This window comes from Aythya ferina (assembly GCF_964211825.1).
Source record: "Aythya ferina genome assembly, chromosome: 6".
NCBI classification, from domain to species: domain Eukaryota; kingdom Metazoa; phylum Chordata; class Aves; order Anseriformes; family Anatidae; genus Aythya; species Aythya ferina.
In genome coordinates this window covers 37211088-37283176 of record NC_140303.1, presented here as the reverse complement: position 1 = coordinate 37283176, position 72089 = coordinate 37211088, and the positions used below count along the sequence as shown (strand labels likewise).

The 72089-nt window shown below is 38.8% G+C and overlaps 1 long non-coding RNA gene across 1 annotated transcript; it reads right to left on the bottom strand.

Moving 5' to 3' along the window:
• Positions 1-19188: 19188 nt before the first annotated feature.
• On the bottom strand, positions 19189-45759 carry LOC311438820. Its single transcript, XR_014694335.1, has 4 exons — positions 45663-45759; positions 40092-40146; positions 36157-36283; positions 19189-19314 (listed from the first exon to the last, which is right to left on the bottom strand). It is a non-coding gene; the product is annotated as an uncharacterized lncRNA (long non-coding RNA).
• Positions 45760-72089: the final 26330 nt, after the last annotated feature.

Genomic DNA, 72089 nt, shown 5'->3' with positions numbered 1-72089 from the left:
CCAGTAAAATAGAATAACTCAAATAATCTTACTGTGGCATGTGCTAATCACACAGAATTACTCAGTTCATCAACTCCAGGTCTTAGTTCTACCTTCATACCTGTTAGTACATTGTTTTTATCATGCAGCTTTCTCACTGTTCAGGAGTACATGTACCACAACCCAATATTTTGCTGCAAATGTTTTTCAAAATGGTTTAAACTAAAAACATCTACAGTTTATGGGCATGCAGTGCAACAGGCCTCTTAACAAAATCAGTTTCTCTCTTTTTTTTTTTTTTTTTAATTTTCAGTAATAATCCAATAATCCAAACAGAACACCAGCCCTAATAACTCCAGCTGAGTCATCTTATCTCTTCAAGTAATTATTTTAACTGAGAAAAAAATAAAAGTATTTCTGAAAGCACTCTCTCCAGAGGATGGTTCCGCACTGGACACAGAAGGACAGATACTAATCAGCCGCAGTAAAATAAAAAGAACAAAAAGCAACTACAGTCAGTATGCTGAGAAGTCATTCCTGTTAAAATCAATACTGTGATTAATGCTGAAGCACAGGAGATCAGAATCCATCATGCAATATTTTTTCCTGTCTGTACTGTTATTTTTATTGCTTTAACTTTGCTATGCTGATCTGCTTTGCTTCAGAATAATTGCTGGAAACCAGCTCCAACCCTTTTGTGAGAAACAAAGAGAAAGGCTGAGGTTCATGCTTGGCTGAGAAGAGGATGAAAAGGAAAAATGAATTGAAAGCAAATCTGTGTTGTTTTTCATTTCTCAGATGAACTTTATAGCGTAAAATAAACCTTACAATCTGGCAGATAACTCTTACTGAAACGGCTGCAAAATCTCTCAAGAATTTCTGAGGGAAAATCATCCTCTCTTGCAGACACCATCACTCTGGGGGGACTGGAGGTCCACTCTGAAGGTGGTCACATAATTTCTGTCTCTTCTCTTCTTCTCCTTTCTAGATCCACTTTCCATTACAAGAAGAATTGTGTCCTTAGTTTCTATCCCCTGGAAAACAAACAATGAAAAGTAACCATGACACACTGATATATAATTTTAGAAGATAGGATTAGGTTCATATAATTAAAAAGTGTCTATTCAGAAAAATTCAGTCTTACAATATTTTTATTTATTTATTTATTTATTTGTTGTTGTCTAAAGTCTTTGATTGATGCAATAAAGAATAACTTTGCTAAATGACAAATGTGGTAGTTGTCTGGAAAAGTTTCAGTATGTGGTAGTCCATTATACAAAAAAGAATAGAATTATATTTGCTTGAATTATTAAAATAAAATAACTAGCCATGTATCTGCAAAGTTTGGCTGGTGACATACCAGTATTTACTGTGTGGAAACATATCATGACTGAGCACGTGTTGAAATAACAAAAAAATATATTTTTTCTATCCACTAAGTTACAGTTAAGAAAGCAATTATTAATTCCAACAGTCCCTGTCTCCGTCTCTATCTAACTAAAGTGCATGAGCATGCTTTGGCTGACAGCACTGTGCTGATGAGCGCACCAGTGAGTACCAGCAGTTTCAAAAAGCAGAAAAACAAGCATTGGAATATCTTAGTTTCATAGTACTAACTTTAGAAATTGTGTCCCATACAGATAAATGTGTTACTCTCAAAAGAACAACAAAGAGTAAGGACTATTAAGGAGTAACACCCAATACCTAGGAAAAAGCATGCCAGGATTTCTTCTATTTAAAAACTACACACAGGAAATTCCCTTACTTCCTGTTTGGACTCTCTAGAAACAGATCTATTGCTGAAGAAATAGAAGCAGATCCCAGAGACACAGCAACCTAATGAATTGTGGCCATAATAACATCCCTCAGACAAGAATAGCCCATAACATTATTGGTTTCTAAACAATGAATTTACATTTGCCCTGCAAGGGACATGAACTGAACATGTTTTTAAAATCTTACTGACCTTTTGGTCTCATAATACTAATCTATAAGAACTGTTGTGTTCTGAGTGAATATTTCACAATTTTGCAAAGGTTCGTTATTTAACCATTATTAATTATCACAATAAATGATTTAACAGTAATTAGAAAATCATATTGCACAGAAAAGGTACATACGCTACATTTTATACACCTAGAAGATTTTACTAGACAGCTATATTGGGCTTTCCTTTTCATCATCTTGCACAAGTTTTTACATCAAAGATTTTAGTTTGACACTTTCTCTTTTTTTCCCCCATTCCATTTTATAATATTATTGATGTATAATTTAATGATAGAAGATTTCGAATGCATTTGTTGATAAATAGACGAGCAGCTTTGTTCTCCATAGGATCATTGCTTTTTATCTTTTCTTCATTGAATTGTCAAGACTGCATACTTAATCACAGCTAGATGTTGGGCTTCATCTTGAATGCCATGAAGTCAGTGAGAGCTTTGCAACTGCTTTTTATTGGAGTGGGACTGAACACACTATTGGTAATGTGCAACTTATAAATGCCATTTGCACACATATCAATTTTATTAACTCCCTTAGTATGGAATTTTCAGAATGTTATAGTTTGGCAGGCATTACTTTAGATTTATAGTGCTCCAAGATGACACTATTAAGCCACATTCACACCTCTGAAAATTGCTATAGCAACAGACTAGGACCAGTTCTTCCTCCACACTGGTGAGTGAGAATCATCTCAGCAACTGAAGCCTCTCCTGCTGTGTTTTGGGGGATGTAACTTTTTTTTAAAAAAAAAGAGTGTCTGTGTGAGATATATACACCAATATACATGCACGTAAATAAATATAGATGCAGATAGTATGAGCAGATGGCCATCAACTCAAAGGAAAACCAGAGACACTATGGGAAGGTACAGGATGTGTGGGACTGATTTGTAATGGAACTGCTGGGGTGGAGATCTCCTCTTTGGAGATGTAGATGTCTTCTGAATCTTTTGTCCTCTGCAGAGCTGGACATCTGGGACAAAGTGTGGAAAGATAGCTTTAAGCACTGCTTAATATTACAGCAATTCCTACAAAAAGAGGGGTTACTTACCCTATGCTGTCTCCAAAGATCTCTGTATACATATAGACCTTGCCAGAGCCCTCTTTTTGCCATTGCAGGGCAAATATCTACTTGCCTCATCCCCATGAGGTTCATAAAGGCAAAAGCAGCAACATTATCAGGCTTCTGAGCACCCTCTAAGTCACTGCCTATTGCACAGAGCATGCAGAAGGGCTGAACAGATGAGGAAAGAAGAATTTGAGCTTTAGTGAAGATGCTCCTGGAGAGGAACCTTGTGCCTCAAACTCTCACTCACCTTCACAGAAGAAGGGAAAGGCAGAGCCATGTCACTAAACTGATTTCTGCAGAGGAACACATGTGGATTCTCCCTTCATCTGCAAGAAATGTTAATCAAACAAATCAGGAGGAAAGGCAATCCCTTGTTGCTCTTTTCTACACTTTGAGGTTAGCCTTTATCCTAGCTGTTAAACTAGCTTAACATTTGAAATCTTGAGGGACAGCTATTTGTTTATAAAGATACTTTTAAGTATATCTTTACATTTCTATTTGTCTGGGGAACAAAATGTGGTTCTGACTCAAAAGGTGTGTCAGGCTATTGTACTTTTGGAAGGTACTTCAGGATTAGTGTATGAGTCCCTTTCCTCAACGCATGCTTGAGCCTGACTCACTACTTTTTTCTTTTTTTTTTTTTTTTTCAGTGGTGATACTCCTGGCTAATGCTGAATCATGCTGGGAATGTTATTTGATAATTTTCTAGTAGAAGAGCTACATGCAGTACTTTCACAAAATGATGAACTAAGACTAATTTTTCTACAAAAAATTAAACTCATTATATACTTGTGAGTTTGAAATGTTCTCTAAAGAGTTACCTAATTCTGAATTAATGCCTTCTAAAGCATTTCTGAACAATTGCTTTTTGATAAGATTATTGAGATATAGGTAGTTAACAGATAATCTTTTGAAAGAAAGAGATTTAAAAGCCAGAGAAGTAATCTTCTCAGTGCCTGGAGATGGAGTGTAACCATCACAAAATCTCTTCAATTTTTGTTCTTTGTAAGATGATAAAAATAACAAAAGTGAGGATCAAATTAATGCAGTGCAGAGATGCTGGCAGAAAGCAGAATAAGGAGGCTGTGGCTATTTCACAGGTCCAACTTAGGTGGGCAGCAAAGCAGTAGGAGCTTCCCTCTTCCACAAGAGCTTGTAGGTGGGCATACATCTGATTGCTTCAAACCAGATGCTTGAACATGGGTGTCCTGCATTCCCTCTGTTTTCCAACCACTGGGTAACAGACTCTCTCTCCTGCAGTAATATTAATTAGACAACACTCCAGCAGAAGACTCTTGCCATCCTCCAAGACATACTGAGGCAAAAGCTGATGGGGGCATAAATTATACCATCTTAAATCAGCAGTGCTGAGTCTGGCCCTAAGCTTGTATGATTCATTGTGCTTAAGGGTTTTTACTGAAATGTTGAACTATTGCCAGGGCCCCAGTCATCAGCTATGCCACCACTCTGGCTTGGGGACATTCTCTGGCTACTCACAGTGTCGTGAGCACAGGATGATACCAGAAGACACTTCTTGAAGAGGAATTCAGACCAAGAAGAAAAAAAGTAAAAAAATGATTTCACAATTAAAGAACTTTATCTTGCTACGAAAGCAAGATAAATGGTATCATCTTTGCTAAATATCATACCTGTACCATACTTGAGATGCAGCTATTTTCTGTACTTCTCCACAGGTTTACATATGCATAATTTGATTTCCCTTCTATGTACTCATCTGCTGATATGTGGTTATGTTTTTAATTAATTAATTTTGAAAAGGTACTTATCTTTTATTTTTTTTTCCAATAAACTGAGATCTTCCTCATAGAGAATGCAGTCACTATGAAATTTATATCTACCGACATCTTCCTTAAAAATACATTGTATATTAATAAAATGGCGTAATTAGTTCTTATTTTTGAAAGGTAGTCACTAGGGACTTATGGTCCTAGAAAAGTAAAAGGACCCCCATTCAAAGAAGATGGAGGAAAATAAGGTATAGAGAAGTTTAAAGACAGGGTAACAACTTTTGAGGAATGTTTAAAAGTGTCACAGGCAAAATATGAATCTACCAATATGTTTTTTTCAGTGAAAATTATTTAAATTTTTTGCCATTTGGGGCAATACTCTCCATGCAGTGGTAAATAATACATGTCATCTCCAAGAGCCTTCAGCTTCTGCCAGCTCAGTTCTGCCTACCTGTCTTCAACTCACTTTGAGATTCTGTGGATCAAGGCGCCGTATGAGGAGTATTAGGTGCTGGCTGCATAATCTATATATAATAATCTGAGAAAATCCTGTCAGTATTTTTTCTTATTTACCATTTTCTTTTCTTCTCAGATAGGTTGCTCAGATATGCTTTCCCAAATTTCCCTACTATTTTAGTTACTCTCTTAAATCTTCTTTCTGTTTCCTGCAGACTGATCTCTGACAAAGCTCTTTCCTCTGACAAAGCCATTACAAGGATTACTAACTGCAAATCACTATTGAAAAGAAGCTAAGATATTTTACACATAAAGCTTGAAGTGTGCCAAACATGATTTATCTTTAAAAAGCTACAAAACATCAGTCTTCAGATAAACACAGAAAACATTCAACAAAAAGTGCAATCATTCATTTAGAGCAAAGGTAAACCATGACGCAAGTTACAAACATCAAATATTTCCAGGCTGTATTGCTAGTGTTATTCTTTTCATATCTAAACTTAAGTTCCAACTCTTTAATGTGTAGTACAGCTTGAAAAATAGTTGTTGTTAACTGCTATTGCCTATACAGACCTAAGCAAAAACATAGTCAAATATAAATGCAACCTTTATTTATATTTTGTTTTTCTTATAATGTATATCAGCTGATTTTCTCTGCTAAGAAGCAGATTGACTATTAAAAAAAAAAAAAAAGCTGGATATATATTATGCTATTTCACTCTAAAGTAAGAACCAGTTTCCTCATTTCTTTTAATCTATCTGTAAACTGTGAAGTCTGCCATCAAGTAACTACATATTAGCTGTGGGTGTTGTAACCTGTCAATCATAGAAGAATATTTAAATTAGTAGGTTTCTTTGACAGTGATTTTCTCCTAGATATCAAGTTATTTCCGTCTTTAAAAGAATACAATGACTTCAGACAGCTATGTGAAAAAGCCACATGAAGCTTGTGGAACCTGTAGATTTGCTCCTGTTAAATGCCACATAAAGTATTCTTTATATGAGTTATTTTCATCTTTGCTGATTAAAACTTCATGGCTACAGTTACAGATTTTCTAGACTAGACAATATATGTATATATATTTAAAGCACACTGAAAGCAATTATTTTAAACGTGGGTTACAATCTTCTATTAAGAACATGGGAAATTACCTACTGGGAGAGACCCTTGCTCCATCTAGTCCAGCTGGGAGACACCTGGCCTGATCTGCAGTCTTTTCCAACATCCGCAATTGTTTGGATTAGGGATATGGGGGCCAAAACATCTTTGGTCCCTTTCTTCATTGTATTTCTATAGACTTGTTATCCATGGATTTGTCCAGCTCCTTTCTGAACATGCTGGTGTTGCTTGTCTCCACAGCCTTCTGACACAATCAGTTCCACAAGTTCTTCACCACAGTGGAAACAAACAAAAAGAAAAACAGCAGACTTTTCTGCTGAATGTTTTGAACAGATTTTCTACTGGTTCCAGTGAGTTTCAGAACCAAGAGGAGTTTGATGTTAAAATGCTCCTTTGGTCTATCCAAGCCAAGACCTCAGAGAGCACAGAACAACACACTTCCCTCTTTTCTTGTGGGTTTGCCAGCTCATGGCTGTGCCTGTAAAGTTCACTGTCCTGTGTTAGCTAGCACACAGGCTCTTCCACTCTTTTCAGCACTACCACATCACAGCCTACCGAATCCACAGATCTTCCCTTTCAGTTAGTCATTCCAGTTCATTTCCCTTCAGTTGTAGGGCAAAAAGTCTCCCAGTTGCACAGTCTGCCCTCACTCCTTGCACAGACATCAATGGCAGCAGCTCAGCCTGAGCGCACAGCAGAGAGCCACGAAGTGATGCGTGGTGTGGATCAGAGGTTGGCACTTTGCCCTCGCTCGGATGTTAGCTGGGAGAACAGGACCCTGTAGTGGGGAAGAACCACAAAAGCAAAGGAAAACACAATTTCTGCAAATAAGCAATTCCCACAAAATTCTGAAGCTATGACATGTCATGACAAAAAGTTTATATAACTGTTAAAATTAATCTAAGAATGACCATCACAAATGTAGGAAGGAAAGACATTTCAGAAAGACATTTATCTGATAACACTGATTTAGATTAAATACTCTTCCTGTTTGGTTTCTTAATAATACATAGCAGGTCCCATTAACTACTAAACATAAATGTCTGTAAGGATATAAAGAATGAAATGGACTAAAAGAAAAAAAAAAAAAAAAAGATATGATTTGTTTGGCTTGTTTTTGCAAACTAATTCCTTATGTACCTTGCTTAAACTTTATTTATTTATTTATTTGAAGTGGAATTTAGATAGGTGCCACTTGGAGGCACTCTTATACTATTCTCTATTGAAGTTTCTTGTATGCAATTTCATGCAGTGAAACAATCTTATTTCCTCTTCTTCTTCTTTTTCCTTTTTTTTTTTTTTTTTTTGTTTTTTCCTTTCTAATAATAATCTAGAAATGGGTAATTAACAATGGTTTGAGTAGTTAAACTTTGACATTACATATATTTATTACCCTGTAATTTTGTCCGAGGTAAACAGTCCTCTATACTTCCAATAAAACTGACTTAATATCCTTATGCAACAGATGATAAAATGTGTCTGTAATGCAATGCTGTTCCAAAGACGTGCTTAGGAAGGATTGTAAACTGCAAACTTAAACAAATTATTCACTTTAAAATTGGGGGGGGAGGTGTTATCACTCCAGATTTGAAATTAAACACCTAGTTTATAATTATATTCTATATATGTTAAATTATATATAATTATCTTTGAGAAGCAGAGAAAATTATTTCTGTTTTATAGGTACATATAATCTCTCCATTTTGATTGCATGTTAGAGGTGGAACTTTAGAATATGTTTCATTGTATTTGGAGCAATGCATTTTTTACACAGATGCAAAACTCAAATAATTATTCTCAGCCTAAGCAAAGATGAGAATTTGGAAGAATTTGTGCACTATAACAGTACTTTTAAATTTTAAATGTGAAGTATGTTTTAATTTTCTATAGTTTACTGAAGAAAAAAAAAAATCAGGTTATATGAATGCTTGTTCCTCACCTGCAAGGCAATGCATTGCACATGTGTGAAATCCTACAAAGGAAAGAGTTAAAGGTCTTGGACCACAGAGTTGTCTTTAATGAAGGATACATGAGGGGAACTGGTCTAGTAATAGGAGAGAAATGAAATTGTAATTCAGAAAGTCAAAGATCCTGTTCACCCTGACCCAGGGCTGTATCAGCCATGTTCCACCTCATGCCTCTGTGCTGCTTCAACCACCAAAGATGTATAAAGCAAACAATGTAGGATCTCATTTCCTGCTCACTCTGTTGAGGATGGGGCACTAACAGCAGCACAGGACCCATACTGACCTGCACTGGCACAGCCTAACAGCATCTCAGCACCAAACCAAGGGCAACACTACAAGCACAGTCCTGGCACGATCTTATTTCAAATGACTGCTTCATGCAGCCCAAATACACAGCCCGAACCACTTCTGAAAAACACGCATAATTCAGAGAGATGTATCTCATGATCATCTTTCCAAAGAAAATCTTGCATATGCTCTAGATATATAATAGGAATTCCTCAGAGTGAAGGAGATTAGCAAGAACTATACTTGAGCACAGTGTAAGCCTAAATACTGAGTGATGAGAGATAATACCTGCCTAGGGAGCCATAAGGACAAAAGTGTACTTAAAGAGAGTGATGGGTTTCAGCAATGTCATAAAGGCAGCAGCAAGTGGAAGCCACCTTGCCAGGAGGAAGGGAAGCAGCTGAAAGCCAGGGAGCTCACTGTGCTGCAAGAAGAGCAAAAGGAAGATGGATATTAACCCTTTGGGAATCTTCTGCCTCTGCTTCCACCCTTATAGTTCAGGTCTATAAACTTCACTTCACAACAGGCACCGTTCATGTTTTTCCATCAGCATGGTTTCCTTCCCTGACATCAGAGCAGCCTACAGGGCCAGAGTAGCACTGTCAGATCCCACGTCCCATTTCCAAGACTGGGCAAAAACCCAAGCCTACCCCTGCACCGTCCCACCAGCGGCAGCTCAGCACCCACTAAGCATGCTTTCTAAAGAGCAAGTCATCCACAGGGGATTTTTCTTCAATGAAAGTGTCGAGCTTCTACCTGAACTTACAATCTCTTTACTATGCCTTTTTTTATTTTTATTTTCTCCTCTCTGCTAAAGACATCTATGCTAAACATGCACAGCATATGGAAGTAATAGTGACTGTGAAAAAGCAATGGAGATAGAGTACAAATTATCTCAACATCCTGTGGCAGGAGTTTCAGAGCTCACCCCCACATTTTATAGCTTGTTTGTTTTGAACCTGCCACTTCCTACTCATTCCTCTCTTTATCTTCAACCACTTGAAATAATATTTCTCCTTCTTTTGCCCTTTTCCCCTTCCCCTGTTATTTATTTACTGTTTCTCTTTGTCACTTTACCCCTACTCTTTCTTTGTTTTGGTGGGTTCCTCTTCACTCCCCCTTTATTTTCTTTTCTAGTTTCTACAATCCTCTTTCTCCTGTCAGGCATGTATTATTGGCATAAAAATATCCTTTGCAGAATTAAGTAGGAATTGGAAAGCCCCTTCCTCTAAAAGACAGGATTTCTTACAGGTCTTATGCTGTTCAGAGAAGACTTCTGGAACTATTCATAATACAGAATTGTACTGATTAAATAACTATTATTTTAAAGTGAAGTAGTTGGTTTATTATATCTTTTTTTTTTTTTTCCTTGCTGTTAAAGACTTCACACTAAAAAAGACCTAAACACCATGTCACCTAAGCCAAGTGCATATTCTATGGGAGTCAAAGTTCCCAAGAAAAAAGGTAATGGACTCAGCATGAAGGATATGATGTTTGCTACACTTAATGAATTACATATACGTGACTTTAAGACATTATTCAACCACTCACAGAAGTTCTATTAAACCTGGCTTTCTGAACAGCTCTGCATCAAGGATGATCTGAATTCAAAATCTCAGCATTAGTTGGGTCACTGGGCAATTAGTCCCTGGCGTTAAGGACTTGCAAATATTCTTTCTTAGCTCTGCTATTATTTCATGGTAGGGCAGTAGGCAGCTCTGTGACTTGAGCATAGAATGAAGCACACCCCTCAGAAAAGAGGTCAGCTCTAACTAGTCAGCCTCTCTCCATGATGATGGTCAACTTCTCTGCTAGGCAATCAGCTCAAGGCGGCCCTGCTTGATCAGGTGGATTGGGCCAGATAACCTCCAAAGGTCCCTTCCATCCTAAATGTTCTGTGATTCTGTGATTGATGATGTTAACATAGCACAGAAAAGGCTTTTCTTCAAGTTAAAAGTTTCCTTTTAGCTAATATTTCATCCAACCTCAGGTCACCAAATGATTTATGCTTGTGATTTTACACCCAAACTAGTGCCTGATGTTAATTTGACAAGCCAACTGGTGAATCCTTAAAGCACTTCCCTGTTAAAGTGACTAGACAGAGTTGAAACTGTGCATTAGGGCGTCAATCACAGAAACCATCTGTTCTAACAGGGCTTTTTGTGCTTTCCCAATTCATGCTTTCTGAATGAGATGCTGACTGTTTTGTAAAATACTGACAAGAATCAGTATACAAGAAATTACCTATTCAGCATCTCTTAGAAATGATAATTGACAGTAGTCAGTTAGCAAGTAAAGATGTTTTGAATGATTAACATTAGGGAGGATGAGTTATAGTCTCTTCATTAATTCTGGATTAAATTAACCTTCCTAACACTTACAGTTTGAGAATTGCTTTGCAAAACATTGCATATGAGCCTTAAGTGCAAGGCATTGTTTCCCATGGCTAGTCACAACAGCCATAAAACAAATGTGGACGAGATTTGTTTTCTCCAACACAATATTCCAAGGTAATTTTATTTTCAACCATGAATGACGCACTCTGCTATCGCCATCACCTTTCCATTTATCACAGTAATTTTCCAAAAATAAAGATGAGTGATTCAGAAAAGATATGAGGAAAACCCTATTCCCCATGAGGGCAGAGACGTCACACCGTCTCCATCCTTAGAGGGTTGCTGGACTCAGGTGGCTCAAGCCCTATGCAAGTAGGTCAGATCTGAGAGCATTTTACAGACATTAGGCTGCCCCTGCAGCTCCTGATCCTCCACAAGTTTAAGTCACAGTCATTGTTCTGTTTCAGTTCCCACCAAACTAGTTACAACACCGATCTCTGCTGTCCCCTCTGGCAGAGCTGCTAGCGACCTACCACGCCAAGCTTCTCTAGAGAGAGAGAAAATCAGAAAGAAAATGTTGTTTTCCTGAAATTTCTTCCTTCCAGACACTCTACAAGGATTCTGATTGATAGCAAAGCATCACATTGGGGAAATACAAGTGTTTTGGACACAATTACTTCAAAATTTTGTGCCCTTCAGCAAATCCTGAACCTCTTACAGGAAACTGTAACCAGCCTCTTTTTGAACACCTGCCGGTGGTTGGGGAGACCCTTTGCCACTCTGAGGACACAATTTATAGAGAACCAGATAATACTGAGAATTCAAAAAGGAAAAAAAACATTGTAACAATAGGTCCCTCTTAATCTACAATATAATTAATCTTTAATTCATTTTGAAAGTAGCAGGCACCATTTTTCTTCACAGTTGTATTTCCTATAGATCTTTATCAAAACTTTTAATGCATACATTTTATCTCAAATTCCTTCTAACCTTCCTGATTTCAGGATGCTCTACAAACAAGACAGTGTCCACCTGTTGGTATGCAGCTGCAGAAAGCACAGTTGTTCCTCAACACATCATATAAAATACTCTGAGTGCCAATGCAATTCTAAGAGAGAACTATATATAACTTTCAGAGAAGTAACCACACAGAGTAGGAAGAATTTCTCCACTAAGGTCTTCCTTGTATGCATTGTATGCATTCCCTTCCTTGTAGGTAACCTAGGTCAGTAGTCACAGCACCAAGCCTGCTGGAGTTTAAGAAGCATTTGGACACTGCTCTCAGATATAGGGTCTCATTTTGGGGTGGTCTTGCATGGACCCAGGAGTTGGACTTGATGATCCTTGTGGGTCCCTTCCAACTCATGATGTTCTGTGCTTCTATGACTCATTTATATACAAAACAAGAAAATGGAGGACTGAATGTGATGCAGCAATTTATACTTCTAACAATTAAAAAAGGACTGATATACATACTATTTTTTTTTCTTTTCCTTGAGTGCAGCATTGCTTTCTAGCAGCAGTCTGTGAAGCTCACAATGCCCTAGGTGTTCTCAGAAGGGCTGTTGAACAGACTGCGGTGATAGAACAGACCTTCGCTCCGTGAAATCCTGCTGACAGCTCTGAGCTGAATGCTGCAGTTTCTTGTACCCTTAAGATAACACAATTGCTTGGATGCAGAAACATCTTATGCAGTTTACGAGGTAGTGATCAATCTCTGATTGACAATTCTAATTAGCAGTTCTCTTATGTGCAAGATTATGGCATTTTATAGCAACTTTCTGTTGCCTATTAAATCTCCACAGCCATCTTACATGAAATAGAGTACTTTATAGATCATTTGATACACAATGCTGTCAATTACGGTTGTTTATACTGAAGGGCTTTATTGGTATTGCTGCATGCTGGTTTTGATATGAAAATGCATATCTATAATACGTAGTGGCCCCTTCCAAGACCTCAGCATTTCTTCTCAAAAGAGCTACTGGTATTTGAGTCTGGCACAGATGGACTACTGTGTCCTATTATTTCCTGAACACAGTGTATTTCAGGTACAAGGTTTTGTACATTAAGAGATGATTTTTTTTTCCTCCAACGGAGGTGATTCATAATGGAATACAGTAATCATAAGAAAAATGACATCTGTTTAAAAATATGGTTCTCTTACAGTCACGATGACATATCACATTTTGCTTGGTTGAAAACATGCTAAAAAATGGTGTTCATTTGAGATGTGTTATGAAATGTCTAAATAGATTTTTCATGGAATAACATATTTCCCAGAAATCCAACCATAAACTAGACAATAATTACACAGTGGGGTCATACCTTAGCATCCCTATTAGTTTCTGACTAGCAGACTGAGATCCATCAGAAATACAGTAAATAAGCTTGTCTTTTGGTCATTTGAGTTTCTCACCTGTGTTGAATGTGAGTTTTCTTCAGGTGTGTGTGTGCGCGCGCGTGTGTGTTTTTATTATTTTTTTTTTCCCTGGTATTTCTTTTGGAAAACTAGGTTTTCCATCATACAGAGGGTGATAAATTGCTAAGAAAAAAACACTATATTTCCTTGTCATGTGTGTGGATTGTACCAGAGATCTGTTTTCCCTGGTGTTCTTGGAGGAAAAGACAGTATATAAAATAAAGTTTTCCTCCCTCTCTCCAGAAATCCCAGAACAGCAATTTGAGCTTAAATGTTTCCTTAAGCATACTTTAAATTAACCACTGAACACTTCCAAAACTAAATTTAAAGATGAGTGATCAGCAAAAATTTTGTAACAACACCAAAAAAGAAAAAAATGATTGTAAAGTACAGATAAGGAGGTCGATGATATATGCACTTGAAATACTAGATATCAGCAGACAGAATGCAAAGCACAGCAGGGCAGTTACAACTCAGTGTGATTCATCTTTTAAATGATAAGGCTTTTCTAATTTTATGAAGTATTTGTCATATCAAATGCTTCATAGTTCCATGAAAAATTTCTTTGATTTCCATCCCTTAGGATTTTGATGTACAGTATAGTGTAGCCTTCATATGAGAATTAATGCTGGAATAATAAATATACCACTCAATATTTTTGACTATTGAAGGTGGTAAGTGACAACCTGAAAGCTGAATTCACTCTATTTACGGTAACTTCCCAGTATGACACAAGACTAGGAGCCATACAGGGAAAACTTTCTCTGTTTTATTCAAAAGGTAGAGAACCTGCAGATGCATTGATTCCAAACTTATTTTTACAAGTTATTTTTTAAAATAATAAACTTCCCTGTAACTCTAGAAAATATTTTGTTTTCCTTGAGAAATTAGGCAGGAGGCAATAAATATGCATATATCCAATACACATGCAAACATACATATAAAAATGTTACTTGGAGAGGAAAGATTGTCGTACATTGCATTAGTAAAAGTAAACAAAAATTCAGATAGGAGATTCAGCATAACCAATCTCTCCTGTGTGCAAGTTGAACCACCCAGGACACCCTTTGGCTCTCTGTGCCTTCTTGCCTAGTCTCCCTCCTCCTGTGCCCTGTTCACCTTCTGCTTTTTGGCTCAGGGACACTTCCTTTCAGCTGCCAGCCCCAATCACTATCTGCACTGCCAGGTACTCTGCATATCCTCTGCTAACAAGGTATCTCTTCTGCTCTGCTGAAAAACCTTGTCTTTTGCTATTTGGCAGGCTTTATTCCCACCCAGCTCTTCCCTTTCACTGTCATCCCCTTCTCTGCTGTCCAAACAAGTTTTCATTGAACTATTCTTTCTCCAGTTCACTTCTTTAGCCCCATGGGGTCATACAGGGCAATTTCCATGTTCTAATTGTTCTAATCTAAGTAACCCCAGTCCCTAAAACCAGCGAGCACTTCACTACACACTCAGGGATGGCCATGTTATAGCTTTTACATGGAGTCTTTCCATGACATGAAACAATTTGTGTCAAACATAACATCAAATACTCTCTCTCTCTCTTTTTTTTTTTTTTTTTTTTTTTAATAGGAAGGTTGGAGAGGATTCCATTCAGCCTGTAGTCACTGTTAAATCTGGCGTTACAGTGCCATAGACAAGGGTAAATCTCCCCTTCATCTATGTTAAAGTGTGGTTTGTATCTCTACTGTAAGTTCTGCACTTCTGCTATTCTTTACCTATTCTGGTAGAAAGATTGATGCATAAAATATGCAACAGAGACCTGTGGTGCAAACTGGAGGATGTAAGTTTATTCCAGCTTTGATGAAGGGAAAATACACTTCCCTCATCTATTCCCTTTGGGCTGCATAGGCAGGAAAAGGGAGCTCCACAGAAAGGAGCGAGCTGCTAGCCCAAACAACTAAATTTAGTAGTAAAGCAGAACCATTAAGAAAAAGCTAATCACAATCCTTATAGTTAACTAGAATTTTGTGACATTCATTATATAGCAAAAATACCTGTACAATTTTAAGGCATTGAACTCGTGGAGTTAAAGTTTATATTTTAACTATATATCTCAGATCTCATCAGAGGATCAAATTTAATAAAAATGTATTGGAAAGCCTTAGGTGTATTTTAAAAAACATCCATTGTTTTTCATCCAGTAACTTGAGATCTGTATTCAAAATGGAGCTTAAATAATGTAGGATGTAAACAACAATCATGCTGAGGATCTTTTACTTTCGTATAACTACCTTTTTTTTGTTCATACACACACACCATGAATCAACTTTTGTGTCATATCTTAATATTTTTTCAACTCTCGTTCTTCATTTTCTTTCTATTTAATTTGTGTGACTACCCAAAGTCCCAAAGTAAAAGTTTCTACATGTAATGAACAGTTAAGAATTCAACAATAATTTAACATTTTAAAATTAATTTTATCTAAGATATATTATGTCATTTCACAAAAAAAAAAAAAAAAAAAAAAAAAAAAAACTACCAAATTTAAATTTAAAAGCTTATAATTTATATTGAATTTTAGAGGTTGTATTGTTTAAAGTAGACTTTCTGTATAGACTGGCATTTAAAATTACCTATAAAACATATAGGCAAAGCATCTTCTGATATGTGTTCCCTGTATCAGGTCCATCTGCTGGCATGCCCTCAATAATTAATTTACCCTTGACAAGGAAATCATTTCAAAATTGCTCTTGCACTTTTCTTTATCTCTGTATAGATGGAAAATGGGTTTAAAAATAATTAATTTGCCCAGATTATCTAAAAGAGTACCTAGAAAGTCAGGGTTTAAAAAACAGTGATTAAATATACGCCTTCCAACTCTTCTCTCAGATGCTTTCCCAACAGATCATGTTGTCTACTACAGCATAACACAACCAAAATATATAAATAAATAAAACAATTACCCATAAGATAAATAGTAGACGTGTCAGACTGCAGCCCTGCCTGCTACTTTCCCTAGTTAGAAATGCAAACAAGAATTGACCTCTATCACTTTTCCTTGTCTCAAACCAGTTAGCAGAGCACATCTTCCTCCAGAAGCCAGGCCAAGGGAACTCAAGTCAATGACCGTGGATAAAAGCTTTTCCGATAAACTCTCAATTCATTAAATCAAATGGAGACTTTAAATTGATGAAGATTATAATAAATTATTTCTTAATCCTGCTGTATCAATCTATCATAGACGGTACTACAACACAATGAGAAGTCACACTAAAAGCTTTATGAAAGTAATCTCATCTTCATTCCAAGCTCAGTGGTGGCCAGAGGCAGGAAAGGAATTACAGGTGGAAAATGTAGAGGATAGATGGGTCATAACTTCTGGACAGCAATTTGGGAATAAAGGCCTCGCACTGGCATTGTGCTGTGACTTAGTGACACTTGCACACCAACATCAGCAATTGCAGTGGCTCGGGTGCATTTACCCTTTAGTGCTAGCTTCTTCCATAGTCTTCCCTCCTCCCTTGTCGTGTTTCCTAATCCTGCACTTGCAGAGGGCAGCCTGGTGGCCGTACTTAAATATACAGCAAGTCTGCAAGCAGGAAGGGTCTGCATAGCTATTACAGACAAACAAAATCTCAGCTCTGCCTTATACTCAAGATTAGCTGCAGAAAACCTAAAAGTACTTAACATTGGCTAGCCCAGTCAGTATAGAAAGAACGCAGCAAAACCAAGTAGAGAATATCAGAATATCTTGTTATAGGATGCAAATTTACAGTTCCAGAGATAAAACCAATCCTGATTAGTTGCTTTGAGGAGCGTAAGGAAGAACGTTTCCTTCAAATTTAGGGAATATTTACTGTTGTTGCATTTCTTATATTATTACTACCAAGACTGTGAAAAATAGAGTCCTTCTAGTCTGCTGCTGACAAGCAATTTGCTTGGAACTGTTAGGATATGATTACCATGTGAATTTAGGAAGTTGCAGTAACCTCAGCTAACTTGTTTTGTGTACATTAACAGAGATATACTATAAACGCTAAAAGAAAAAAAGTGGCAGCTATATAACTATATATTTACTATATAGTAAATAGCTATTTAGCTGTTTACTACAAGCTCTTGCTATTAGTAAGGAAGAAACAATCACTCTAAAGAACTTTTGTTTATATATTATAAAGTTAAAAGAAAAAAAAAAAAGGAAAAAAAAAAAAAAGAAAAAAGCCTGCTCAAAGAGGATCATGCCTTGAAGCTATTGAGATATGGGTTGTATTCACTGACCAGCTCCGATTCTGGCTAGTTGAGTACTAGTCCACATTACTGCCTTTTCTTCAATAGTGTTTTTGGATTCACAAGATTACCTCAATACTCAATACTGAGGGGTAAAAATCATGGTTGGTTTTGATCCACTAGTGTGGATCCTGACTATCTGAGGCTGTTTCTGCATTTCACTACCACTACGGAAAGCATGGTAATGCCTCCAAGGAGGCACCTGAAGTGGCATGGCAGGATGGGCTACATGGATGGCCACTGTCTGACCATTTCATGCTGGCAACCTTCTTGTTTCCTTCAGTCAGACTGTGGTCCTCAGGGCCCTTACGCTCTGTTGATTTTCACTAACTCATGGGAACTTCCCAATGATTTGCATTTAACTAAGCACACATGCTTTTATATTAGTGCAGTGACTTCATTACAAAACTCCCTTCCTTTCATGCTAAAACAGGTGCTTAAAAAGCACCAAATGAGTTCTCCTACAATTCTACAATTCCTGGATAATTTGAGTTTGGTACAACAAGGACTCAACAAATCTTTATTTTACAGTCTATATTCCATAGATCATCTGGGCTCTGTCTACCCATTATATATATTCCAAGCTGCAACATCTGAGAGATCCAAAAACAAAAATAAACCAAGAAATGTCTGACTTTGAGTTGCATTTCACTGCAGAGATTTTTTATTCACTATAGCATACTCACAAAAGGTGAATCTGATGGGAATACTGCATGAAAGGACACTGCCATAAGATTTCAAATCCAGTATTGAAGACTCAGGACTTCAGATAAAAATCCAAAGATTTGAAGTTCTCCTTGTAATAGTGTTTCATACTTACACAACCATACAAGCAACTCAAAATATTTCACATTTCTTATACAAATAAATCTTGCAACATCCCTGTGAGACAGAGGTGTAGTGCAGTCATTTTACAGACTAGGAAACTTAAGCGCAGAGCAAAGTACATGACTACATTTACTTTCAATATCCAAAAAGGATTCTTAGGCATCTAAACGATGGTTTAAGCATTCACACTCAGAAATGTGAATGCTTACTCCTATTCAAAAGCAGGAGTTTTCAAATATAAAATACAGAAAATATTAAAGATAACCTAGCCGAGACTATAAGTTAATTAAAAGATTTATAAAAAGAAAGTATCCACCTGGTAATTTTCAAGCAGCAGCCCTAGGGAGAAAGCAGAGGTCTAAATACTAATAGTAGCTCTTTGGCCACTGGACCTAATGTTACTATGAAGAGATGTAACTATATTTGGCTTAAAAGCATGTAGTTAGGATGGTTTTTTTTACTGCCTTGATGAATTAAAAGAGATTTATTTCACAAACAGAAGCACAGTAGGCCAGTTACCAGCTATTACCAAAAGTTGGCTCATCTAAAAGGGAAGATGTGCCTTTCCAAGGTAAACAGCTTTTTCAGTTTGCTGTAGGAGAACATTCTTCAGGAAAATGTTCAGTGTGAAGCAGTTTTATGTTTTCCTTAAGCTGTGAACCCAGGCCACGCATTTCATCTTGATTTTCATGCCTTCAGAGTTCGGTCGTGCCATCTTCACCTGCCTGCCACTTCCCAAGCCTCTTTTCTTCTCGGCATGAACAGAAGATGGCCCAGACAATAGAGAAATCATTCAAATCACCCTACATCTCCAGCACCCACTCTTCTGTGCACACGTTGGCTCTGCTATGGCTTGCACTGCTTCTGTCCCCTGCAATAAATTTTAATCAGATACTTCGTACCCAGTTGTACTCTGGTCTGAAACCATCCAAAGCACTGTAGTTGCTAAGGAAACCACTTCCCCGTTATCAGCGTGCTAGGCTCTGCTGCCTCCTTCCCAACATCTCCCTCCCTCCCATTTTCCCTCAGCTCTGAGGGGCAACTCTGGCACCAGCATATGAGCACTGAACCATTTAACCCCCTCTTGGTCTGCAACCTCACTTGGAACACAAAAGTCACTGCAAATGGAATTTGTGGTATTTAAGGTCCTTGCACCAGCCCACGACATTTAATTAGTCTCTCTTCAGCAAGGGGTGAGCAGATCCCAACGGGCTGCAAGGGTAAGGAGCAGCTCTAACACCGAAAGGAGACAAACTCAGCACTAGTGCCTTCTTGTAGGAGCTGTAAGAATAAATATATGGAGGAGAGTAGAGATAAGCTCGATGTGCAGGTGGTCAAATGTTTTTTATTATTATTTTTTTCCTAAGCACTAAAGCTCCATAACCCTTCAGTCTCCTCTGCGAAGCATTCCCTGCTCCATGCCAGCCCCACTGCAGGAAGAGTTGTTTACCTCTTTCAGAGAAATGAAGTCCCCCGAGCCATTTGACTGCAGAATTGATTTCTGACCCTTTGCTTCCTCACACTCTCCTAATGCTTAAATTATGCAGCCGACAAGCAGACCACAAGAGCGGCTCACATTCAGGGCTATGTTCTCAAAGTTGTGCATAGTGCATGCAGAGCACAGCTCCATTGCTGCAAGCACATGGGGAAAAAAAAAAAAAAAAAAAAAAAAAAAAGATCAGGGAATTCAGCTTCCCAGTGTCCTTCCTTATGTCAAGACCCAGAAGGGAAAAATGTAAACTGAACCATTAACAGAAACAGAGAGGAAAGTGCAGTAAAAAAGTCAAAAAAATTAGTGTTTAGTGTTTCCTTTCATAGTGGTTGGTAAGACAGTATTTGAATAAAACCTCATTTTATTTCATGGATTTTTAAATGAAAGTGGAATATATTCATTATGGAGTTCTGTGTATTGAAAGGGACCCTTTAACTATCCATTGTACTTACCAATGAAGGTAATTTTGGTACAGTTCAGCATTTTCAACAATCGTTACTCTTTTCCTCCCTCACTTATGCTTTTACTCACATTCATCTTTGTACAGTGGGATGCAGAAGAGAGAAAATGCAAAATTCAGAACTAAAGAGCAAGCAATCACTAATATTATACAGACTTCTCTGGGCTTTTGCTTTTCCAAACTAAACCTCATTGCCATTAGTATTGAGTGTAAGGATCCTGCTGGGTCTGTTGCGGTTGTCCTATTGACTTTCTCTGGATGAATAAGTTCCTGTCAAGAGCACCACTAAATATCCACTTTAGGAAAGCACTTTTAGCCATAAAGAGCACATTTTCCCCTTCCTTCCTAGAGCCAGAGCCAGCACTGCAAAGCAAAATGAAACTGCAGTCTTTGGAGACAGATATAATTATAAGTAAATACTTCATAGGCATTAATTAGCAACATTTTTTTTTTTAACCTGTGTTTTGTATAGGGAGTCAAATTTCCCTCTACAGAATTTGCTGGTGCTCCTGTACTTGCTACTACCACTTTATAAGTGATAATTACACCAAACACTTGTACTGCACCAGGCTTTAGATGCTTGAATAATACGAATCTAAATTATTTAGGTGTAGATTTTTCCAGTCTAAAAAACTAACAGAGTGATTCAGAATCAGCTGCAGTTCTTAGTGTTTCTTTTTGGTCAGCAACTGAATCAGGAATAGAACCATGGCAAAAATATATATATATATATATATATATATATATATATAAAGAACCCACAAAAATCCAGAATATGCATTTGGGAGTTCGGTTAATTATCTGAAAATAATTATCCAGAGACAAGTGAAGTACTAGCTCATCTGCATTCAGCATCGATGTCATAAATTGAAGGCTGAAGGAAAACCTACAGAAACAAGACAGGAGAAGAAAAAATTAAAGGTTGCCTCTTTATTGGTCTGTGGACTTCTAAAAACAGCAAAGCAAATGATCACTGAAAACATAAGCCACCAAGTCTGCATCTACCAGAAAAACTAAAAAACAGACAGTTTCTTTGTGCTGTTTATGTCCAAGCCTAAGCAGTTTTTATTGGAGGCTACTGCTCTCACTAACACAGAAAAAGTTCACGTTGTACCACAGAGAATTAAAATTATTTTTCATAAGAAATTTCAGAGGAAAAGAAATTTTGGAATTCTCAACTCACGTGCCAGCTTCTCCCTTTTCTTTAGGGGCCATGAAAGATGTATGTTCCCTTGCTTTCCTAGGTGATGTTCAGAGTTAGGGCTCCTACACCAATGCAGAACACTAATCCCACAGGTATTGCTAAATATATACAAAGGTTTTATCAAGGTGAATATTATTAATAAACCTATAATTTCTATAATAAATAGAAAGCTCAGAGACAGGTGGAAGAGAAATGGTGATTAGCTGAATAGTTTCATAGAAGTTTTGAAATGCATGCCACCAGCATCCCTTTAACAGCTAGAAGAAATGCTAGCTGGGAAAATGGACTAGTGGAAAAAAAATATGTTCTCAGACCTGCCACTTATGGCTGTGACTCAGCATCATGACTGTCTTCTGACATACAATCTGCTGCTATCATGTACTTAAAGGGTTCCTTAACATGAAGTGGCAGGACATGTGTTTTCATTCTTAAATGCCCTCAGGATTGCTTTTACCTGGGGCTCATGAATGCCTAGCTCACCTCATCTCTTAGCTGGGCAGAGGGGAATATGCTTATAACTGTCTCAAGATTTTTATCTGAAATGTAGAGTTCACTGTTTGAACATATGAATATGCAACTAAGAGGCAGAAATTGTCAGAAAATCACGCAGCTAGTCACTGGAACAAACAAGGGAAGAAAAATGTCTTAATATCAGAGTTATCTTGACATTTCCCAGCATAACCAGATCTGACTGTGGTCTGCAAGAAATCAATTCGCAGGGAAGCCACAAATACCAGCTAATGCCTTGATTCATAAACTTTTATCCATGCTGGTGTGAAAGTCCTATTAAAGTAAACAGAACCCTAGTCCCATATAGTCTAATTGTAGGACCACAGCAGACAGGAAGTCAAGCAGCCCATGTGAAAGCTCTCTGGGGGTCAAGGCAGGGGTGTGCGGTGGAAGCCAGATCCAAATGGTTTATTTCATCTAGATTCCTGTTGTCCTTATTTTACCTATTCTGGACAGGCTGAAGTCATGCGATTGCTCAATACCCTAGTTTTGTAAGGAGTATATAAATATTGATTGTTACTGGAAATGTTCCAAAAGCCTTTTAAACTAACACTTTTGTTCTGCACTCAATTATTATTCACATATTTTGGAAAGAAGAGTTCTCAGTTCCACTCGCTTGACAAATGCTTTTATTTAGTATTGTAACAATCTTATAGGACTAGGTAAATTGCTGGAAGACTTTAGATTTTTTTAACATCACAGATCACACCTTTAGATGGGCTCTTTTTGACAGAGGGGAAGAAAGTTTAGAACAGTGTACAGCATAAATAATTCCCAACTAAAGACCTAAAATCTTCTATAGATTTATTATTAAACTCTTAACCTCATCTGATTTAGGGTGTGGGGCAATTGTTCTTAGACAGTTAGGGATTTTTTTTCATAATTGAGAAAGTGTTTGTTTTAGCTGTTTTCTCAGGCTTTTATTGATGGGAGCTTTTGATACGATTTCCTTCAGTGCATGGTATGCTTCTGATGAAGAGGGTAACTTGAGGGCTATTTACTTGGTTATGGGATGCTAGCAATAAACAGGGCTACACGGGAAGTTATTCTTACAGATACTGCAAGGGAAATAGAAATAGCCATGAGGACAGACACTTATTTAGTGGAAAGATAAGTACAACTGTGCTTGCAACAATTATTTCAGAAACCTGTGAAACTAAATATGCAATGAAGAGCCAGAACTGCAGCTCATATTTCCAAGATCCCTGGTCCAAAACTTAGCAAGGTCAGAGGTGGGATTAACTTCTTCCACAGAGATAGCTTCCTCATCTACAGCTTCGTCACGAGGGGGACTAGAGGGGCAGGGTCCAACCTATTGTCCTTAATCACCAGTGATAGAACCCATTGGAATAGTGGGAATGGTGTCAAGCTAAGGCAGGGAAGGTTTAGGCTAGACAAGCAGGAAGAGGTACTTCACTAAGAGGGTGGTTGCACACTGGAACAAGCTCCCCAGGGAAGCAGTCACTGCACCAAGCCTGTTGGAATTTAAGCAGCATTTGTTCTGTGCACTTAGTCACATGGTCTAAAATTTTGGGTAGACCTGTGTGTTGCCAGGAGCTGGACCGGACATAATGTTTTCCTGTGAAGAACTGTCCAAATGTTATCAACCATACAGGCTGTGAATGCAGAGCTCTACAGCACAACTAGGCATGCAACACCTAATCATGAAAACAGTATTTCAATATATTAATAAAAAATGCTACATTTGAAGAGGTAAAGCTTATTGAAACTATAACAGGAGGAATACTTTTCCTGTCAGGTGCCCTCTACTGGTAGTCCTGTTTTAAGCCCTAATGCTAAAGCAAGAACTATTGCACTGCAAGGAGCTGCTCAGCAAGGAAAAATACAAAGTTTCCCCTTCTGCTTGGAAGCTACAGCCTTTCTTATGTTTCTTCTTACATCAGCAGTCTCTTGAACTAGTAAAAGTAAGTCCCATTTAGGTGAAGAGCCTTAATAACTGCTTTACTTACAATGTAGAAATGGCAGAGGATTTTTATGTATTTTTTTAAATACACTGAGAAGCATGCCTCCATACTGGTTGTTGCTGTGTGGAAGGAACTAACTAAACACAAACCCTTAAACCCTGTAGGCAGACTTAGCAGATTAGTCAACCACATGCTTGAGTCTATTAATATATATTTCTATTGCCATGGCAGCAGGTTAAAGTTAGAAGTAACTAGATTTGAATAATTTAAACATGCTAAAAATACCAACTTCCAGGTTTAAATGGTTCTATTTGTCACTACACTGTCACCCATAATGACAATAACCACCTATGTTAGAAAGTCTACTTAGAAAACAGGCACCGAATATGCAAGTAGTTCTTCTGTCTATTCCTACTCCAAAATTTATGTTATAAGGTTCCTCTTGCTTGGAAACTGAGAAACAAAGCTATTGAGAAACAAAAATATTGTTTCTCAACAACAGTGAACACATACAATTTGACTTTTATCATGAAGCAATAACCAAAAATCAGAAGAAGGCCAAATAGATTTAGTTTGAATCAGCTTGGCCTGGCCAAAGTTGTCTTCATGAAAATCTGAGCTCTATTTCATAAAGTTTCTCTTCCACATGCTTGTGACTACACAAACTCTACAAAGAAAAAGAAACTTTAGGTTTAGAAAAAAAAAAATATTTTTCAACATACAAGAAATCTGCCAAAAATTCAGAGAATACTGAACTGTATTGTTATATCATTTCTCTAAACACTGACTATTAATTTGGAAAAACAAACAAACAAACAAACAAACAAAAAAAAAACACACAACAGCATTTGGCCTTAGAAAGGTGGTAGAAAGTGTAGTTCACCTACATCAGTTTGCCAAAGAGAAAACCAAATAAGATACTTCTCTTGTTCCTAAGAACTCCTGAGTGCTCAAGAGCCTCCAAATTAATCCAGTGCCAATCCCAATCAATATAAACCACTCACCTAAGTAAAATCATTCAGGTGCATTAGTGCTTCCAGGACTGCCTGTTTGACAGCAGTGGGAAAGATTCATGGCTCAGTTTTAACAACAACAACAAAAGAATTTCTCTCTCCGTATCCGTATTTATCACAGACACAGATTTCAAGATCTTGGCTTGTCATATTCATTTTTTAATTAAAAACTAGCAGTGAACATGAAACATCTCCCCAATTTTATTTTTCAATATGCAAATTACAGTTCCATGCCTACAAGCAGCAGTATAAAGATGCAGCTTTGAACCATGCAGGTACAAGAAAAAGGTACAAGAAAAAGAGATAATTTTAACACCAAATGATTATGGTTACAAATTTACGTATCAGCAGCCCAGTTGATCTGGTCTAACAGACAATGGATGAGGGATTTTGAAAGAACAAAAAGGAATGCATCAAGATGTGGGAGAATGAGTGGTTAGCTCTATGAGTTAATGTAGCTTGGGAATAGACCATCTTTTCACCTTAAGGGATGAAAAAACTGCTCCTTCCCCCTTTGTATTCCAAACCTACAGAGACTAAAACATTTTCAATTTACAATAATTTCCCCTCCCAAACCATCTACTCCAACTCTTTGCTGCTGGCCAGACCATAAAGCTATGGATAAATACATATTTATTCAGTTTATAAGAATGAATCCAACTCTTTCACAATTACTTTGATTTTCTCCATGTATGCTAGTAGAATTGACTATGTGCTACTTGAATTATGTTGTCCCTCACCTCAAGTCATGTATGTGAAGGTGGATTGGTGCAAGACAGGTAATAGCTTCTGTAGAGAAAAAGCCAGCCATATTGGGAATTTTTTTTCCACCTACAACATTTTCTCTTCCATGAAACCCCAAAGAGGGCATTAGTTCAATTAGACCAAAGTGAAAGGAGTGAGAGTCTTCACTTCAGGGTCCATGTTCATTCCCAAGAAACAACAAAACAACCCCACAGTCTGTGACATGCTGGCTCAAAGAAGCCTCTCCCCCATCCATCATCTTGTGCAGCTCAGTGAGTGGAAAAGGAAAATGTTTTGTTGATTCTGTTTTACTGATAAATGAAGCAATGTTATGGCTCTGCTGAAGGAAAGATGGTGAAAGACACCCTAAGACAGGGGCTGGTAAGGATACAGATGCAACTGTATGTTGGTGACATGACAGAAAGGACCAAAAGGCCATCAAGTCACTGTGGCCTCTGACCACCACCTGCAGTGCAGTCATAGGTGGGAGGCAGCCAAACTGCAGTTCTGGTAGGCCAGAGACCCTCCTTGGGTGCAAGAGAAAAGCAGGGTGGTTTGTTCCACAGGCAGAACACAAAGTACTGAATTCTCCTAAAAACTGTGCACAACAGGAACAAGAGGCTAATTGGCAAACAGGGCTGCAGCAAGGAGCTTCTGAGAGGGATTTTGAGGAGGAAGAGAAGAGCCAGCTAAGCGTACAGAATAAGCTGATACTAATAGCTGGGTAAAACATAGATATAGGGAACAGAAGTGTTTTAAATTTGTTGCAACTGTATTTCCAGCACTGCTTCATTCACTTACCCCACTAGATTGCCACTCTAAATATCCATTAGGTTACACTGTGCTGGGAGATTCATCTCCCAGGATCATTAGGCATCTCACAGTTGAGTTTCTCAATAAAAAAAAAAGAAAGTAGTGGCATAGCTGCAGTTACTGAAATATCTGTCTCTACTGGCTGAAGGACTCCAAGGTGGGGAAGGAAGGGAAGAGGAACAGCCACAGCAAAGAGCAGTGGGTCAGGGAAGGACACAGGAAAGGGAGTGGCTTATATCAAGAGAAGCATCCAGAAAAAGGGAAGGGTGGTGTGTGTTAGCAGAGACCATTTCACTGCCCTCTTGTTTCATACTGTAGAGTTAAGAAATCTTGTTCAGCCCAGGACTAAGACTGGAAGTTCACCTCCCTCATCCCTCCTGCTGTATATTTCAGTCAGTTCTTTCCACATGTTCTCCAGATAACTGGGTATTACCTGCATAAAACCAACATACTTGCATGTTAGTTGCAGACCAAACACATGGCTTGAGCACCCTGTAAGAAGCAAAGCAAAGCCAAAACATCTCACTGTAAGGAGCCATTACATGGCGCCACACAAAGCAGGCTGTCACGCTAACTCATAGGATGATTTTTCATGCTTTTGTATATGCTGATTCATGCTAAGGACCTGTGTGAATTTTTCTTACACAACCAGTTCAACATCTAAAGTGATCCCTTTTTTTTTTAATATATTAAAGGATAGTTATGACCAAACTTCAGATGGATTTGCCTGTCAAAAGTCTTGAAGGACACTATTATTCCTGCACACCCTCAATTGGCACCCCCGGGCCTTTCAGAGAAGCAAGAAAATGAAGTGAAAAGAATTGTTGGCTGAAAATCTGAAGATGTAAACATTCACAAAACAATTGTATTCATAATTTCAAAGGAAGAAAACATAATGAGGAAAGCGTACATTAAAAAAAGAAAATGTCAGCAAATTTGGAGCCGTCATGACAGTCCCTGGGGATAAACTCAAAGAAAATACAGGAGAGCTGGTAGTTAAAGGATAGAAAGAACACAATATGAAATATTCTTGCTTCAGATAAAATAGAAGTAGAGATTCAGTATCTCTAAACAATCCAGATAATCAAGAGGGAATTGTATTTAAAGTGGAATTGCACTGAAAGTGGAAATACAATTCAGGACAAGTGTAAAAGAGTAGCGCAAGTATGTAGCCATTGAATTGAAAAGAGAGAAACAGAAAACAAGTTATAACTAGCTATTAATGTAAATAAGAAAAAGTTCTTTAAGTGCATTATCCATAGCAGAAGATAAATCAAGTTTTATTTGTTTTAGTCAAATAACAGCGAATGAAGAAAAGCTCAAGTATCTAAAGCTGTTGTGAATTCAGTTTTTACTAAAAAGGTTAATTGTTTAGGTATCTGTAACTAATTTTAACTAGGAGATAAATCTGTAGGACAGGAATAAGAAAAGGACAAGTTGAAGCATATTCAAGTTAGATGCAATCAAATTTTAGGAACTTGATACAATGCACTTTCAAGTACTCAAGGAATTAACTTAAGCCATCTAAGAACCATTAGTAATTATCTTTGAGAACTCTGAGGCCAGAGAAATCCTGTGGGACCTGGGAAGGGCAAACAGCACCAACTCAGCAGAGAAGATAGAAAGACTGCCTTCTTCTTCTTCTGATTTAAAGATCAGCCAGACCTACTGGCAAGTGTATTGGAACATTGCTTAAAACTGAGACCAAAATGTGAGGATAGACTAGATGGATTTCTTGAGAACAAATTAGGCCAGTCACCAAACACAGGCATTGCTAATAATGGAGACATGCAAAGTTGCAGGCATGCTCCAATAAGGCTTCTGATGACTAGAAAATAAGTTTTCATAAGTTTTATAAGAAAACTCAAGAATTATAGCCTAAATCAAGTTATGAAGTGTATAGACAGATGGTTTTAAAATAGACTTTAAAGCTATTTCCATTTTATCAGATTGAAGGTAAGATATTTCTAGGGATCTTCCACAGGAGGTCTTCTCTAGACTTTGTTCTGCTTTGTATTTTCATCTGGGGTTGCAGATGAGACTGTACTTCATAAGATTGAGAGATGTGTTTTAGCAAGAGATGCACATTTTCACAAATCCAATTGTCTGAGTGGTCCCACAGCAGTAAGCCGATAACAGAGCAATATTTTGCTAGAGGACAGGGAACAGTTATTTTAAGTTGGAGACATTCTGTAAAGGTTGTTTTGCTTTAAATGCTGCGTGTAGTTACTGTGCTCAGCAAGTCTAATGTTACCTCCTGCTTCTGAAAGAAACCTAGCAGCAGAGCCATGCACTGAAGTGACAATGCTGAAGACAGATAGAAGAAGATGAGGATTTATCAGCTGAGATAAGGGGCTTTGGCTTCCTCATTAGTTACAGTCACTGTGGCTGAGCACCTGCATAGCTTCTTCCTTTGGACCGGCAGGGACAAAGCTAGTTGCAAATTGCTAGGAATGCTGCATTTATCATCAGCTCCAATTCACTTCTAACCTAAGCAGTAGTAATACAGTTGTAGTTATACCCCATGTAGGAGGAAAATGTAACAGTTGTAATAAAGAAACCATTTGGATCAAACTGTTGCAGAAAGGCTGTATTTCAGATTTCTGAAAGAGAAAGTGAATCATAGAAGATTATAGTCTCCACCATACCTGAAAAAGCGGTGCAACATTCTCTGTACTGGAATATCTTTTAAGAACCATATCATAAAGGCAAGATAGTCTAGCTGAGAAGCAGGACATGTTACTTGGGTGACATTCTGATCTTGTATGACAATCTTACTCAAGACCACTTAAAGCAGAAAATATTCAGTCCCTTTTATTACCTTATCTTTATGCACTCCTCCATGAAATCCACGTACCTCTGAAATCTGAAACTTTACAAGTTTAAAAAGAAAAATCACAAGTAGCAGGAGATCAACCAGTCACATAGCAACTAAAAAAGTAAAGATGACACGGCTGTCTTTCCTCAGGAAAAAGATGCTATTATCTCAGACCTTTTGTAATAAAAAATAAAAAACACCAGTGAAGTTTGAATGGGTCCGTGTTGCATAAGATCTGCAAAAGTTTTTCCCTGCATCTGCAGTGTTCAAAACAGACTGGACACATCTTTTCCATTACAAAGGGCTCAAAGACAATACTATCCATAATATGACTTGACCCAGAAGAATACTAACTCAAGGAATGCACGTCTTAACAGTGGAACTGAAGATAAAACTTAGCATGATACAGTAAACAAATTGTTGATATAATAGTTGTGTATTTATCAAAAAAGTTGCTGAGGTTTTGCATACTGAGCTAAATTACATTCACACAGAGGTACATAAAGAACAGCATGAAAGGAGTTCATCCCCACTTGTGGTCTTCCACATGCTTTGACTCTAACATGAGGACCAGGAGGCATAAAGTAATAGCATAAACAAACAAAAAAAGAATGGATATGATGAACACTATTGCTTTTCCTCCTGTCCTCCTGGACTTCATTCTCAGCAAGACAATGGGAGTGAGAGTGCACAATATTTGGAAACAGAACAGCAGGGGAATGAACAGGTTTGTTTCTTGACTTCTCAGAGTACTTTCTGCAAGTTCTTTCTTCACATGATATCAAGGTTTTCCCAAATTTGGAAGAATAGCATGAACAATTTTTTCTTAAAAAGACTGGCAAGTTGAGAGGTTAAACTTTAGCAAGATACATTATCTAAAAATTCATTGAACCTCTGACTCTGTAGAGCAGTTAGTTATTTCCCTAAAATAAATGCTCTCCTAAAATGCTCTTCCCCTCCCCCCCAGCCACTCCCTGCACCCGTGATTGGTTACTACAACATCTTTCAATCTTAATGAGACTAAATTTCTAATGTAAAACAACTTCTAATATAAAACACGGGCAGTGTTCTCCTCTCACTTCCTCACAAATACTGCAGCTCTTATATAAGGCAGTAAGACAGGTCACCATCCTTTTTTCTTTTTTTTTTTTTTGTCCAAGTAACGAAGTATTTCAAAGCCATATCCCCCAGGTATTGCATATACAGACACACATGCATAGATCCTGCTGTGCACTGAGACTTGAAGTTACAATACAACAGTAAAGGTATATTTTTCCTTCAAAGTCCATTTGTAATCCCCCATTAACACTTACGAGAGCTGTGCAAACCCATTAAGAAAGATAAATATACTTCCCCCCTGGGCATAGCCTTGAATTACAAACCAATAAGGGCTACAGAGGTCTGACACCTAGAAGAAAACCTTGAAAATCTGTATTTCTAATGGAGATGCACCTGCTTCTCACTCAGCAGTGAGTACAGTACAGCGTTACACTCACCTCTGCTGCTATCATTACACAGATATACTCTCTCTGTGGTAAAAGATAAATGCTAATGATATTTAAAACCCATTTATAAATCAGCCCTTTTGGAATCTCCCTCCCCATCTGTATCCATTTACTTGGTTGAAGATCTGTCCACAGTACTCAGAGATCCTTCTGTTGAAAAGTCATGTAGACATTTATTCAAAGACCAGAGATCTTCAGCAGGTTTCCAAGATCACAGAATCACAGAATTGAAGAGGTTGGAAGGGACCTCGAAAGATCATCAGGTCCAACCCCCCTGCCAAAGCAGGTTCCTTAGAGCAGGCTGCCCAGGTAAGTGTCCAGACGGGCCTTAAATATCTCCAGAGAAGGGACTCCACAACCTCCCTGGGCAACCTGTCCCAGTGCTCTGTCACCCTCACCGTGAAGAAGTTCTTTCACACATTGGTGTGGAGCTTCCTGTGCTCTATCTTGTGACCATTACTCCTTGTCCTGTCCCTGCAAACCACTGAAAAGAGTGGTCTTCACCAATCTTTTATCCCACACCTCAGGTATTTATACACATTGATGAGATCCTCTCTCAGTCTTCTTTTATTCAGGCTGAACAGACCCAGGTCTCTCAGCCTTTCCTCATAAGGAAGATGCTCCAGGCCCTGTATCACCTTTGTGGCCCTCTGCTGGACTCTTTCCAGAGATCCCTGTCTTTCTTGTACCAGGGAGCCCAGAACTGGACACAGTACTCCAGGTGAGGCCTGACCAGGGCAGAGTAGAGGGGGAGAATCACCTCCTTTGACCTGCTGGCCATGCTCATTTTAACACACTCCAGGATACCATTGGCCCTCTTGGCCACCAGGGCACACCGCTGGCTAATGGTCAACCCGTCGTCCACCAGAACCCCCAGGTCCTTCTCCTCAGAGCTCCTCTCCAGCAGGTCGTCCCCCAGCCTGTACTGATATATGTAATTGTTCCTTCCCAGGTGCAGGACTCTACACTTGCTCTTGTTAAACCTCATTTGTTTTCTTCCTGCCCATCTCTCCAGCCTGTCCAGGTCTCGCTGAATGGCAGCACAGCCTTCTGGTGTGTCAGCCACTCCTCCCAGCTTTGTGTCATTGGCATATTGCTAAGGGCAGACACTATTCCCTCACCAAGGTCATCGACGAAGACGTTGAACAAGACCAGACCCAGCACTGACCCCTGGGGAACACTGCTAGTCACAGGTCTCCAGCCAGACTCTGCACCACCGATCACCACCCTCTGAGCTCGGCCAGTCAGCCGGTTCTTAACCCACCTTACTGTCCACTCCTCTATCCCACACTTTCTCAGCTTTGTTAGTAGGATGTCATGGGAGACAGTATCAAAACACTTGCTAAAGTCAAGATAGATGACATCCGCTGCTATCCCCTCATCTACACAACTGGTGATGCCATCATAGAAGGCAATGAGGTTGGCTGAGCACAACTTCCCCTTGGTGAATCCATGCTGACTACTCCTCATAACCTTCTTCTCTTCCAATTGCTGGCATCCAGAACAAGCTGTTCCAACACCTTTCCAGGGACAGAGGTGAGACTGACTGGCCTATAGTTTCCCAGATCCTCCTTCTTGCCCTTCTTAAAGACCAGAGTGACATTGGCTATCCTCCAATCTTCAGGCACCTCTCCTGTTCTCCAGGACCTTTCAAAGATGATAGAGAATGGTTTGGCGATTACCTCTGCCAACTCCCTTAGCACATGTGGATGCATCCCATTAGGACCCATAGATTTGTGTGCATTGAGCCCACTCAGATGCTCCCAAATCACCCCCTTGTCAACAAGAGGGGAGATCTCCACTTCCCAGACTCTTTCTCCTCCCTCCAGGGTTGAGGAGTCCCAGGGGGGAGTCCTTGAAGCAAAGACTGAAGCAAAGAAAGCATTCAGTATCTTCTGCATTACTTCAGTTACTTCAGTATTTGTCATTTTTAAAGTGTTTTCTTGATAAACAATACTCATAATGAAACATACTTTGGGAAACAGAAAAAAATCCACTGACAGTCACTCATCCCCCATCCACCTGCCAGGAAGGGGAACAGGAAAAGTTATTAGCTTTTCATAGCCTCAAAACCATTCTTAAAAGCATTCTTTGTGGTTGCCTCTCACCTCCAAAACTAGAGATCACTCAAGGCCAGGTTGTGATACTCCTTGTGAAAGCTCCTAAAAAGAGCTTTAAAGTCCCGTAGTGTCAAACGCCTGCTGAAGCACAAGCGTGGGCACTCAATGGGAATGACAATTTGTCCTTTAAAGGTTAAAAAATGAAAGAGCACATTGAAGTTACTTCATACAGAAGGCACATATGATTGCATTGGATTTCATATCTGTGGGAGAAATATTTATCAAAACCAGCTCCTCATATCAAAACTTGCTTTTAAGAACTTTGTGAAATAATTCTTGCTACTGTCTCCTCCTGCACAGTATCATTGCATAGACTGAAACAGAGAAAAGCAGATGTAGAATTAAAAGTAATTTGTCCTACTTAAGGATTTTTTTTTCTGAATTAACTCTCAAGAAATCCTATTTTTGTCCACCTGTTACCCATTGACTGACTTGCTCAAATATTGTCACAGTACCTTATTTCTTTACTTGAAAGAGGGTAATTTCCAACTGACATACTGCCATACTTATTTGCCTTAAGAACAGCTAAATATGCATAACTGTGTTTCCAAAATGCTGAAGACATTCTCTTGCCTATCTCCCTGCATTGAAGCTTCCCACTGTAGCATTGGAAATCTTCCTTTCCCCTCCTAATCTGTACTAATTTATAAGAAATTCTTAACACATGGGAAATTTAATTTTGAAACATCACAGTCATTTACAGGTAACTTCTGAAAGTAGCCCATTGCACAAGATATATTCATGTACAGGCAGAAGACAACTTATTAAGAAGTAACAGGTGTTAGCAGGTAGCACTGTTATACAACTACTACAAGGATGGGTGGTAAATATTTTTGCCCTTTTGATATTTAAGGATTCTTTAGGTTCATCTGAGATGTCCAGGCAGGTGGTGGCCAGAAATCTCATTTGTTCTCCACCATATACAAATCAACCCCATGGCATGTGCTCACCAGTGAGGAATATCTCACCTACAGCCTGCCTGAAAATGGATTTGGACATCCTGGCAAATTCAAAAAACCTCACAGTATAGGAATTATTACACAGTTATGCCCCATATATTTTGCACTCACTGCAAATGACTCACCATACATCTGATCAAATCCTTCTGCCCAGAACAAGCAAGTTAACTACTTCACCTTGCCATAGATACACCCCGGGTCTGCCTCCATTTAACACTTACCTGCCTTTATTTCTATAACCCCTACTAGGCTGGTGAGTCTGCCCCACATGCTCACCACCAATGGATACCAGAACTGCAATATGGGTTTGTGACAGTCCTAGATTTCATCCTAAATTAGCCCACCATACTCAGTTGGTGAAGGAAGAAGCGCTACCACAAGTAGCTAGACACAACAAGTTGAATACTGACAGGTGTTCTTCTCCACTGTAGGAAAAAAAAAAATACCATGCCTGGGGTTTCAGGCTTTCTCATCAGAATTCAACACAATACCAACACCTCTAGGTAAAACAAACATTGCACAGGAAAGCAAGAAGTGGTGAAGAAACAAATGAAGCAGTGAGTGAAACAAGTTTTTTTTTTTGTTTTGTTTTGTTTTTTTAAACACTACTTAATTCACTCTGTTTTTTGTCAAGCACTTGCCTTTCACCACTGCCCAACTCAAGATGAGTTACTGACATATGGCTTTTCTGGAGGAGGTCCAGCCATGCATGCATACAGCTGTGTGTCAAAGCACAAATGTCTCATGTTGGCTCACAGCACTGCAACTAAATACAAATGGCTTTTTTAGAGGACAATAGGAAAGAGGGAAGGGTACTGGAACCTCAGGGGAATCATTTGCAAAGAAGAAATGAAGAGTTTCCTGAAACAAATACTAGTAGCAACAGCAGACTGTCGTAGCTTATTTGCCTCTTGGCTTTGTTTGATGAACCAGAAAAGTGTACAAAACATGAGAGGAGTGCAGGACTTGCTGCAGCTTTCTAACTATCCCTTTTGCAATGGAGTTCAACTATTTGATTACTCCTGATGGTTTAAGGATGAGCTTTGTTCTAAACTATTATTCCATGGTAATGGGCTAAGTAGTTGATCTTTTTAATGAAAAAAATGATTACACAGAAAAGTTTGACACAGAACTAAAATAGTGCAGATATTAGTTGTTTTTTAAGCAGGGAAAAATGATTAGTCATTGAAAGTTCTAAGTTCTGATTTGAAATAAAAAATTCACCTTTATTGTTTTCCACAAAGGTTAGCTTTAGCTTTACAGGTGCTTTTTTTTTTTTTTTTTTTTTTTTTTTTGTAAAGAGAATTTTTCCTGAAAGGGGAAAATCAGAAATCAAAAGATTTTTCTGGAAACAAAACTTTCCTACTTTGTTGGTATTCACTCCATAAGAATTAACACACAACAATAATTAAATATGCAGACTGCCAGGTCTACATTGTCAAAAATTTAATGCAAAACTTCCACAGTATAGTTTTCATTCAGCAGCATTCAAGGCCGGTGCTCAGGCATATATGTCTGCATTCAGAAAACAGGCCACATTTCTGCGCTGACCTGTTAGCTCAGGTAATTCCACCATTCCAGGCAGACTCACACACCTTCTGTTATGTCCCAGGTAGTTATCTTAACTAAACCTGCTATTGCTTCCCGTCAATCCCCTGACAGCAGCCATTAGCACAGCTCATTGAAACGTTGCACTGAATACATGGTTTCCCTTGTGACCAGAGGTGCAAACTTAGTCTTGTATATGATGCAAAACCCATTCCACTTACCAGGTGAGCAAAAGGAGCTCAATTTTCATCTCTCATCTCTCCTGGACACTTCCACCGGTGAAATGCAAAAAGCTGCTATCTAAGAGAAATAGGCTATACCTACTGAGAACTTGTTTTTCCCATGTGTAACCATCCAGAAGAGCCAAATTATGGACAATGAGCATGACTGGATTCATAAGCTCACATTTGGAGTTCAAAAGCAAAACAGACCAAAGCAGAATGTGAGAAGAAACAAGTGGGAAAGAAAAAGAACAAAAGTTGCTGGCTATTATCTGGAAAAAGGACAAGATAGTAGGATTTTTCCTCAGATATTCATGAAGAATATGACAGCTATCGCAGCATGGAAACAACACACAGGGCAGAAGAAAAGGAAGTATTTACCTCTTCGTGTTATTTAAGAGATTCATGCTGTCCAATGCAGAGGAAACTGCACTCAAGCTCATGATGGACAGATTTCAAAGATTTCATTCAAAAATAAGGAAGCAGTATGTGCAAGCACATTCATGCTCTGGAAGACAGGAGAAGATGAACATCATGGTAAGGTAATTTCCTGACCTAAGAGCTAGAAGTTCAACATTTACTACAGGTAGCAGATACCAATAATATCATCCAAAACATAACCTCATTTCTGATGGTGGCTTGAAACACTATGATTTTTTAATATTTGTCATTAAATTCATTATCTCAGAGGAAGCAAGCTGAACAACTTTTCAAAGTTACCACACACTATAAAAACAGACAAGTGAAAACAAACTCTGCAGCCTATCAGCAGCTATAAGGAAGAAATTCTTTAATGAAACAGAGGAAAAAGAGCCAGCAGTGGGATGCACCCACTGAACTTTGCAGGAAAATAATGAAATGGATACTCACATTCATTTGTGCACAAGCACTGAAGAGTGAACATCAGCATCCTCCCAGGGAGGCAAACAGCTCCCTTTCTGTTTGTGAAGGTCTCACACAGCCAAGGATGCTAACAGGTTAAATGGTTGCATCTAGGACCCTTTCCATCTGAATAAATGTACTCTTAAGGGAAGTGTCAATATTTCATGGAGGACCAACAAGTTCAAGTGGTATTGAAATGCATCTCATATGAATCAAGTGTAATGAACTTGGCTAATGGGTTTGTAAGCATTTGAAATTGTGCTCATTGTTGTTATTGTTAAGCTTGGATGCAAGAAGAGCAATCAAACTGCTTTATCTGGAGGAATATGGGGACAAGTGTATCCAAGGCACTTAATGAATGCTGGCAAAACATCTTTGTTCCCAAATGACTTGAATTCATTTCTCGCATACATATGGATTTTCAAAGCGTTTCACCTTGAAGTGGAAAGCTGCAAGCCGAGGAGTCATGAACTACTATTTGTATTGAAAATACCTTGAAACAGGGCCTAGGGGGCTGAAGAGAAACTGTCCACCACAACACAGTTTCTAAACTTGGTGCTTAAGGTTTCAGAACAGCAGAGACCACACACCTTTTACAGACAAATAGGACTGCTGAGATTACTTGTTTCTGCAGCTTCAGAGACACTGCCTAATAGCTGTCAGTGTAGGTGAAAATGCCTTCCGGGGATGAGAAATCACTTCTGTGGAAGTGCTTTTCCTCCTATTTCTGGCACCTCTGATGCAAGACCCATGTGGCCTGAGTGCTGGCTTAAGGAAACATCCCCAAAGTGAACACTTTCCACATTTGTTGTTTCCTTTTTTTTTTTTTTTAAACCAGTGCTCACTAAATTGTGACTAATGACTCCAATACACTACTGCAGATCTTAAGACATGAACAAAATAAAAAAAATCACTTTACTTGGCTAGCCAATATATTTCAGACCCCTGCATAATCAGTACTCTACTTGGCTGTTGCCCAGGAGCCCTCTCAGGAAAGCTATAGATTTCTGAATTCTCCTCCATAACCACTAGATAAAATGGGAAGTTTCAAACCTAGAAACAGAATGTTGATTTTATGATTTATTTTTTCAAAGCAGTTACCCCCTACCTTTGAACAGAAAATATGCCAGTAAAAATAGATTGAAATGAAGGCTAATATTGTTTAAGCATTCAGGAACCCTGAAAAAAAAAATCATGGAGAAAAAGCATAAAACATAGTAAAAGGAGAAAGGTAACAAGTCACTTTTATATTCTTCCTCACATATGGGTAGAAATTGTCATGTACTTAAATCAGTGGCACATATAACCATGTATTCAGCTACAGTTCTTAGTTGCAGGTCTCCAAGTCACACTTAGAGAATGTGAATTACTCTCTGTGTTCCAAAGACAATAGATTCTCTCCTGTATATCTTGGAAGGGGAAATTTTCATATTATATTTAGAGTTGGTACCATACAGTGAGGATTATCCACTCCTTTGATATAATACTCACCACATTGTCACTGACCACTGATGCCTGAATAAAGTTGTTGAACTGCTGTTTTTTTTTTTTTTTTTTTTTTTTTTTTATATTATAGAAGTTAAAGGGCCATCAACCATCATAAAATTTTGTGAAAATATTTAAAGAAATTAAGGAAATATGAGTTATGCACTCTGACATGAACATAATTTATATTTGGCAATAAGTTAATAGGTGGCTTTGGAATCTACTATTAATAGAAGTCTACTATTGCCTATTTCTTGAAACTCATTTTAGACAAATATATGCCACAATTCACTCGCATATGGAGCTTCAACACTGCATGTTAAAGGTTCTTCAACAGCATCTCTTCAGGTCTTGCTTTGTGATGTTTGACATTAACATAGATCTCAATGTGACATATATCTTAGCTGTTCATGCAATTTTACACACACCTAGATTGCTGTGTTGTGTTATAGCTTGTGTATTCTCTCATTTAGAGGTTATGAGATGTAAACATTCCCTGTGGCTAAGTGCTTGTAATTAAATACAGTGCTGAAGAAGAAGCTAATTAAAAAAATGTTTTGATGATAGCTGTGTAATACCTAATAACCTTCATAGTGAAACAGCTGTGAAGAAAATACTAAATTTGTTAACATTTTCCGGCAGTGCTCCATGAATATCATGTTTACATGACTGCCAGCACTAAGGACCAGATGTGACAGGCATTAGCTCAGGGGCTTTTGGGGAAATCATAAAAGCTTGGGTAGATTTGGGCCAGTCACTGGGGCTAAGTGTCACCCAGGACCCCATTTCAAATGCACATACCCCCTTATGGGGCACTTGGGCTCAGATATCTTAACTTGGACACCAAAGCTACATACAAGGAGATATTCAGACAAAAGCTGTTTATTACCTTCTTGTGAGAAGCTTGCATCTCAGGATATGTGTTTTGGGTCAGCACATGTATTGTCTCCCCCTTCCCTACAGGCAACCTCAAAGCAAGATCTGGGATTTCTGGTTTCAACTCTTGGACCAGAAAAGAAAAGGTAGCATTTACAGCATATAAGTATAGTGACCATACCTCATGTACCCAAAACCTAGCTATTTTCTTTTGTATCAAATCAGCCCCCAACAGTTACTGGGACTCTACAGCTTACCAAAGTCATGAATGGGCTCATAATAAAAATCACATTTTTCCATGCTTCAAAAGTGCAATCAGTTTTCCAAACCACAGAAGTCAAACAGATCACTATAAGGGACAGACTGTAAACAAATTTCAACTTCATATGCACATGGAAAATGGGGACAATGCAAAATCAATAGCAATATACTTACTAATATGAGTCTTAGCCACAGGCTGCAGTGTGGAATGCAATATACATAAGATAAACACTTTCAATGCAACACAGTTCAATAAAATGATAGATATTCCAAAAATAAAGTGTCCCCAAAGAAACGGAAAACATAATATCTGCCCTAAGAAAAGAAAATACTTGTAGTCTCAGTAATCAGTATACAATGATTTATGCCTTCAAGGCTAGCTTTGTAACAAAAAAGTGTTTCTGAAAAAAAAAAAAAAAAAAGTAAAGTTTTTTGTATACCAAAGTCCCTCAGATAGGCCAGGCACCCCTGACCTGCTTGCCAGAGGTAATGACCAGCAGTACTTGCAGGGAGACATTTTCCTCCTGGATGGGGGCTGCATTTGGGGCTGTATTAGCCAGAAAGTTCAGTAACCTCCTATGACCATGGGAGGGGAATGCATGGGGAGGAAGACTCTAAATAGAGTCCAAGCTTCCACTTCACTGCAATGAACTTTCAAAGTGGGATAACATCATCCTCATAGCACAGGGCTTTCCGAAATTAAACAATGTAGGTGTAAAATAAAATAATTAAAATAAAATAATTAAGCTTTTAAATGGAATTTTGATTTCCAAAAACTTCAGAAAGGTTATTATTCTTCCTGTATTTCTTACCTCTCATCACTGTGGGATGAATTTCTTGCAGCATTGACAAGGTTTCATCTGATTGCTGCGTGAAAAGACAACAAATCAGTCCTCACTATCCTGTTTAACAATCATCTGATTTTTAAAGTAATTCCATATTGCATGTGATTTGCAGGAGAGAATCAGTTTGATGGCTGTCTCACAATACATCAAATGATTCAAAACTTACCTTCAAAACAGCTAGTGGGACTTGTTACACCAGAACAGACCAACTACTTTTTTTTTTTATACATATTCATATCCAAAGCCAATCTTTATTATTTGCCTGTTGGAAGGAGCCAGAAGTTAGGACAGTGGCAAAATAAGGAAACATTGATTTTTTTCTTAATACAGAGACACCTGCACACATCAAAATTTAGTCCAGTTAAATGCGGGTGCTAAGGATGTGGTTTAGTTTCTCCTTTTTTTCCATCTTTCCGGGTTACTTGCTTTAATTCTGTCTCCACAGTGACTTTCACAATCTAATGACACCTTGCAGATCCAACTCAAGAACTAAAATAGAACATAACCAAGCTTCCTTGAGCACCGTCTTATAGTGCTCAAAACTACAATTTCCCAATAAAAATAGGGAAAACTGTTTCTTCATGTGATTGCTTCTGAAGAATTTAAATTCATGTGGCTGTAAGATTTCTATTACCAAAGAACATATTTTTAGATGGCAAAAGTTTCTTGAACTTGAATGAGTGAGTACTATTTTTCATTATGTTAATTTAAGTGGTAAAAGGGTTTCCTGACTGACACTAATTGATGGTCCCCTCCTGGGGCTTAATTGACTTGAGTTTGTCTCTGTAAACCTGCACTGTTAATCAGCTCCTTACCCACTCTGAAAAATGTTTGCTGCTGAAATGTCAGTGGGGGTTACAGACAGACAACATTGATTGTAAGTAAGGGTACTTTTGAACACTCCAGTTGTGGTATTTCATTAAATTAATGTTTGCCTAAGCTTGCTCTAAAGAAGAAAGAGAGAGTTTTGGATTCATTTACTGTTGGAATTTTGTTGTTTTGTAAGCATTTCATTTAGGTAAGTGTTTCCTTTTATCTATTGCAAATCAGTAGGTTTAGATGACTAGATGTTAAATACTGTTTGAAAACATACAGAATTAGCTAAGATATAAAGCCATCTTGTTCCTCAAAGGAAAAGTCATCCTTTTGACTGCTACTTCCACAATATTAATGCAGTGATTCTATATTCTGAAGATGAGGGGAAAATTGTCCAATCTCTAACAAGACAATATCCTTTCTTCCACAACAGAACCAGTATTGAATATTTCCTGAAGCTTTAGTCTGCATCAAAAATGGTTATTAAGAATCTTCATATAAATCATTGTGACATTATGCAAGTTACGTTTCTCCCAAGTCCTAGAGACATTTCTTTGAAGAGTGTTTGTTTTAGGACTCCATAATCCTCTGACAACACTTCCACCTTCATGATTCATACCGAATTACCACAATCCTGTGACAGTGTTTGCAGGGACAATATCCAACAATAAAGACATCATAAAAGATATAAAATAACTTGAAATAGGCATTAAAATGTTCATGTATTTGTGTCAACTCTTGAACTAGACCCAGTATTGAATTGCCCTGGCACCTCTGCCCTTTGATTTAAGTACTTGGCATTTTGATTTAGAAAGTCACTTTAAAAAACACTTCCTATAGTCATAGCCCTTTCCCCAGCTACCAGTAATACTTCCACTTTCTCATTTTAAAAGACACCCTATACTCATATCAGTTCACCAATTTCTTAGGAAATCCTGTGCAATCACACTATAAGCCATTACTTAATAGTAGGACTACTATTATTATAAACATCCAAGATGGGCAATAGTCACTGAAGATTTGTTTCCTTTCCATAGTGCATATAAATGAACTGACCTAATATCTTTGTTTCTTAATGAAAAACAGTAAGTAGCAAAGTATCACTTTGTTTTTGATTTTATTTGCTGATCACAGTATTTTTCCACTATCAGTTTAAAAAAAATGGTTAAGAACAGTTTTAAAGAACAGAATAGTGATTTATGAAGCATAACCAATTATTTTACTGCCCATTGCAAATAACTGAGATGCTTGGTAGAAATAAGAATTGCTGAGCAATGACATTGTAGGTGACATATGCAGGCAGAGAAACTACAAGTTAGGAGGACTATTTCTTTTCGGAGTTCAATTCCCAAACACTGTTTGGGAAAATAAGGTTATTTATAGTTGTTTTGCTTTAAGTTATGCAAAACTAATCCACAAGATATCTTCAGGATGTGACTTCTCCTCTTGCCCTTAGTTATTGGCCAGGCTCCCAGCTTTTGGTCCATCAATGTAGAATTGCTGTCCTGCAGCCCTGACAAAAGTAATCCTGCTCTACTGATATATGCTCATAGTTCTGAGCATTTTACTGACCTTCTATGCTGACTACATTGTTCCTCTTTGCATTCCTCTACTCACTACCTTTTATAAACCCATCAAATGTAAGTTGCATTCATCAGAACAACATCCACTTTAATATCCCTCCTGGTATATCAAGAGCTCAGCCTTTTCCCATTCAACATTAGTTTCCACCATCCAGCGTTATTTAAACTATTTAACCACCTAAGGTTGTTAAAACTATTACCCTAATGCTATATTTTATTCCTGGAAGAACACTTTAGAAATACATTTAAAGATACTTCATTATTCCTCTCCTCAAAACTCTTCATAACTCATCTACTGTGAAGTACTTTGGAACTGCAACTGAATGTTGGAGGGAGTTTTGCCTTGTGTTTGTACACAGCTTGCTGTATAGTCATGGAAACTATGTACAAATTGATAATAAAGTGGTATTTGGTAAGTTCACAAAATGCTGAACCATCTCCAATTTTAATAATAGACACCTTAGTGGAAAACAGTAGTAAACATGCCTAAGTCTATTTTTATATAGATGTATATGAATTACTGGGATAAAAAAAAATAAAAATGCATAGCAGTTTAACTACTATATAAGCTGAAAAAAAAAAAACGGATGTCCTAAAAACAGCAATATGTATGGCATTTAAATTGTTAAATGTTTTTGACAGGGAACGTTAAATACATGAAGATATGCATACAATGTACACTGAGTTATTTTAATTCAAGTTTGTTTCCTAAGAAGTCAGAACTAGCAGGGAGCTTTGAATTCACTAGTCATAACGGGCTGACCCAATTTATACAAGCACACTTCAAGTCTCCAGAACCGTTTTTCACATCATTCATTGAACAACATCTTTTTCTATTTGATGGCTGTATTGTTTAACCAGTCTTATGTCAAAAGGCAAAATATACTGTCAGGATATTTTCTTAAAGTTAAACTGAGGGAAGGAAAGATAGAAAAGATAAAGAGGGGCTCATGAAAACTTTATTATGAACTACTCCACAGTATATAAAGCTCTCACAGATGAAAGAAAACACTTCACTCGTCAGAGAGAAGCAACAATACATTTATTGATATAATGTAGTGATCTAACAAAGCTTAATCATAAATAAGACAGCAACTTAACAAGATTGAAGATGACAAGGTACACTTGATTTTTCACTGCACAGAGGACAGGGTAGGTCAGAAGTGTCAATGAGACTCTCTGTCTGAGTCACAAGATTCAGAGTAAACCCCCTTGCTTTTTTTAAATTCATTGAACCAAAGAAGTAAGGCTAAGTGCAGCCAAATCTCCTCTTAGTCCTAGACTTGGTCAATATTTTTTGTCTAAAGATTTCTATGTGCACAAGTGATCTGAAGATGTAATCTTAGTGATGCGTACAGAGCTTAGCCAGCTGTTAATCACTTTCCCAGGATCTGTTGCAGCAAGGAATCTCCCATAAGGAGTAAGGAATCTCTGCAGCTGGCATGACCTAGAAAGATGGCCCTACTCAATGTGTTCAGATAGGTGAACAGCTACCAAAGCATTTTCTTATTTCTTCATTTTTGCTTTTCTTGCCCACTTGATACTCTGTTCAGTGTCCTTTCTTTCCCCTCTTGCATGAGACAAAATACATAAAATACATAATATGCCCTTCACTGTTGCATCAAATCAATTTTGTTAATGTTGAATAACAAACCACTGAGAAATAATTATACTGTTCTTAAATACAAGAACAGTAGTTATAAAGCAAATTACAGTCTGGATAAAGAATGAGTCATGTGCTTACCCTAGCAAGGTAGAGTCATATGGTGAAAGCTGCCATAAGGATTTCTGCTTTATGAAAAGTTGCTGATGTATAACCCTGTCTTTGAAAGCTGCCATGCGAAAGAATTTATAACTATTGTAAGAAACCTAGCATGTGTAATGAAGTGCATGGTGGTGAGATATTAATAGTTGTGACATAATGGAATTGTTTGCTAATTTACATGCCATGAACCACACTATCAGGCTCTAGGGATCTTTTTATGCTAATGTCATTTAGCATAAGTCAAAATGCAATTCCAAATTAAAAAATACAGACACAGCTCAAAACAGTTAACTGTCTGTAATAAACACATCAAGAATTTAACTAGAAGTGACAAAAAGTAGCAAAAAATAAGTCCTTAAGAAAACCCTGGTTGGTTATTAGGTTATTTTATACAGCTCCACAACTGACCCCATGCATTTGTATATTCAATACCATATGGTTATCATGCAGTAGTACAACCTTCAAACGTTTATACCAGCTATTATTGATACAGAATGAATTTCAGTTTCCAAAGACTTGGGTCATCAAAAATAGAAGGTTCAGATTTTAAGCAAGTCATTTCACCATGTAGTTTTAATATTAGCTACATGTTTAATTAAGCAAATGAAAACTTGCATTACCATTGGCTAACTGCTTTTCTAGACATACTAGTTTCTACTAGAAGAGTTAGAGTTTATTGGCTGGCTGGCCTAATTAACTTGCTCTTTCTGCTCAGGTACTGTAGTTGTCACAACTTAGTTAATTGGCACATGCAAACAGTCATGTTCTAAGTTGGCATCTTCTAAATTACAGAGTGTTAACTGACTATCAAAACTTTTTCAGGATGAACACTTGTATCCCGAAGTTACTAGTGAAACATCTAGTGGCAGGTAATTGTAGCCTTGTGGGGGGCTTTCAAGCCTATCTTGACATAATCAATAAATTGTTCTCTATGGAGAACATGTAGGGTACTGGAAATAAGCACTTGTCAGGTCCATGCTTTCTTTTCCACTTGCTATGCTGCATACATTTTCACAAGGACTTATTGCCCCTGAAGTTTTGCTAACAAGCAGCAAATAAACTCTTACCAATCGGCTTGTGCTACCAGAACACAAAGGGAACTTTGCTCTCCTGGAAACAAAATGCTTCTATTAGTTAGACTGATTAAGACAGTCAAGGCATGGTTTTCCTTTCTCAGTTTCACAGGTTCTTAGGTTGTTCCCACAAAAGAAAAATCTAAAAATTTACCTTTACTATTTTATTAGAGAAAGTAAAACTAGATAACACTAGTCATTATAAACTGCTTGACGCTTCAGAGGTAACACCTGCCTTCCCGTGCACCTTTGTAGAGAAGTAATCTGTAGGTTTTCAATGATACTGAAGAGAAACGCTTACCTGCTTTCAGGCCTCCTTCCCTAGTTTTGTCTGCATTTACACACAGGTAAAGGAACTTCAACACATATCGCATAGTTACTTGTGCAAAAGAAATCCCTTGAATTAGAAAAAATAATAAAATCAGAAGAGAAAGATAACTGAGGTCTCTGAGATGAGCTTGCCATGTACTATATCTGTGAAGTCTAGCAGGAAAAACAACATTCAGGGACATTCTCGCTAAGCAAGAATGTTTCACCACATTACTGTATTATGTTTCCACTTTTAAAATATGAGCAGCAGCTCAAAATCCCGTATATTTTGCTTTTTTCTTATACTTAAAGAAGTGACAGATGTAGTCAATTGTGGTTTTTGATATTAGGAGTTGTCCATGTAAAGTGCTGCCAAGGAAGATTCACAATCAAGAAATAAACCCACAAATACATGGTTGCTTGGTTTTGGTAGACAGAGGCCCTTTAAGTCTAGGAAAAGCATGAAATAGAACTACAACTAATTATGTACTGATAAAAGAATTTCCTTTGGCTTTGTTTCAATCTTGAGGGTGAGTGTTTTCAGAAATAGTAGCTTCTGAATCTATTTTAAGTTTTGACCAGTGTGGACAGTTATAGTAATTAAATCTAGAATACAAAAATGCATGGAAAAGAAAGGCAGCATGCATTTCTGACAGAGCTGTTTCACAACTGAATATTCTGGCCCAACTCTTCCCATCAGACATATTCAGTGCCTTCTTTATTCCAGTTATAATATTTGGGTTGCTACATAGTCAGCAAGACTAACAAGATAAATCAGTCAACAATTAATTTCACAGGAGAAAGAAGTTTCTGTATTAGTGATCTGTACCAGTCTAGAACATACAAAAGAAGTATATAGAGATTGGTTCAGGGGGTGAATAGGTAAACTGAGGGGTGAATCAAGCATTTCAGGGGATGCACAAGCTGAGGTCAACCCCAGGTCCTCAAGAAGCCACATCCTGGTAAAAACGAGTACAATTATTTTGCTAAGTGGACATGATTAGAAAGCCAGGTTTGTTATCAGTCAGTTAAAAACCAAGACTGAAAGAATTGCCTCTTGCAACCAAGAAGTATATATAATGATATTTTGAAAACAGCATTGAATAATGCATAAGATGTTCTGAAAAGTTTGCCTTATATCAACAGTCAATTGGCAGGAATCTCACTCATTAGAACACCACTCCCTTTTTATAGTCCCAGAAAAAATATCTTTGTCAAAAATTGTAGGGTTTCTAATTCCTCTATCTAAAAAGAGAGGCTGTACAACCTTTTGATACATGGATTAAAGGTAAAGAAACAAACTACTTCACTAAACATTCTCGGCTCACCATTGCCAAGGGAAGAGACCTTGGATGCTCTGTTTAAGCCTAGAGTTGATTACTTCTTAGAAAAAAGGTGTTCACACTGGGGAAAACTACTTTGCTTTAATACCAAGTTGCTGTTGGGCATCTCTATAATACTGTGCTGTGTCTACAGAGCCTCCAATAAATATAATAAAAAGTAGTAATGCACTGCCATGCTACAGTATGACCTCAGAAATGTAACAGGTGGGGAGTACCAGAATCTTAGAAATGGGGAAAGCAACACATGAACAGGGGAAATAAAACTAGCTCTACTTTAAGCCTGTCAGTACAATGAAAGGAAGTTACAAAGAGAAGAATTAAAAAAAAAAAAAAAAAAAAAAAGAGCAAGGAATTATGAGCGACACCTGAGCTGCAAGAAAAAAAAAAACACTAGGATTTCAGTGGCTGTTTATACCTCCCCACTAAGGTGCTGTACAAAGATATTAGAGAGTCAGAGGAGCTAAAATTAATCAATCAATTTTAAGTTATAACAGCCACTGCAATGGCACTACAAGACCTAAAACACATCACCTGACTCTCTCAATCAAGGCTGGAGAAGCTGCTCCTTCTGCCTGGCAAGATTATATGTACTCTTCCTGGGTCTACCTGGCCTGGTCTTCCCACTTTTTTGGTTTATGTTGTGTTTGTATTTACAGAGGGTGATTTTCATGGAGCTAAGCCATAAATATTGGAGGGAAGAGTTACTGTCCATAAGCAGCATGCCATAACTAAATAGGTGTCAAGGTTGCAATTTGACCAAGTGTCAATAGCTGACACTGAATTGTGATAATAGAGGCAGAATTGCATAAAGGAACTTCTCCTCACTCTTAAATTAGATTATTTCACTTGTCTTATTCAAGGTTTTCTTTATAAAAAAGAGAAAGCCTTAGAGTTCTGACTCATCTGACATATGACAAGGAAAATAAGAGCATGATGGAGCAAGCAAAGAGGCCTGTAACTCCAGGTCTGTCCCCAAAATCTATAGGATCTGGGGTAGTCTGTCTCCATTTGTGCTTCTAGGGAGCGGATTCTCCTTGCACATATCCCAGACCAGGCAGACATTCTGGGGTTATAAATAAAGTATACAAAACTGAAACTTAAGTTTGTGGCAATGCAAGTAATCCCACATTATTATACTTATGACAAAAAAAAAAAAAAAAAGAAAAAAGAACAAGAGTATAATTCCAGGGGGATTATGAAAAATAGTGGCAGTTACCCTAAAAAGGCATCAAATCTCAAGTACCATCCTTACTGACATTTTTTAGTTTTACAATATCAAGCTGCTGTACTTTTAATTGACTTTTTTTTTTTAGTTGAGGCAATCAGACATTAATTCTACTAATAACAGCAACACAAAAATACAACTTCCTGAAAAAAATAAACAAAAACCTTCCCCAAGTGTGCCCTCAGAAACTTCCAGTAATTATGCTTATGCTGTTTCATATTTTCAATGTTGTTCAGCCTCTTTTGTCTGAGCCAGATGCCTACATGAAGGGACCAGACCTTCAAAGGCAATTAATAACTCATACCTTCACTCAATGAATATTCTAGGAGCTCTGAAAAATCTGGTCTCCTTTTCAAAGTTTAACTGTGATTTCATTTAAAAAGAAAATAATGCAAATAGAAATAATATATTCGTGGCAGGCATGCAGCCACAAACTACTAAAACCTGAAGGAGATCTGCTATCACAGCCAGAGGAAGCCTGGAGGCTCTCCATGAGATAGGGCCATGGAGTACAGCTTCTCTTGTTTCTTTTTCACCTCTGGCCCCAGGTGGTGCCACAGCTTACATGAGCCAGCTGGAGAATTTGAGAAGACCTGCTGCATGTCAGAGCACTTGGCACAGGATCTATTCCAAGTGAGGGACCTGTAACTAGATAGATCAGCAGGAAAACTAAAAATATTCCGTTTCTGTTGGCAGGTTCTTGTCCATAACTATGAAATATTTGGAACTACTAAAGGGGTAAAAGTTCCTATGAAATTTCTAAGGATTAATCAGGAATTTAGAGTGCTCTTAAAGTGTTTAAGCATTCTTTAAGCACCTTTACTCCTAAGCACTGGAAAATGATGAAGCATGTTCAATACATCTACCTCTACGGTGGAGGTGGAGTTCATCCTTATTACCATGAGCCAAGTCCAAGTTCAGCTAGCCAGGCAAGGAGTAGGTGTAGATCTTTGGTAATGTTTATATAAATATTTGCATGTCTTTTAGAGAAATTTGCTGTAAGACATACATATCAACTAAGAAATTCGTAGTGAAACAATTCATTCATTCCAACTGCCCTTACATTTACCTAGCTCAATGAAGTTTTATACCAAAAAGGCTGGCACAGACAGTTTCTCTGCTAAACACAAATATGGCAGACAAGATAAGGGTACTTTTTGAGATTTTTTTTTTTTTAATAAGTGTCTTTAAAGGTTAGATCAGGTTCAGTAGGAGGCAACACAAAGCACCCATACTGCAGAGGTTTGCCTGGATGAATTCATTATCACTTGGCAAACTAAACACTTTCCTCAGGAAAATTTTCATCCTTTAGAGTTTCTGATTTAAAAACTACTTAGTTGATGCAGCTTCTTCATAAGTCTATCTTTCTTAAAAGCACCTCTGGCAAAAAGTAGAGGATAAAGGCAGAGCAGAGCCAAGTGACCAAGGTTCTACATGCAGCTGATACCCACATACAGCAGCCTGCTGAACCCCAGTCACACCCTCAGGAGATGAGCAAAACCTTGACTGGAAACTCCTTTGCTAGCCACAGCTTGGAAGAAGACTTATCTTACAGTAAGGAACAGGGGGAAAGACACTAAAACAAGCAAACTCACTGTATTGCCAGATCCGAGATCCATGCAACTTCCCCAGTAACATACACACACCTACCTCCCTCAGCAGTCTCCCTCAGCTTTCCTCCCTTGCTCTTAAGTGCTTTTCCTTGTGATTAGATATGAAATTCCTCACACCTGGGCTGTAAAGCAGCCTGGTTTACGCTACCCTCTAAGGATACACAACATTAAGTATATGCTATACTGTAATCCATCTCAGGCTGCCACTGCTTGCACCCTGAGTAAAAGTTGGAAAGACAAGACAGACCAGATAAAGGCCCTAAAAATTTAGCATTATGAGTGCTGAGTAATGCATACAGTCTTGGATCTCTTCTAAGAATAAAACTGATGGGAAAATTAATCAACTGGTGGGAATTTCTTAACTGTGTTACATATGTTGTGTAAACTGAAGAAGATGAGCCTCCTAACTTGGGAGTTAGGGATCTGAGGCAGATATGCAGACTCCAGCACCTCATAAAGAGAGATCTGGAGAGCAGTAACTGTATTTATCCCATTTATTACTGCACTGGGAAGTGCATTAGAGGAACCCAGTCTCCTAATGGGGAAGGTACTCAGGGGTGTCCCTGCTGCTGTCTGTCACAGCAGCATCTTGTGGGTTCCTGGAGCAGCCTGTCACCATTGTGGGCACCATGGTCAGTTCTGAAGTCAGCTGCAATTCATTGATGCTATTTATATTGTGAAATCCTGGTAGGGGTTCTGAGCAACTCTGGGACATCCGATGTGGTATTGGAGATAAGAGTTTGTTTTCTGCCAGTTGCTGCCTGCAAGAAGGTCTTGCATGTGGTAGTCATAGGAAGACCCCACTTCTCTAGTGACAGGGTGCTCAAACCTCTGAAGAGGCACCACTGGGCACCCAACGGCCTGTTCCAAGCCAGTGGGGTCTGTTTTTGGACACCTGGCTCTGCAGAGCAGAACTGCATAGCTTATGTCTGGCAAAAAGCAGAGGCAAGAACAAATAGAGAAAGTTTATGTGGCTTAGATGAGTGTGAATTCCAGAGAAGGTGAACCTAAATAAATATCATATAACTTATTTCCTTTCAAGAATGTATTTTTTGGCCACTGACTGATCAGTTAATCCTCTTTTTTTATTCTCCCTTTGGTAAAATTCCCAAGTTATTACAGGTGATATTCAGGGACACAATATCCACAGCTCTACTGTAGCATGTTTTACTGCTTCCAATAAAATTTGTACAAAGTTTGCAGGCTGAACTTGAATTGTGCCCTTACTGGAAGTATCTTGGACCCTTTGGTTTTTCATTTTCATCCCACAAGACGAAGATTATCCTCAGAACTATCTGAATGACAAATGAACCCTTTGCATCATTTCTCTCGCTTCTCCTTTTCATAATTTCTCTCACATTTTTCCTTCACCGTGTCCCAAGCCTTTCTCTTTATATATCTCTCAGATTTTGGCATATGCGTATACTTTAGCATGGGCTTGTCTTGAATTGCTAATATCATATGCTATACATGCTTTCCATCTTGCTGGAGTGAATGTGGTAAAAGAACAGAATGCATTTCTCTGAGATGTCATGTAACATAAGATATGCAAATTGTCTCTGATTGGGAAGAAGAGATTATTTTTCCTGTCAAATACATATGCTTTATGTACACTGCCTGTTAGAACGATGTTCAACAAACATTTGATTTTTAAAGGCTGGAATATTCTGAAAGTGAGTTTTGCATGGGAAATCTTCATCTGCAAGAAGAAAAATGAAAGTACTGCACAGCGTATTCTGTTATCAGGGCTAAACATGGGGAACAAGAAGGGTCTGAGGGAAAGCAAGCAACAGAGCTGCCAAGTTTGTCTACACAATGCTGGGCTTATCCTTTTTTTCTTGACCTGTGTGGTGGGACGAGGGGAGGGAAAACGCACAGCACCAGTGCCAGCCTCGGCGCCAGTGCTAAGAGGAAGGAGGGACCATTGTTGGGACGCGGTGGCTCTGTGCAGGCTCTGTGATATCCATAGGATTTAGCCAATCTGTTCCTGCAGATGTCTGTTTTATGCATGATTTACCTGGCTCGATGCAGCTCCTGCTCCCACACCAGCACTGCCAGCTCACAGGTTGGAAAGTGGCAGTGCCCCGCATCCATTCAGCCTGCTACTGCCCCACCACAGGGAGGGCAAGGCCTCTGGGGTTTTGGCCTGCTTTATTTCATTTTGTTTTGCTTTGCTTTGCTTTGTTTTTCTTTCCTGATTTTTTTTTTTTTCTCTATAGCTCTGAATATTTGCAGCAGAATTTGTCTTTTTTATTTATATATATATTTTTTGTCTTTTCCTGCTGAAGATTACAAGTAAACAAAGGAAGCAAAACACAAAAAAATGTTCTTTGAGCCAGACACTGGGACAGCACATACACTTGTCATCCCTCCATGAAGCATTGGCTATTAAAGATGTAATATTTCCACTATATCTCAACTGCAGTGTAACAAGACTGACTCTGAGTGAGTGCATGCATCTGACCTTCTGTGAGCATTTTCAATATACTTCAAAATATCATATTATTTACCAGTTGTAGGAAAGTGTTCTTTAGTAAGTAGTACAAAGCAATCACAGTGGCTTTGGAGACTTTAAAGATTTCCTAAGGAGCCACTAGTGTCTGTAAGATGCCCTTGGGGCTTCTGTTTTGCACTGTGATTGTGCAGTGTTTTATTTCTGTCATAAAATGCATACAAAAGAAAAGGAAAGAAGCAATCTTCTACAGCTGGAAACCAAATTACAGGACTCTCTTGTAATAAGGAGAGATTTTCCCCAAAGTGACACAGTGGGACATTAAGGCTTTGATTTTGATCCTACCTAAATGAACAGGAAAATATTCCATTGACTTTAGTGGTTCATGATCAAACTCCAAAAGAGCTATTTAAAATGTTACATAGGTGATTTATGAGTGCAGTTCTATACATGTTCATTAAGGGTTATTTAATTTTATTTTATTTTTTTCTTCCTGGAAATACTGAAGAAATATTAGCTAGTTTTGTGATTATAGCTGTGTGGTGATGTGGCAGTGGTATCGCTCTGATTCTGTTGGTGTACTTACTCAGATAAGCTTTACATTAACAAGGATTCACAACCAAGGTTTTGTTATCTCTACTGATGATAACTGTCAGTACGCATAAAGCATTTATAACATTCATGCAATCAGCAAATAAAACACTACACTTCAGTGCTGACAGCGTGTTGGTACATTCAGGATCCGAGCAGCACTGAGAGGTTTGAGCTGCAAACAGTTTACTATCTCATCTGCCTTTCAGAATTCTTCCAGAAAAGGGAGAACAAAAAGTGAGAAGGAAGAGTTTCTGAGAAGGAATATCTATCATAAAACTTCAGATTCTCTTTGGAGAAAAAAAAAATAAATTGCATGCATTGGTAAATTTAATGCTACACGTACCATACATTGGTGGGATTTATATTTAGGAAATTGTTCCATGGCCAATTTTACAAAGTCTGTATTTTCTATTTTTGCTGTTACTACATGTAAGTCCTAGAACACAGCTCTACTTTAGAAGAAACAGAAATTCTACAGGGATAATTTTAAATATATATATAAGTATAGTTTAATATAATGCAAGGAGAAAGCAGTTGTAATCCACCTAGCTTTATCTTTTTTGTGTGTGTCAAACTGTAGCTAGCAATCCAGCTACTTCTGGGTTATATGTAGAAGTTGATAGGATAGTTAATGAATCACCAAATGAAGGTTCTGCTTCTTAGACTGTTTTGCAAATCCACAACTGTTTCATTGCAAAGTCTGATCTGGCTTGTGTCCATCCTCCCATGCACTACAATGGACTTTAGAAAATGTTAATAGTCAGAAATTGATACGAGAATACTCACACATTTGGTTGCTAACTGTTGAAGAAGAAATGAGCTAAAATTGAACTAATGGCTTGCCTTGAGAGATTTTGATAGAATAAGATCATCCTTAAATAAAGGCTGTCAGGAATAAGTCTTCCAATTTTGTGATAGTCACTCAAGTCAGCAGAATAGCTCTGCTTTCCCTCCAGAAAGTACATGCAGTCTGCATACGCTGGGTATAAAACTGCAATATGGGATAAATCCAGGCAACTTCAGGACAGCAACTGACGAAGCTAACAAACCCTTGAGAGAAAAACACAAGCTTTTTAAAAGCAGTCTCCTGAACATCCACAGAGGATAATGATTTTGGCAGTTCACTTTATTAACAAAATCCTTGGTAATACATTCCTGTAAGCTCACGAGTACAGCTTTCATACAGGCAAGCAAGCCCAGCCTGCCCAAACCTGAGCTAAGCCCTCCCATACTCTAAGGACTTCAATAAAACCCGATAAGATCCCTACCAAATGTATCTGCCTTTGCAGTTTCTGTTGTTGTAGTTTGTTTGTTTGTTTGTACTCCTGTCCATGGCTTTATCACTTGCCTTTGTCTTCTGTTGTAGCCTTTACTTATCTATGTGTGCATCACTGGCAGGCTGGCACTTGGCTCTCAATACTGTTTACCTGTACTTTAGCTCAGTGAGTTTATAAGATTCCTGCATTACTTTTAAAAGAAGCCAAGGGTGGTGTCTGCACACCGACTAGCATGCTCTGATGCTTTGCTCCTCTGGGGTGCGCGGTTTTGTCTCCTCTGCCCCTCCTGCCCCTGCAGTCCCCCATCTCTGCTGCCAGCTCTGCACTGGCTGGGCTTGTTTATGCATCACAAACCTGCATCACCTAGCCAGAGCATCACATATTTTTGCTGCATGCATTTTCCACAAAGTTATGTATTTGGGCACCAAAGCTGGTGCAAAGAACATGGTTGAAGCACTTAATAGGGAGCAGGGGATGGGGAGCGTGGGATTTCCCCTTTCCAGTGGCAATAAGTTCTTATGTCAGCTCACTGCCTCGTGGAAATGCACCCGCAGGCATCTAATTGGTGCTGTAATATCTTTTAGTCTACTGCTCTCTAAAGCAGTGTTTTGTTAGGGTCGAAAACAGCCAGCACAAGAGAGCAGGCTAAAATTGATATGCTTAGACTAAAGCTGCCAACAGGGAGAAGCAGCACACCCCGAGAGCAGCCACACAGGGCTGTGCTCAGCGAGAGCCTCTGCTTCGTATCATTAATGTCACACACCCTTCCGCAGAAACCTCAGCTGGATTCCTAGGGGAATGCAGCAAAAGCTCACATTATTATTTTTGTTAAAACCATGGAATGAAGCTAGAATGACACATACCTGAAAGGGAGCCATAGTTATAGCACTTCCCCAAAACACAGAAGGCGCATCCCAGTCCTGATGCCATTCAATCAATTTAATCACCTGCATGGCAGCATACAGCCTTGCCTCCACTTGGCTGCCACAGCTCTGTGTCCTAGTTTAGTCCTGAGCATGAATCTCTGCTTCAGGGGAATGATTATGCAGTTTACTTGAAACTCCACTGCATAAATAACTGGTCTTTGAGGCAAGGACTACACTCCAAGGTTCATTGCTCTTTAGTATCCAAACATGAAGCCAACATAAAGCTGTTTTTTTTATTTTTTATTTTTTAATTTTTATTTTATCCTATTCTCAATATACTTTGAAGCCCTTTATGCAGAGTGAAGCACCTTGAGAAGAAGAGACGATGACCGCCTTCACCCCAAGTAGGCTGTAGGGTGGTGGCTGGTGTGTGATGGACGATGAAACAGGTTCAGGTCTTCCCAGTCAAAGTTGGGAACTCATCATGTTGCTCTTGCCTGAGGCAAGTATTCTCCTTGATAAGAAAGGAGTAAGGAGGGACATATAACCACCTCTCTGAAAGAAAACAGAGTCTGCAGGCACATTTTGTGTGAGCCACATTTTGTGTGAGCCACATTTTGTATGAAAATGCATTTTCTGTGGAGCATTACTATAAATGTAAGGCTGTGATGGGCACGAGAAAAGTATAGCTCAGCTGAGACTAAAGTCCTTTCAGCAGCCAGTCTTGGCCTAAAAGAGGAAAGAGAAGAAGCTGTAAAGGTTGTACATTATCACATGGCATTCTTGGGCAAAAACCTTCCTGAACTGGTTGCAGCAATTTCTGGAAAGTTATTGCATTCAGGTACTTTATTAACAACTCCAGCTTTGATTGCTTGATATGTTTCCTGCTCAGTAATTGGAAGTTGTAAATCGCTGTTTAAGCCTCCAAAAATGAAGTGATCTTTAAGTAATTAAGAGTACAGTTCTCTAAGTGATATCTCTGATCCTCTGAGATATAAGAAAAGTACATTTCTAACACCACAATACACTTAACATTTCTTTAACTAACTCTTTGGAGATTGCAGGGAAGTTGACTTTTGTGTAGGCAGACGTCAAATTCAAACTTCCAGCAGTGCAAACTGGGAATAACATGTTCACAGGAAGCATGATAGCCTGTCACACAAATAGCTTTTTACCTATATTTGTTTTACAAACACAAGCAGTATCAGTGGAAGCTATCTGAACTGTACTACTGATTTTACCCAGAAACATTGAAAAACTGGACTTCTGAATGCGTATAGACTATGAGAAGTAACCAATCCAAATATAAAATTGTTCTGGAATAAACAATAGGCTAGGCTTTCTGGAAAAGTATTAGTTCAGTTTGAGACCTGACTTCTCATCAGAGCAGACCAGGATCTGTTTCCAAACAAGATTTCAGATCAAAGTTAGATACCATAAGAACTCGGTCAAAAGCATTTAGCCTGAGAACAGAGTTTGAATCACAAAACAGAACCAAGACTAGAGTTTAAATAAATTCCCAGTGAGTAATTGAGAGTACTTTCACACTGTGTGGGGCATTACTAAGACCTAGCTATTAGGAAATGCTAAAAACATAACCGTATTGGAAGCCTCTGTCCTCTCTCTGGAGATTAAATGCCAGGCTGAATCAGGTTGGAAAAAAGGCACTCCTGTTCCCCTCAGGCTCCACAGTCTGCAGTGTATTCCCAAGGGTATCCATCAAAAATTTTAAAAGTTTAACTTTGCAGAAGTCTCAACTTTGGTGCAGAAGCCTAGAAGAAGTAGCATGGCTCAATTCCCTGCTTTAGGTAAGCAGATAAAACATGCATTTTTATTCCCCTAAGGAACATTATAGGTAGGCAGCACCTGTGCAGCATGGGTTCACAGTATGGCAAAGGATGCAGGAGTTCAGAAGACAGAATTAGCAAGATGGGACATGAAACTTAACCTGTAGCAAACAGTTTGCTTCTCACGGGGTAGGAAACCTGGGCTCCACTCCATGCTTCAACTATAGTTTATGCATTGCTCTTCATTAGAGTAATTGGCTGCAGAAAGAAAATAATGTTGGGGGTTGGAGCACAGGACTCATTGTCTCCACAGAGTCTTTCATCCTCTGAACATCCTTTCTGTTTATGCATTATCTGACTAATTATGGAAACCTTGATTTGGAGCAAGAAGGAGCTGTGACCCAGATCATCTCTTAGTTTCATTTCTAGGTTGGTTCATTTCAGACATAAGGTGTGTCTGAGACATAAACTTTGTCTTCTGGGATGTCTTCTGCAGCGAAGGAAGGGATTGTACCTGGGTCACCTGCACCTTGGCCAGTGGTTCTCATGCTGTGGCCAGTAGACATTGGGTGCTCAGGAGGTCACACTGGGTGGCTTGCCTGGGGTTAGGGGCACTAATGCTCGCTGCTTCCTGCTGGCCAAAGGTGGCCAGACAAATGTTTTATATTGCATTTCAGTCTACAGAGAAAAAAAATAAATAAATAAAATAAAAGAGGGGGGAGGGATTTTTGGAAATTATATAAAAGATTTTTTTTTTTTTTTTTTTTTTTTTAACTTTAGGATGTCTTATTTAAATATTGGTGCTTGCTCTCTTTTTTGAAAGTGAAGAGTTTCAAAACTCAGCTGTGCAGCTCTGAATATTTATCAGAATACTGAAGTCTTAGCTAGAAGCTTGTTTTTGGCTGTCCTTCGAAGTTTTTAGTAAGGTTCAATTTCATGTATTCATAACAATTTTATTTGTTTCCTATTGAGTGACAGGTTAGAAATAAAAACATCTTTGAAGAACTGTTTTTTCATTGGATATGAATATAGGTCTTTTTTTTTCTTTGGATCCCTTTGGCAGAGCCAAAAATTCAGACTATTTTAAGGCAAATTTCTTGTGGTAGCTTGATAACATCGGGAGAGAATAACTACTCTTGAGGTAATTTCTGTTATTAATGACACATTTTTTTTCCAACTTCTATTGTGTGCTGCAATTCTTGTGACAGATGTTGGAGCAGTAGAAGGCAAAAGCACTAGACAGTACAGTGGTCGAACCTCATTAGGAAAGAACATTTTAAAAATAATTACCTAATGCTGAAAAAAATAAAAATGAAATGCAGTTACTTTTTCCTTAAGTCCTGTTGAATCTGTGTCTGATCTTGTTAGTCAAGAAAAAGGAAGCACCTGTCTTTGATAGGGTGAAATACTTCATCAGGAACAATTCTCTTGGCTGTTTGGAATTGGCATAGAAGTTTTTATGCAATGTGTTGCTTGATTTAGTTTCTGGCATGATGATCTCTTTCCCTTGGTGGATTTTCAGCTGCTTGAGAAGAAAGATGATGGATTTGATCTATGTGAAAAAAAAAATTCCTCAATGAAGCAAACTGGCAATTTCATCTAATTCCAACTAGAATGAATGAACATCGCAAAGATGTTAAGCAAAAACAAACAATAATAAAAAAAAAAAAGCTTCAAATGTATGTATATCATGCATTAGCATTGGCAAAGAAAATATTTTCCTTAAAAAAAAAATATTGAGTAGGATCACCAGACAGCTTCATGTCCAGACTAGGAAAGAAATACTTAGACAGCATTCAATTAGATTGAGCCTTAAAGCTTATCCTTGCATGTAATTGGACTCCAGACATACGGGTGTATGAGCCCTCTGCATTTATCTCTGAAACAATGAAATAACTTTTCTTAGAGCACAGCTCTACTAGCAGCATAGAGGAACTTTAAAATCTACCTGCGAACCCATTTTATATTCCTCTTAGTTTCTGCTTGCAACTTCTCCTCCTTTCCACTACAGATTTTATCCTTGGTTTTCTCTGCACCTGAAGGCTGCAGGTCTGGGGTAGAAATTTGTATTCCTCTGTTATTTCTCACAGCTTAGAAGCCAGGGCAAATGCACAGTCATTAATATGTGTATAAAACTTTTGCAACTTAAGAGATACTTAGCTTCTCATCTTGGTCATTAGCATAAAAGCTCTTTGGATAAATGGACAAACTCAGAAAATATCTAGTTCTCTAATGAAATATTAAATCAAGCTTTGGGCCTGTATGGCTGAAGTGGCTTAACTTGGCTCTTATCCATATGTAATTGGATTTTGAAAATTCTGCAGAAGAAATACAAATAAGTAAGATGGGTGGGCAGTATAAATTTTGGGTTGTGGTTTGACATGCACTGGGATGTAAAAACATAAACCAGTAAGTTTTTCTTTTGTATTCCTTTCCATTCAGCAGTGAGATTGCTGCAGCTTATTATACCTCATTATGTATTTAGCAAAATTAGTAAACAGGTTCAGTAAGTGAATAACTAAAGAAGATCATAACATGTGAAACTGTGCAGGAGGAAGTCCCAGCTACAGATCTTTGCATGAAGAAACAGCTCACAGTAAAGGGAAGTGGATCTTCGTCATGCAGATGCAGACCACCTGAGAAGGGGGGTGTTATTCCATAGGGTAATTGAGTGATTATGGTAAGGGTTGCCTAGATCTTCTGTATGTTCTGCTAAATAAATTTGTGTCTTGACAGATGGGCCCTAGTGCAGCTTCTCATGAAGCTGAAAGGGCTGCTTCAGCACAGGGCTAGGAGAGTAGCACCTCAATGGTCTCACCGTTTCCCTTCTGCTTCAATAAAATGCTTGAAGATCTTAAAAAAAAAACCTACTGAAAACTAATAAAGACTAGTAAGTTGCTGTAAACTGAGTCTTGTACTAGGCTGAACAAAACTTTTGCCAAAATCAAAAAAAAAAAAAAAAAAGTTAATTTCCTTCTTCAGCTCCATTTTCTACACCACAGGAATATCTCTCAGCAGCTGATGGTTGTGGTCTCTTTTCTACAGTCTTATGAAGTCTTTCAAAGTAAATATTGTAAATGTTTGAAGATTACTAATCTATAAAAGTGGATGGATTGTTTTACTGCTTAAGCTGCCTCTGCTGCTTTAATGGCACCCCTGAGTGCTATCCATCACCCAGTGGGATAGCTTAAATATCAAACATGCCCACACCTCAGATCTTGAGGTGACTTCTGGTGTGTCCCGTCTGTCTCTGTGCTGCACTGTCCCAGTGTGTGATGCTGCAGGTTTCAAGCAACAGTTTACTGATAATTAGACCCTTCCCTCATTTCAGCTGCACAGGACCTCTCTGAAGCATGAAGAGCTTGTGATGTACATTGGCCCCTTTCCTCAAAACACCTGATGTTAGTGCTCCCCTACTGTGGGCATCAGCACTGAATGAAATCTCCATGTGCAGACCCAACATATCATTGTTGCATGTGGCTTCTCCATGAGGTGGCTGAATGCACCTGAAACTGGATGCTGGGGCACTGCTGGGGCAGCCAGACCACCACAAACATTGGGCAGGATTGCCCACAGCCTACTGCCCCTTGATTCTGCTGTTTAGCCGCATACTTTTCATTCAACAAGGATAAAGTGCAATTGTTGAAGGGTTGTGTCGGTGAATACATGCCCCATGCATGTGCCAGATCAGGTGGTGCTCATGTATGCACCCTGTTTGGCAGCCAGTGTCTCCTCTGCCAGGGAAAGCCATCCTAGACTGCACATGCACCAGGCTTTGGCGGAGGAGAGGCCCCCACCAGCCACGTGCCCCAGCAGCAGGTGTGCAGGGGGGCTCTCGTGGAGCATGTGGCATGGAAAGTGTTGCACAGCCCATCAGGAAGGCCACACTCCTTCCCGAACTCCAGGCTGCTCTGATCTGCTGGAGACTTTTGAAGCTGATGTGCCTGGTGAGGTAGAAGAGGGCCGTGAGCTGTGTTACCCCAGCACTAACACTGACAGGGAGTAGGCCATCGGCATTCAGCTACAAGAGCTGGCACTGGAACTCAGCTACTTCATGAGCCCTTTCAACAGGCTTCTTGGGTGCTCGTGTTGCTGACAAATTTGGCTGTAGTAAGGCTTAAATTTCCCATGGTAGCTTCTAGCCGGCTTGAGGTGCTTCACAGTGTATATTTTTAATGATCTCAGTGACATCCCCTCATCAGTTCCAGAGGTGTTCCTCGGGGCTGAGAAGTGTGAATAATCTATTCCAATGCCATGGGTGCCCTCACAAGTCAAGGTAAGTCCTTCATCTGAAGAGTCTTAAAAATCTGTGCTTGTTTTGGAACTGCAAAGGACACTTATTCACCTCAGGACCACTGGTATGTTAATGTGCTTTTGAAATGAAAAACATGGTTACCACTAAGAAGCTGTGATGAATCCATAGAGAATCTGACAAAACTGATTACTGCATTATTGTCTGATTATCGTATTGGAAAAGCACAGCTGTTCCAATCCAATTTCTATGTGATGGAAGCTCCTTAAGTTTCTAAGAAGAAGACAGGAATTTCCCTTACCATATCTTCCTTTTCAATGTATGGTGATGGCACAATGTTATGCCGAGTGTAAGATGGAAGATGCATTTTCTTTTCTCTGTAATACTTTACTGGTTCTCTAGGATTGCTGTATCTCATCTTGCATAACACAGCAGATGGGAGAGGGAACAGAGTGGGGCAGAATCCAGTAACATCCTTTGGATGGTTGGACTGGCAGATTGCAGGAAACTGTGTTGATGGTACCTGCCAAGTCACCAATCAGTCTGAATCAATTAATTGTCAAACTGGCACGCAGCTCCTAGCAGGAAGCTCCATGTCTCATTCCGGTCTTCTTTGTTTTTCTATTTTTATCAATCCAATGTCACTCTTATTTAAAAAAAAAAAAAAAAAAAAAAAAAAAAAAAAAAAAAGCTTTGTTCTTTTCTTTGAAGGTTCATCCTTTTGTTTACTGACATCTTGAATATCCATACTTCTTGTAACTCTGTAGATAATGCATCAAAGTCAGTACAGACTGATTTTGCTAGTGTTTAATGTTTTCTGGATAACAAATTGTTTTCAGGAAGTGAAAATATTATTCAAGGGAAGATATGTTTAAGATATCAGAAGTTAAAGTACCAGTGACGATTCTGGAAAAGAAAATGTTTTATTCTTCATTAGCAACAGCCTGCAACCAATACACTTAAAAGCTTTATTTTCTATATTTGCATGTGTCTTTTAGTTCCAGCAGTAATATTGTTGTTGGCTTCACATAAATGACCTTGTTTATGTCTTCATATTTATTCATAGTACCATGCTATGATATAGTGTACAAATGTAATATACACATTGCTAACAACATTTAAATTAAATATGGTCTGTAGCAGAGGTAGCTCTTTCCTTGGGCATAGAGGGGTCTATTCCAACCAGTCTTACTTTTGCTGGCAAAATCTTTCTGAACCTTATTTCTTCCAGTGCAGAGAATGTGTCAGGCCCATGCTGCCACTGCCCTGGTGCACTGGATGCATAGGAGGTGTCCTGTACACCCCTCAGGGGTATCACTACAACTTAGGCAGTATTAGAGCCAGTCTTTTCCAATGCATTATATTTTTCTGATTTCCATTTGCACCAGATCTATGTCTCCCTAAATATCTGCAGAGATATGAGGCTCCAGCCCCAAAGACAAGCAACAGTTCAGGAGCTCAGTGCCCCACATTCTCATATTTTGTCACAAAATCTCGGGTAACACAGATTAAAGGTGCTCTGGCACAGACATAGGCTACCTACCCGACTGCATCAGTACTCCCCCCCGAAAAAAAACCACCATGCCCCCACTAGTGTTGGGGAAAAATGTAATGCTCTTCAGAAGCTCACTGGGAACTGCAGTGAGAGTTCTGTTCACTTTTTAATGGACTTACTTGGCAAAAAGAGTTTATTTTCAGCAAATATAACTTTCTTTAAGAAGTTCGTCACTGTGTGGAAGACGCAATGCACTTGTCGAAGTGGGGGCCTGGCCTGTAGGAAGCAGGTGTTCCCTTCCAGTCCCGGCTTGCCATCAGCGGTCTCAAGACATATGTCATTGTGCACGGAAAGGTAGTCTGAGCGGGAGCGAAAATGCATATGTAACTAGCTAAGTTTGCATCAAAAGGAAGAGTTGCAAATGTCTCAGAAAAGAAATGAATGTTAAATACTGCAGCCTTAGCTGCATCTAGGAGAATCTCATAGTCTGTGGTGGTCTTGAGGCTGTGCCACTGGGTGACAAGGGCCAGATACATCTCTCAAGTGAGGAGGGAGATTGGATCTTGCCACTGTGGCCACAGTGGCTTTGGTCTGGCAGCAGAAACCCTGCAAGATGATGTCTGTGCGGGTACATCAGGTAGCCTGTGGTATGTTATATTTGTGGTTTCAACCTTCCTCTAGACTGTAAAAATTATTCCTATTTATGTCAGAATGGCATTAAGGCAATATTTGCCCTGGATCTAGCAAGCCCAAACACAAGGGAGAGTGATCAAATGAATGAAAAGCAAGCAAGAAAGCTGACATAATTTCCAGAAACACAGGTCCTCTGAAGAGAAACGCATAAATACACAAACATACATCTGTTGAGGAGATAAAATCACTGTCTGCACACACAACTGGAGAGTCTGAGTGCACAACTTTTCCCACAGCCAGATACGCGCACCCCCAAATACAGAAGTGCATATGAAATCTTAGTAATTTTTAATGATTTAATCCAACCCATAGGGTTTCTTTGGATACTTGCCACTCTGTTCCCACATCTGTGCATTATTCAATAATCTTAAGTTAAACCTATTAAAACTTCTTTGTGTTGGCTGAAGGATAGAGTTTGAATTGTACAAAGGATTTTCCACCGATGAACCTAGTGTATGGTGACTCTCTCTATGCACTTGTCCAATTAATTTTGTTTCTAAACTTGAAAAACAATAAAACTTGTATCAGTACAGTTCCTGTTATACTTCAATGTGATTTTGATTGCATTATACTACAGAAGTAGCACTGGCCTTCCTTCAAGTCTAGGTGAGAAGCTAATTAGTTTCAAACTGTTTTAAATATGCTGAAGTTATAGTTGTCAATTATTTTTCTGTAACAATAATAATTCCTCAGATTGAACTCTACTTTGTTAAAAAAGCTTTAAAAGCTAAAATAATTAAATATCTAAAATTATTCTCCTTGTTTTGCTCTGCTTTCACATTTTGAATCCTTTGGTTCCTGACCTCCAAAACCTGTTAATTTTGATCAGCTTTTTTTCTGAATTTATGGAGTGTGTGGTGTTCTCTTCTTTTAAATAAGTATTATATTAATACATTTTACATTGCTTAAAGTTACTTCACAAGCTGGTGCTGAAGGAGATGAGGCAATATCATTTAATATGCTTGCTATTCATGATTACTTTTAATGTCTTTTTACTGATCTAATCAATAGTTTTAAAGCAGCATTGCACCATCTTTGTAGTCATCTCTCATCTAACATTACAAATTCTTTTTAATAGATATTCAAGGCTAATGTGCTGTTATAAAAGTTAACTATAGAGATGCAATAGTGCTGAATGCACACAGAATTGTCTTTGAAAATTCACTTAAAAGTTACACAAAATTACTATCCAGTTTCCAAAATGCTTTTTTTTTTTTTTTTTTGGAGGGGGGGTGAATCATGAGGAGGAGACAGAAAAATGCTTCTACAAATATTTTATATGCATGTTTGTTGCAGCTCCACATTCAAAACACGTCTAGATACTCCCAGAGACAGCAGTCTTTTAGTATTCTCTGGGTAATATACTGTTGTCACAGAACATTTATCACTTCTGATACATAATTATCTGTAAAATAGGGATTAGGATTTTGTTGGGTAAGGCCCAGCCTTATGTGAAATCAGAACAAGGGTCATTACCTTTAATGCCTTTTTATCTCTTTGGATGCTGGAACAATTACTGTTTGGAAAGAAGAAGGACCAGGAGTGAGAATGGGCATACTCCAAGGTGTTCAAGACATCTGTTTGCCTGGATCAGTGTGAGAGAGAAAAAGAAGAATCAAAAGATTCAACCAAAAATTAACAGCTAATCCTCCTTGACGACACACAGCAAAACCTACTGCAGGGACTGGAGTGCAGACTGGAGAGGGATGGGATGTTGGTGGAGTGGAGTGGCTGGATTTCCTGATGGAGAAGTGAGGATTTCCTTGGCTGCTTGTGGCCAGAGCCATTTTACACCGTTTTAGTGGTGTTAGATTTCAAAAGCAATTCAGTGTTTAACTGATGGAAATGAATAGCTTTGATATCGAAGCCTGAGGGAGTTATTTTTAGTTTTGGAGGGTTTTTAAACGAAAAGCCAATATACATTTTATGAGTATTAGGAATATAGGATTCACCTTGCCAGATCAAATTAATCTAGTGTAAGATCTGTCTATCGACAATGTCCAATACTGATGTCTGATATTGCTCAAATAGGTCTTGGATGTGTCTATAACAACAGTTCACCCTGACCCTGAGCAGCCAGACAGCTTCCCTCCTGCTGTGCAGGGATTTATGTCCCTCGTATATTTCTTTTCTCTCCGTGTAACTGCAGACATTTTATTGGGGTGTTTTTGTTTTATTTCAAATATTTTTTTCTAACCCTCTTTGAATCTTACTAAGCTTCTCTATTATTAGCTGTGAGGCTGAGCTGATGTTACTGCAGCTCAGTATGTTTACCTAAAAGGATGTGTTAAAAAAGGTGCTTACAAAGCTGGGCACATTCTCTGAGAAGCTGGAGCACAGACATCTGATCCTACTCCCATTGACATCAGTGGGACTGTGGCTGGTGACGTATGTGGGAAGAAGAGGAGATCCTGCAGGTGTGGGTTGTTATGGCTTTATACTCAGTGCCATGAAGTCGTGATCAAAGCCACATCGTCTGAGGTGTGCGCAGTGCTTGCAAGAGAGATCCGAGCGCCAGCTGGAGCCTTGCCGAGACAGTGGGCTGGTGCACGGCAGGCACAGATGAGGAGAAGGTTTGCAATAGCTCCAAATATCCTTCAAAGAGCTGCTTGCTTTTCCTACCTGCTTGTGTTCGGTGCGACAGGCTCATCTTCCCACTCACCTAGTAGTTAAAGCGAACTGAAACAATGAGGGTGCTCTACCCATGGGAGCTGTCGTTCTGGAACACATAGAGGGAAAAGGAAACTCCATTTCCTCATCCTTCAATGACTTTGTGTAGACAGAAGGTTCCAACAGAGTGGCATGAAGCCAGAGTAAATGCTATGACAATCAAAATCACAATTAGAAAAATGCCCCTGACAGAACAGCCTGACTGGGTGTACCCACTAGCATAAGGTATGCTGGAATTGGGAGAGAATTGTCTTGGAATAGTTTATTTTTTTCCATGTTAAATTCAAAATGTACTTAGTGACTTCAGAGATCAGGCTGCAAGACCCAGAAAGAAAACAATTCCTTCCCCAGACCGAGAGTGTGAGCCACAGCAGCAGCCCCTGCTTATTCATTCTGCCAACACCGCCGGCCCGATGAGGAGAGGCCACATATTGAGAAGTGCAAGTAATAATTCACTTTCCACACCAATTCATTTTTTTGGCTCCTTCTCTGAGATGAATTCTTCTCTCTTGTATTTAACAGCACCTTTAACTACCACAACAAAAACAGCTTTATGAATTTCAGCATACAAATCTCCGGACGGGTTACCAGATACTGTGGTGGGTCTGTAGGAGAGAAATCTGTCCAATGGCAACTTGACCAAGACCACCAGCAGAGTGGCACCACAGTCCCAGGTGCTGACTTTGGGCTGGGAGCCTTGAAGGACAATATGAAAAGCTGACATTTTCTCAGTTCCATTACCAGTGCTCTGATCTCCCCGTCTGTTTCTACAAATGCTCTTTATTTTGCACTTGGCGTAGGAAATGGCCCAGAACCCAGCAGAAAGCTTTAATCACAAAGTAGCCTGCCCTTCTTTCTATGGAGGCTGTGCTCAGTCTTTTCTCCAAAGCCTCATTTTCATTATTGAAAAGATACTCAGACCCATTTCAAGCCCCTCCATAGTCACAGCCTTCGAACAAATTAAAATCTCAGCTAAGCATATCCTGAAACTGGAACCAAGGGCAGAAATGTAAATCCCTTGGATCAGAACACAAAACCATTTCTAAGCCCAAAAACATGATGGGCCCATTTCTTAGTTAAGACATGGCTACACTCACACGACAAAATCTCAGAAGCTTTTTTTTTTTTTTTTTTTTTTTTTTTTAAATCCTTGGCTTTTGACTGCAGGAATCTTAGATCTAATTTCTACAGTTTGAGGCTGAGCAGTTCTGAAACATATGCTGTGAAGCGCAGAACAGGGAATCTGACCCTCCACTCCAGCACTTCTCAGCTTTCTGCTCCCTAGCATCATTTTCTGAGCCCTGGGGTCCTGGTTTGTGCACAAAGTGCCAGCTTTTCCCTTCTTTTCATGCCAGACTCAATCTCTCGTCTGTTCTAAATACGGGTTTGGCACCAGTTAAAGCGTTTGGTTGAAGTGTGTGTGTGTGTTAACTGGTACACTTTTTCCACACAATTCCTGCACAGGAACATGCCAGACTGACTTCAAAGTGCCTGATCCAGGAACAGCTTATTTCTCTTTCCACACAGGAACTGGGATGCTAGTAGAAGCATGGTTGCATGGGAATATCTGGCTCTGTGCCCATACAGGTAACATGGTGAAACATCACAGTACTCACAAAGTTTTCTCCACTTGGCAGCAGAGCTCCTTGCCACCACAACTCAAGCCCTGCTTTTGCCATACCTAGAATCTCTCAGGCCCTATGCTGGGGTCTTAGGGCAGACTGGACAGAGATGTCCAATCCTCTGTTGTAGTCTCCAGGTCTTTCCGAAAGGAAATGTAACCCACAGTCCAACTTTGAGCTTGCAGCATGCCCTAAAGCTGGCTGAGCATATCCTTCCATCTTCAGTTTCTAATATGCCTATGTTTGTCCTTGTTGTACAAGTAGTTCTTGGCTAGACATAACTGTCAACTTTGCTGGAGACACAGTGTAAATATTTTGCACTTGTACAGCAGTGTACTTACTGAAGGAAATTGTGCTGCATACCAGTCTGTGCCGGGTTAACAGAAAAAGCAAGTTTTCTCATCTCTTTGGAGCAGCTCAATCTGTAGTGTGGTGCATGATTTAGCAGCATTTGTGATGTTTCCCTGATTAATTCTTAAACAGGTCTCCTAGCAACAGACGAAGGGAGACCACAAGTACTTTGCCATTGGAGAAATATCTTTGTATTTTTGTGTGGTGTCAAGTATTAGGAGTTTTACCTTCCCACTTATGAATGTGCACAGGGGTCTCTGGCACACAGTCACTTCTCCACACATATATTCCTCAGATATGGCATCAGGTTAGGGAAGCTTCTCTAGGCGTGAGAGCAATAAGAAAAGTAGGTAATCTCTTGAAATTCTAGCAAATGGATTTGAAATTCACAGTAATTACTTGGTTAAAATATTTTTTAAAGGATGCCAGGCTGAATTTTAGAATTTTTTAGGATATATCCTATAGCCTTAGTGATAACTTTCAAGATGAAGAGTGAGAAAAGCAAGGGAAGACTTTTTTTTTTTTTTTTTTTTTTTTTTTTTTTTGTCTGGATGTTTCTGCAAAAAGAACAACTGTATTTGCAATTGATTTCTGCTGTTAAAGAAACTACGCATGTTTGAGCTCTGGTTTTCTGATATGATCAGAAAATCTAGTATTAGGATGTGACCCTTCTACATTTTTAATGTGTGAAACTAAAGTAAGACTGCAAGTGAATAAATACACCATTTCCATTACTTCCTTCTACCTCCCAGCCTATAAAAGCCTGTTCCTTTAACAATTAGGTACAGTGCCTACCAAAGAAATTAGCAAGAAAGCAGTGTGTTTCCACTGAAAAACCAAGTATCAGCAGAACTCATCTGTGATTTGAGTTAAAATCATAGCAAAAGAACACAGCATTTGTTCATCCTCCTGGAAAAAAACAGGGTGGAGTCCCAGTGGCAGGTTTGTATTTGTACTCAAGGAAACCTCTTGCTGGATGTGCTGTGAGGAGAAAACTGATATTTCCCTGAGGGCAGAAAGACAACTAGTTAACCCAGGGAAAAGACACTTGGATTATTGGAAGCTATTAAATCCTTAATTAAAGGATGGTACAAAGGAATCTCAGCATACGCACACAAGGTATTTGTCCTCACCTCAGTTCTAATCAAACTGTTGTTTCAATGGATTTATTAATTTACTTCAGGATTAGGTGCTTTCCTTAGACGTGTCTTCATGATCTGGAAGTAAAATGAATGTAACTAGAGTACAGATACCAAAGTGGTAAATGAGGTAAAGTGCTGAGCAATGGAGAAACGAGTGCTTAGTTGAGAGTGGCCTACACCTAAAATGGTGTAGCCACCACGGGTGGCTGCTGCCTCCACCCAGACAGAGCTGCAGACCTCAGATTGCAGGAAATGCCCTAACATTTCTCCTGGGGTAGGGATAGGCAGCAAACCTGCCTGCAAAAGGTGTGCCTGGGCGGAAATCTTCCTGCAGCAGGTGGCTGAGCTGATGGGGAACTGATGGAGAAAGGTGGGATCCACCTCACTAAGTGGGGCATGTGTGTCTGTCAACAGCGTGGTAAGGAGGGCTTTAAACTAGGAATGATGGGGAAAGGGAAGAGTTACAGAAACAGGGTAGTCAGCAAAACTAAATGAAGAGTGATTTGCAAACTTATCATTAAGGACTGAAGCGCAAGCTAAGATGGCTGACACTGCTGTGGGTGTTTACGACAGGCCATCTGATCAGGAAGAGGAAGTCAATGAGGCTTTCCACAGGCTGCTGGACAGCTACAGTCAATGAGACCCTCCACAAACAGCTTAGCCTCATGATCACAGGACCTGGCTCTCATGGGGGACTTCAGCCACCCTGATATATGCTGGAAAGACCCCACAGCTAGACACAAACAGCCCAGCAGTTTCCTGCAGAGCAGTCATAACTTTTTGACACAAGCGATGGAGGAGACAATGAGGAGGGGGGTGCTGCTGGCCCCTGTACTAACAAACTAAGAAATATTGATTGGAGATGTGAAGGTTGGGGGCAGCATTGCCTGCAGTAACTACAAGATGGTGGAGTTCATGATCCTTTATGTAGGAAGTAGAGCAACACATAGGATTGCAACCCTGGACTTCAGGAGAACTAACTTTGGCCTCTTTGGGAAACTACATGGAAGAATCCCATGGGTTAGGGATGAAGGCATGGGGGTCTAAGAGAGCTGGTTAATATTCAAGTATTACTTCCCCCAAGCACAAGATCAGTGCATCCCCACAAGCAGTCAAGCAAAGGAGACCTGCATGGATGAACAAGAGTTTAGAGATCAAACTCCATCTGAATATGAGGAAAAAATTTTTTACTAGGAGGGTGACAGAGTGGTGGAACAGGTTGCCCAGAGAGGCTGTGAAGTCTCCTTCTCTGGAGATATTCAAAACCTCCCTGGATGTGATCCTGTGCAATGTGCTGTAGGTGACCCTTCTTGAGCAGGGGGGTTGGAGTAGATGATCTCCAGAGGTCCCTTCCAACCTCAACCACTTGGTGACTCTGTAAGGGAGTCACCAAGTGGTTGTAAGTAAGTAAGATTTGTTTTCCCATAAATTATATCTGAGGAAGTGGGATTTCATGCGAAATTAATCCCAGCCTTACAGTGAATATTCTGTGTGTATAGATTATTGCTTCTGCAGAGATTTGCAAGACTGAGCTCTCAGCATACATTCTTGGGTCATTATCTTTAAATCAAGGATTGAAAGCTAAACATTGAGTTGCTGTCATTTCTGAGGAGCCTGTAGTGTTTGTGTAGGAAGGAGGGTGGCGTACGCAGTTTGGCACAGGGGCATGTTTGGGGTGTCCAACACTGAGGAGCAGGGAAGGGATGCTGAGGATGTCCATCCCCCATGTGCACCCAGACTGAAACTGGCTTAGCACTGCTTCTTTTTCCTTGGTTTGGCTGCCTCCTGGGGCAGATGCATCAAAAGCATAAAACCTTGGCGCCACTATTTCCAATTCTCAGCTTTCTGCTCTCAGTGCTGTGATGAGGCAGCTCTCTACACCAGAAAACAGCTTGACAATTTAAAGAAGCGTGTAAGACTATCCATCATTAATATGAAGTCTTAAAAGTATGTAAATTTGCTTGTCTTTGGGAAAACCAGCAGACTAAATTTCCAGCTGCTCAAAATATCCCAGCACTAGCTGCAACTGCAGGGCTTTGAGAGCAAACTGCAGAAGCCACATCGATTTATACACCTGCCTGCTTCTGCTGTGCAAAGCTTGGTCTCTGTCTTTCATCATTGGTTCATTTTTGGTGCAATCCCCCCCATACTTGTTTGCTTTTTATTTTCAAGTTAATAATACAAAATGCAGGGCCAGTGCCAGAAGAAGGTGCCATACTCAGAGAGGCTGAGCTCTACTGCACAACCCAGTTACAATTTTCTTTTCTCTTTCTATTGGGATACTCTGATGAAACATCAGGTGCAGCTTTTACAGCCAAGCCCACTTTATAGCAGTAACACCCCACTTTTCTCAAAAAAAGGAGTTTCAGAAATGGTAACATGGTTTCCATATCCATTCAGCATACGGCATCAATTAATCCATCTTCTAACTCAAAATGTTAATATTTTATAAGAATGAGAGAATATTCACTTATTTTATTCCCCTTCCCACAGGCATACACTTAAAAAATGTTTCCTAACTTATCTTAATTCATATCTCCTATTTCATAATTACCATTTTACTATACTTTCTGCCCCTGTCATAGCTTAGTTGTGTTTTTTGAAATTTAATCAAATAATAATTAAATTCTGAGGGTAACACCTCTGGTTATCTCTTCATAATTAAACTTTACTTTTTTTCTTCAGAAATATCTGAAAGGAAAAGGCAATTGCTTGTAAGAATGCGTGCATATCATTTGTGTGCTACTTTGATGACTGAAGTGACTTTGGCAGGGAATTCGGAGGAGATACACTTAATGCATTCAGATACTGGCTTTTGGGGATTTTTCTTTTTTCATTTGGGATGGGTTAGCTAGTTTCAGAAAGTCTCAAACACATGCCAAGCACAAAACTCAAGAGGTTTGTAAGTCTTCTATCTTGAACATTGTTTTTGGTGGGCAATGTATGCAATACAAATTGTTCTTTTTTTTTTTTTTTTTTTTTTAACCTTCCCTTACAGGCAGACTAAATTATGCTACTGTTTAATGTAACTCAGAAT